The sequence below is a fragment of the Hyperolius riggenbachi genome, chromosome 2, assembly GCF_040937935.1.
Source record: "Hyperolius riggenbachi isolate aHypRig1 chromosome 2, aHypRig1.pri, whole genome shotgun sequence".
NCBI classification, from domain to species: Eukaryota; Metazoa; Chordata; class Amphibia; order Anura; family Hyperoliidae; genus Hyperolius; species Hyperolius riggenbachi.
In genome coordinates, this window is record NC_090647.1 from 15,117,755 (window position 1) to 15,189,843 (window position 72,089).

Below are 72,089 nucleotides of genomic sequence, written 5' to 3' on the forward strand. Positions count from 1 at the left end.
ACGTGGGGCTCCGCACCCTGACTATACCAGCCCGCATGGTCCATGGATTGGGGGGTCTCGGAAGGGGAGGGGCAGCCAAGCTTTCCCCTCCCCCTCCGAGCCCTTGTCCAATCCAAGGACAAGGGGCTCTTCTCCACCTCCGATGGGCAGTGGAGGTGGGGGCCGCGATTTCCTGGGGAGGGGTTCATGGTGGCATCTGGGAGTTCCCTTTAAAAAGGGGTCCCCCAGATGCCCACCCCCCTCCCAGGAGAAATGAGTATAGAGGTACTTGTAGTACCCCTTACCCATTTCCTTTAAGAGTTAAAAGTAAATAAACACACAAACACATAGAAAAAGTATTTTAATTGAACAAAAAACATAACCACGAAAAAAGTCCTTTAATATTCTTAATTAACCATTAATACTTACCTGTCCCTTTAAAAGCCAGTTCCCACGCAATATCCTCGGAAATATACTAATCAGTTACAATGTAACAAAGTTATTACAATGTAACAACTTTGTTACTTTGTAACACCACCGCACCCGACGTCACTCGCCGCTCACCCGCCGGCCGCCGCATACACGCTAGTCCCCGCCGGCTCCCGCCGTCCACTCCGCCCACACCTGTCACTCATATACATGCTGGCACCCATGGGGAGAGGCGGAGAGGGCAGCGGAGCCGGCGGGGACTTAGCGTCCCTTCACCCGACAGAGCTCTGAGCTATATTAGCTCAGAGCTCTCGAAAGCATCTTTGTATTTGGGCTCCAAGGAGCCCCATTGGTCCTTAGCAGACCAATGGGGTTCCTTCAAATCAGAAGGAACCCCATTGGTCTGCTAAGGACCAATGGGGCTCCTTGGAGCCCAAATACAAAGATGCTTAGAGAGCTCTGAGCTATAGCTCAGAGCTCTGTCGGGTCCTGCAGCACAGACGCGGCGGCGGCGGCGGCGGTGAGTGACGTCGGGTGCGGCGTAGTTACAATGTAACAAAGTTGTTACATTGTAATAACTTTGTTACATTGTAACAGATTAGTATATTTCCGAGGATATTGCGTGGGAACTGGCTTTTAAAGGGACAGGTAAGTATTAATGGTTAATTAAGAATATTAAAGGACTTTTTTCGTGGTTATGTTTTTTGTTCAATTAAAATACTTTTTCTATGTGTTTGTGTGTTTATTTACTTTTAACTCTTAAAGGAAATGGGTAAGGGGTACTACAAGTACCTCTATACTCATTTCTCCTGGGAGGGGGGTGGGCATCTGGGGGACCCCTTTTTAAAGGGGACTCCCAGATACCACCATGAACCCCTCCCCAGGAAATCGCGGCCTCCACCTCCACCGCCCATCGGAGGTGGAGAAGAGCCCCTTGTCCTTGGATTGGACAAGGGCTCGGAGGGGGAGGGGAAAGCTTGGCTGCCCCTCCCCTTCCGAGACCCCCCAATCCATGGACCATGCGGGCTGGTATAGTCAGGGTGCGGAGCCCCACGCGGCCGGTGCTCCGCATTCTGGCTATCCCAGTCTGCATGGGGGACAAGGGGTTAAAGAGGTCTGGGAGGGGGGACCCCACGTCGTTTTTTTTTATATTTCCCACACTCAGAGCGAAGTAAGTAAAACTCTTCCCACTTGGGGGAATCTATGAAAATAAAACACTATTGTTACTTGTGCAAAAAAAACTGACATTTTCCGCATTTAAAAGACATTTTCGCCCTTGAAACTTAAAAATCGATTTTCTCAAAAACTATAAGGTCTTTTTGAAAAAAAATTTTTTCCTCTTATTCCCACTGATCCCCTTAATATACCCTGTGAATTTGGTGTTCCTAAATTTTAAGCAGGCTTTGCTATTAACCGTTAAAGTCGGCGGGTTTTTAAATGTATATATTTTTCCTTTGAAACTTTAACATCGATTTTCTCAAAAACTATAAGGTCTTTTTGAAAAAAAAATTTTTCCTCTTATTCCTTCTGATCTCCTTAATATATTCTCCAAATTTGAGGCTCTTAGCACTTAAGGGGGCTTTGCTATTAACCCTTAAAGTCGGCGGCTTTTTTATATTATACGGGAGCGTAATATTACGCGATTACGGCAGACTGTGTAATTTCAATGGGAGTTTACTGTCTTACGCGTAATTTGTTACGCGTAAAACGTAACCCTACGGTCTACGCGTAATTAATTACGCGTAATACCGTAACCTTACACGTAACGCTTACGGTGCATTTGTAGTGAATTACGATGCGTAATTACGCTAATGCGTAATTTCGGCCCAGCACTGGGTTAGATAGGTAGGTGCCTCCAGTATAGGTTAGATAATAGGTAAGTGCCTCAAGTGTAGGTTAGATAGGTAGGTGCCTCCAGTATAGTTTAGATAGGTAGGTGCCCCAGTATACAGTGGTGGTGGAGAGCAGGCATATCTTAACAACTCACCTTCTGAGACGATCCCCTGCAGCCTCTATTTTCTTCCTGTTCCCATTGGTAAGAGCGCCCCCTGTGATGACATGCGGTCACGTCATCACAGGGGGCACTGTTACCAACGCGACTGATGTCTGGGACAGGAAGAAGATAGAAGCTGTGGGGGATCGTCACAGAAAGTGAGTTGTATCGCTATGCCCGCCCGCTCTCCCCCACCACTGCACCGCCCACCCCCACTCTGCTGCTTCGCTGTGCGCTCTGGGCGATTGCACTGTTTGCATGCCCATAACAACGGACCTGTATAAAACCTAAGACAACTTTTGTCTCAGGTGCACTTTAATCCCTCAATCATTTGGGGTTGCAGGAGGACATCTGAAACTGGCAGCTCATTGTAGCTGTGTTTAGAACTCCATTCATTTGACTGTTGGTTTTATGCAGTACAAAAAATATCTCAGAACTGGATCCAATTCTTTCACTATTTACCACCTTCTAGAGAAGCAGTATGTGGTCTAATCTTTGCTATACTGCCATGCACAATACTCAAACCTGTCTGTTGTCGAGTTTATATTAGCAGAAGTACCACAAACTTCAGTCTCATTTAGTTCTACAAAAATCTATTTTCAAACAAGCTTCACCAAAATGTCCCTGAGATTTACAAGTTCACCTTTTGGTGAGTGATATCCTTAGAAAGAGATCACCAGGTGACACTCTACAAATCAGAGCAAAGACCCGCTGTCGTATTTCTCTTGTTTTGATGCCGTAGATGATCGGGTTCATCATTGGTGGGACCAGAACATAGAGGTTGGCAAAGATAATGTGGAACTGCAGAGAAATGTGTTTGTGGCCAACCCTGTGAGCGATAAAGCTAAAGAATGCCGGAATGTAGAAAAGAACGATGACACAGATATGGGAGATGCAGGTGTTGAAGGCCTTGGAACGAGCCTCCGTGGATGAGAGCTTGAGCACAGCTAAGATAATAATCATGTAGGACACTATGATAAGGATCAGGTCTACACCAGATGAAGAAGCAGCTATAATGAGTCCATACACAATGTTGACCATTATGTCAGCCGTAGCCAGCGTCGCCACGGACATGTGTTCACAGTAAGTGTGCTCTATCACAGTGCTTTGTTGGAAAGGTAGCCTTTCAAGTAGAAACACAAATGGTGCTACCATAAATAGACTTCTTAAAAGGGCCACAATGGCAATCCTCAATATAAAAGAACCAGTGAGCTTTGTAGCATAGGTTAAGGGATGGCATATCGCATAGTAACGGTCATATGCCATGGAGAGCAAAATGGCCGATTCATTGACAAAGTGGAAGTGGATGAAGAAGACTTGAGTGAGGCATCCATAAAAAGAGATTTCATGAGAACCAAACCAGAATATACCAAGGGTTTTTGGTACGGTGGTGGAGCTCAAGAAGACGTCCGTGAGTGCCAACATCATGAGGAAGATGTACATGGGCTGGTGGAGACTCTCATTGGCTGTGATGACCAGGACCATGATGGAGTTCCCCAGGAGAGACAGAAAGTACATGATGGAGAATGGGATGGAGATCAGGAGATGTGAGCCCTCCAGGCCAGGAACCCCCACAAGGTGGAAATAGTCAGGGTGGAAAATGGTGGAATTTGACATTTTCAGGATAATTTGAATGCCTATATATGAAAGGAATGCAACAATAAACGTTATCTGTAATTGCTACAGTCAAATCTACATGAAAACAAATTTGTTTCGGTTGACCATTGTCGGTTAAACTCTCTCTGACTCTGGGCACAGTGTTTTTGGCTTGAGTTATTTCTACGGTTTGTGATGGTTTTGGTGGAAGTCTCTACTAGAGCCTGCTTCACAGGAACGCTTACAGCACAGGGATGATCGCAATCTGCTAATTATTTAAAATCATCTTTATTCTAAAACTATCAGGTATTTTTGAAAAAAAATAAATCCCGTTTCCTGGGTAAGCCAATTTCATGTCTGAGGGTTTTGCAATGAGCCGCAGAATTTGGCTCCATAGACGTCAATGCAAATTCGCAAAATGTTGCCTTTTCGCAAAAATAGGGAAAAAAAAATCAGACAAATGTTATTTTTGATCTGCCTTTTCTTCTTAAAGGATACCCGATGTGACATGTGGCATGATGAGATAGACATGTGTATGTACAGTGCCTAGCACACAAATAACTATGCTGTGTTCCTTTTTTCTTTCTTTGCCTGAAAAGTTAAAAATCAGCTATGCAAGTGACAGATTCTGTCCGGGTTGGAACCAGGTCAGACTGGGTTGGACTATAGCATACACTTCCCTGTCTGTAAATGGCTTCTGAGAGCAGGAAAGAGATATAAAGAGTCAACAGTTCATAGATTTTAGCTCTGGCAAACTTCAATGGTGTCAGAGAAGAGAAGGTGTCATTGAGCAAAGACTATGAAAAAGTAAAAACTTAAAAATTAGATTTTAAATATAAGATAGCGAAAAAGTCATTTTTAGGATAGATGCAATTGTTTATCTCATTGGTTTATTTTCACCTCGGATGTCCTGTAAACATGTTCTATGTACCTTATGTAAGTAGTGCGGGAAAGAGAGGTAAATATACCAGGAAATTGTCCTTACACTGTAAGCGTATCAGCGGTTATAGGTAACCCTCTGTTGTCTGTGTGGCCCGAGCTGTGGAAGACAGAATTACCAGCAGCAGAGAGAGGAGACGCTCAGGTGATGTGTGCTGACCGACGCCCTCTATATACAGGACAAGCCGGGCCTCCAGGTACGGGGGAATCCCCACAGGGCCAGGAGGACAGGAGGAGACAGAATCCCCGGGGGAAACACAAAGAAAGTAAATAACATTAACTGTTACGTAACTCACACAGCACACTGCATTATCTAGCTCTCGTATTCATTCTAAGATAGAACAGGTGGTTATAAAAATAAACGGACAAACTGCAAACAGTAGAACATTTGTTGTGAGTTCACTTAAACAGAAATCTGATGGTGAAACTCCAACCTAGAGGACTTAGTTTGATAAGAAAGAATGAACTAAATAAAAGGTCCTTAGAGCCCCTTCCAAGTTGCCAGAATGGTTCAGCCCCCAGTTCTCAGTGCCCATCCCCCGGTTACTCACTGACTGTAATAGGTGTCACGTGGTTGTGAGTATGCGTGGAGACACTAGGGTGTGTGCATGCGCATTGGCCAATCAGTGATTGGCTGTAAGGGGATGTGGGAGTTGCAGCCATCATTTGGGAGGCTTCCGCAGGGGATGCTGGGGAGCGTACTCACCCATTGTGTTTTGAGGAGGGGGTTATATAGGGAGATGGCTTGAACCCGAGCTGGGAGATGGGTGGAGGAAGCCACAGCCCAGGAGCTGCTTGTGGCAGTGATACGAGCAGGGCCGGGCCGAGGCATAGGCTGGAGAGGCTCCAGCCTCAGGGCGCAGTGTAGGAGGGGGCGCAGAATTCATTCAGCTGTCATTCCTAATTGTGTTTGAAGCAGACAGAAATAAGAAAAGGGGATACATGGCAGTGACTGCAAGCCAGATAACTAGATATTAAGGTGTTGGGGAGGTTGTGGGCCCTGTGGCGCCTCTTAGTCTAATAGCAATCAGTGTGTGACGGCTGGGATGGAAGGGATGGAGGGGCGCACTTTGGTGTCTCAGCCTTGGGTGCTGGAGGACCTTGTCCCGGCTCTGGATACGAGAGTTGTCCACTCCAGACGGACACCGGTGGCCACATAACCAGAGCCTTGCCAAGGTGGAAGGGGAGCTGTATGAGGTGGTATGGCTGCTCGGGGGAAGGTGAGGAACAGGTATCCTCAAAGAACTGCATGCATGGACACACCCGAGTATACAGACTTTGGTGGTGGCATTTGTATTGTGGTGTGCGTGTGCAGGCTCTGTTGTGCGCATGCCAGCTTTGGGCAGCGGTGGCATTCATATTGTAGGTGGCGGTTGTGGTGCATGTACATGCTTTCAGCAGTGGTAGCGCACATATTGTAGGTGGTGGTTATGGTGAGTACACAGGCTTTTTAATGAAGGTGGCATTTATGTTGTGGGCAGAGGTTGTGGTGTATGCTCGCGCATGTTTGCGGTGGCGGTAGCATTCACGTTATAGGCGGTGGTTGTGGTGTGTGTGGTGGTTACAGTAGTGGTGATGCGTGAGCGTACATGCTTTCAGCAGTGGTACCATAGGCGTTGTAAGTGGTAGTTATGGTGAATGTGAAGGGTCTTTGGCGGTGGTGGCATTCCCGTTGCAGGTACCGGTTGTAGTGCATGCACATATATGATTTTGGCAGTGGTAGCATACACATTGTAGGTGGTGTGTGCACAGGCATTTGGCAGTGGTGGCATTTATGTTGTGGGCAGTGGTTGTGGTGTGTGCATGCACAAGCTTTTAGCAGCAGTGTCGTATACGTTGTAGGCGGCAGTTATCAGGGCCCTGCAGAGGGTTCTTAAAAAGGAACTTCAGCCTAAACAAACATACTGTCATTAATGTAAGAGTGAACAGAGGCGCCAGCAGGATAAAAGGTTCTAAAAGGCTTAAAATCCCTCAGGAGGTGGTGGTGGACTCGCCTTCCCGAAGCAGACAAGATACCGTCAGTTTTATGACAACAGGTTTATTAATATACTCCAAAACAAACAGTGCAACGCGTTTCACGGGTATGTTCCCGCTTCCTCAGGCAATAAACAGATAGGAGTACACTGTAAAGACAGAGACAGACAGCGTGTCCTTAGACCGATGTATATGTGTGCTGATGATTTTTGGTGTATAGTTATGTTAACGTGAATATTGGGTAAACAATGCTGTGGTTAGAGGTATATTGGGAGAGGGGGTGAGGGGCTGTGCGAGGATTGTTATAAGAGTAAAAATCGTAGTGAAAAAAAAGGGGGGGGGAGAGAACAAAAAAAAAAAAAAAAAATCAGGGGGGGCTATAGGTGGGGGGAGGGTTAGGGAGAAAATAAGGGTGGCAAAACACAATGCAATCAGATGTGGTAAAATGCAGTAAAACAGACTCACCAGTATAGTCTCAAGGTCACGAATAGCGCCTCTGTACCAGTGAGACTGAAGATCAAGGTTTATATACCTAAGAGTATATGGGTGGACCAATTGCATGGTTCATAAGGGGTGGGTACCTGCCCATCACACAGCCCCCACCCCTTATGAACCATGCAATTGGTCCACCCATATACTCTTAGGTATATAAACCTTGATCTTCAGTCTCACTGGTACAGAGGCGCTATTCGTGACCTTGAGACTATACTGGTGAGCCTGTTTTACTGCATTTTACCACATCTGATAGCATTGTGTTTTGCCACCCTTATTTTCTCCCTAACCCTCCCCCCACCTATAGCCCCCCCCCTTTTTTTTTGTTCTCTCACCTCCCCCCCCCCCCTTTTTTCACTACGATTTTTACTCTTATAACAATCCTCGCACAGCCTTTCACCCCCTCTCCCAATATACTTCTAACCACAGCATTGTTTACCCAATATTCACGTTAACATAACTATACACCAAAAACCATCAGCACACATATACATCGGTCTAAGGACACGCTGTCTGTCTCTGTCTTTACAGTGTACTCCTATCTGTTTATTGCCTGAGGAATCGGGAACATACCCGTGAAACGCGTTGCACTGTTTGTTTTGGAGTATATTAATAAACCTGTTCAGTGCTGCTCGGATACCCCTTTTCAAAATCCGGATCCGATTCGGATCCGGATACCCTGCTATCCGATCCGGGTCGGATATCCGAATTCAAAATTTTCCGATCCGAATCCGATTCGGATATCCGACCCTAGTATCCGATCGGATTCGGATATCCGTGTTTAATCCCGGAAGTGGCCTTTACATTGCTTTAAAAAGGTTTTTCAGGGTATATGAGGCATGTAGCATCATAATTTTGAAAAGGGAAACACTGATGATGTGGGGAGTGGACTTAAAATCCCCCCCCCAAAAAAAAAAATGGCTGTCAATCAACATCAGAGTGGTATCAGGAAGCAGTCGTATTGACGCAGTTGGGGCCTCCCCACAACTCGGACAGCAGACACCTCCAAAAAAAATTACACAGCTATTGTGTTTAGATAGTTGACCATGGCACTGTTGTAGGTACCACGGCACAGTAAAAAATTAGGAGAGGTCCCAGGAAGCGGTCGTACTGACGCAGTTGGGGCCTCCCCACAACTCGCACAGCACAGACACCTCCAAAAAAATTACACAGCTATTGTGTTTACATAGTTGACCATGGCACTGTTGTAGGTACCACGGCACAGTAAAAAATTAGGAGAGGTTCCAGGAAGCGGTCGTACTGACGCAGTTGGGGCCTCCCCACAACTCGCACAGCACAGACACCTCCAAAAAAATTACACAGCTATTGTGTTTACATAGTTGACCATGGCACTGTTGTAGGTACCACGGCACAGTAAAAAATTAGGAGAGGTTCCAGGAAGCGGTTGTACTGACGCAGTTGGGGCCTCCCCACAACTCGCACAGCACAGACACCTCCGAAAAAATTACACAGCTATTGTGTTTACATAGTTGACCATGGCAGGTACCACGGCACAGTTCAAAAAATAAGAACCTGGCTTCATGAAGATGGAGTCTGGAGGTTGTGGTGGTAAAGGGTGGTTAAGCAGGCATAGTGATAACCACTCAGCCACTTCATTTCCCCCTCTTGCCAACAACAGGGGCCAGGAACTCACCAACTGCCCAAGCCTCGTTCATCTTTAAAAAAGTCAGTCTGTCCACAGACTGGCCTGACAGACAAGAGCGCTTCTCAGTGACCACGCCACCGGCCGCACTGAAGCACCTTTCCGACATAACGCTGGAAGGCGGGCAGGACAGCACTTCCAGGGCGTATTGCGCCAGCTCGCCCCAGATATCCAGGTGCTTCACCCAGTACTCCAAGGGGTCCACAGGGGTGTCGGTGTCAAGCCCGCTATAGGACCCCATATAGTCGGCCACCATCCGGGTCAAGTGCTGGTTCTGGCTTTGAGAGCCGGATGCTGCTGCAGGCACCTCCTCTGTAGGCAGCGGTACTGGTGTGGCATAGAGCGCCTTTGTCAGAGACAGCAGGTTTGTTGGGCGCCTGCTGATGCTGGATGCAGGCACCTGCTGCTGTGCTGGCTGGACTGAGACAGAAGGGGGGGTGGGAGTCCGGGGGAAGGCTTCCTCCAAGCGCTGAACCAGAATCCGCTGCAAGTCCCTGATTCGGCGCACAGGGTCTCCTCCTACAGGCAGGAACTGAGCCAGCTTCCCCTTCAGCCGTGGGTCCAGCATCAGGGTGATCCAGATGTCCTCCCGAGCACTCATCTCCTTCACCCTTGGGTCTTTGCGCAGGCACTGCAGCATGTGCACTGCCATGGGGAAGAGGGCTGCCATCTCTGCTGACCTATCATCTTCTGCACCGCTGACAGTGCTGTCGTCCTCCTCTGATTCCGGAGCCTCATCTTGCTCTCTCCACCCCCGCACTACTGCAGCTGCACTCCGCTGTGCCCCCTCCTCTTCAAGGTCAGGGACCTCCAACTCCTCCAAGTCCTCCTCCGAATCCTCCTCCTGCTGCACAGAGGTGGACTGTGAAGTGTGCTGCTGCTGCTCCTGCTGGATCAAGGCTTCCTCTCCCACTTCCAGCAGAGCATCGAGGGCCTTGTCCAGCATGCACACAATGGTCACCCACTCACACAGCGACGCATGGTCCCGGCTGACCATGTTGGTGGCCTCCAGAAAGGGTGCCAGCACAAAGCACACCAGCTGCATTTTTCCCCACTCAGCAGGGCGGATGATGTCTGGGAGGTGGGTGGTGCCGGTCCCCAACAAGTTGGCATCCATGGTGGCTCTGGCCAGGTACAGGTTGACAGCCCGCCTCTGTTCAACCAGACGTTCCAACATCGCCAGGGTGGAATTCCAGCGTGTTGGAACGTCTATAATGAGGCGGTGCTGTGGGAGGTTCAGCTCCAGCTGCACGGCTGTAAGGGTCGCTGTGGCACCACCCGAGCGGCGAAAATGACCCACCATTTTCCTTGCCGCTCCCAAAAGAGTGTCCATCCCCTGGTAGGTGTGCAGGAATTTCTGCACCACTAGGTTCAGGACGTGGGCCAGACAGGGGATGTGGGTGAGGTTTCCCCGCTGGATGGCGGCAACCAAGTTTGCCCCATTGTCGGCCACCACCTCTCCGACTCTGAGGCCTCTCGGGGTCAGCCAACTCCTCTCTTGCTCTCGGAGCTTGGCCAAGACGTGGTCTGCCGTCAGCTTGTTCTTGCCCACCGTGACCATCTGCAGCAGCGCTTGGCAGTGGTGGGCCTTCACGCTGCTGCTGAGGCGGGGTTGTTTGGCGGCGGATGGAACCGGATCAGAGCTGGAAGCTGCTGCACTTCCCCTGACCCTGCTGCGGGGTGGCACCACCCACCGGGGTGATGATGCTGCTGTCTCCTCTTCACCCCCTTCCACCAAACTGACCCAGTGCGCGGTAAAGGACAAATAGCGGCCTGTCCCGAACCGGCTTCTCCATGAGTCCATTGTCACATGGACGCGCGCACCAAGCGCATGATCCAGCCCACGCTCCACGTTGGCCTTTACAAAGCGGTGCAGTGCTGGGATGGCCTTGCGTGCGAAGTAGTGCCTGCTGGGGATTGGCCAATCCGGCGCTGCGCACTGCAGGAGCGCACGCATCCGGCTCCCCTCCTGCACAAACGAGTACGGGAGGAGCTGGGAGGACATGGCCTGTGTCAGCAAGCCGTTCAGCTGGCGTATGCGACGGCTGCCGGGAGGCTGAGCCCTGACCACAAAAGAGTCACTCAGCAGGGTCTGGTGGTGGGGGCGTTTTAGGCTTGCACGGGAAGCTGAGGAGGGAACAGAGGAGACCACTGAGGAGGACTGGCTGCCTGAACAGGCCTCAGTGTCAGCAGGAGTGGCAAAGCTGGTTATAGTGCTCTGACCTCTGCAAGGGCCAGCGCCAGCTTCCTTCAGCCTCTTGAATTCCTGATGCTCAGGTGTGTGCTTATTGCCCAGATGGTTGATGAAGCTGGAGGTGCCATAACTGGAGGGGTGAGACCCTCTGCTCAGCTTCACATGGCATAATTTGCACGTTACAAATTTGCTATCCAGTGAGGGCAGATGGAAAAACTGCCATATTGGGGATTGGAGTTTTCCCTTACGTGGCTCAGAACGGGATGCTGCTGTGGATTTTCTCCCGGTGGTGGTTGGGGCCTGGGGTTGAGTGGTGCAGCTGGTGGTAGTCGTGCCACTGACAGATGGAGCAGCAGCCTGCGGGTCACGTATTCCATGCCCACTGCTGCTCCTGCCAATCTCTGCAATGCTCAACCTGCGTGCCATACACACTGACTCCTCCTCCTCAGAGTCAGAGCTGACATGCCCCTCCGGTCGCTGGTAGTCCGGGTCCTTCACCTCATCATCAAACTCCCCTTCGTAAAACTGCTGGGATGATGAGCCCGCCTCAAGCTCCTCTTCTGCTGACACATCATGGACGGGCTCCCCCCCAACAATTACTGTCAGCATCTCAGACTCTTCTGTAAAGCCAATTTTGCTGAGAATATTTTCTCCAGGGCTAGGGCTGGTGGTGGTGGCCTCACTGTCACTGGCTTGCTCCTCGTCATGCGCCATCTGCTGCATCACAGACGCGGCGTCCTTCTCCTCCAATCTGCGCCGCTGACCCTGCTTGAAAATTGACGCAACACGCTGCTGCGTCTCTGCAGCGTGACTGCCAGTGGGTAGTGGCGGAATGCCTGATGCGGCAGAACTGCTGCCAGAGGCCGCAATGTTGCTCACTCTCCTTCTGGCCTTGCCCCTCCCCCGTCTCACACTGCCAGTGCCAGACATAGTACAAGACTCACTGTCACTGATGAGTCGACGTCACAGATGATGTGTGTGGGGTACTTGGTGCACTTTTATTATTGGCGGCGGGCTTGGAAATGATCAGCAGATTGACAGACAGGAGTACAACAACTAAACACACTGACACTGCTCACTCAGCAGCAGCACAGCAGCAATAATCTGTAGTACTAGCACTGTCTGCAACTACACAATATAAAACCACAGTAGCAATAGTAATAGCAGCCCAGCCAGCAGCAAGGAGCCTGGAGTGTGTGCACACAGACACAGCACACACAAAGACACAGGACCTAGTAGCAATAGTAATAGCAGCCCAGCCAGCAGCAAGGAGCCTGGAGTGTGTGCACACAGACACAGCACACACAAAGACACAGGACCTAGTAGCAGGCAGAGGCAGCTGCTGCAGCTGAAAGACTGACTGACAAGACTGACTGACACTAACAAATTACACAGACTAGCTAAGCTAACTACAACACAGTACAACAGAAGGTGTTTTAGTGTTAAAACGCTGGGTTATCACTGGGATAATGCACTTGCTTCAGCCAAACACACTGCACAAACTATCTCAGTGGCAGTCACAAAGCATGGACGAGATTCTTAACATGCCCCCCTCCTTATATACAGGAGGGACTGTCCAAGGTTCCCCTCTGTGATTGGGTGCTTGGGCTTAGGCTGGGAGTGCTCCGATTGGCTGAATGACGTCATGGACATCATGTCCATGGTTACAGTACCCGGATTCGGATATCCGACCGGTATCCGCGGGTATCCGGGTTATGCGACCAACTATCCGCATAGAGCTATCCGGATTTCCGTCCAGCTATCCGGAATCCGGATCCGATCGGATAGGCCTAAAAAGTTCGGATATCCGAGTCTATTCGGATATCCGGTATCCTGATGAGCAGCACTGTGTTGTCATAAAACTGACGGTATCTTGTCTGCTTCGGGAAGGCGAGTCCACCACCTCCTCCTGAGGGATTTTAAGCCTTTTAGAACCTTTTTATCCTGCTGGCGCCTCTGTTCACTCTTACATTATCAATATCCACCCCTGGTGGAGAGGTGTTGCCCCTTATTTCCTTATCTACAGAGAGCGATTTTTAATCCTGAGTGAGGACAGGTTTAATCTCCTCACCTGCCTATACAGTGGTTACCTAGGAGGTAACCCACGTTTGTGAGTATATACATTATATACTTTTCATTTCCAACCCTTTGTTTTGCATACTACACTATATTGGGCTCTCGGTATTTCTTTTGTCTTTATCGATACTGTCATTAAGTTACATTACTTATGTTAATTAAAATAGATAGGTAATATAATCTCTTCCCCACACTGTTTTAAAAGAACAGGCAAATGTTTGATTTCATGATGGCAGCCATCTTTTTGGTTGAAAGGAGGTGACAGGGAGCATGAGACACAGTTCCAACTGTCCTGTGTCCTGAGCACCTCTACCAGTTGCTAGGCAACGTGAACAACAACATAGGAAATCACATCATGCTCTGCACAGCATCAGGGGAAAAAAGCCCGGGCTTTTTTTCTTTGATGCAGCTAAAAATGATGCTTTGGTGAGAAAAACAAAGTTCTGATGCAAGAAACACCAAGCCTTTTCAGTTCTGCTGAGTAGATTTTTAGTCCGGAGGTTCACTTTAAGTGGAAGGTGCTCAAATTTAAAAGAAATGTGCAGTAGTACCTACGAGTGGGTGTGGACTTTCCCCCCAACCCCCTTGCCCTGCAGTGACATGTGACCTTCACCCACCTGCCCCCCAGCTCCCCAACTGTCCCAAACCCTCCCCCTGAGCCCCTCTGCTTGACGCATACATTCAGTCACAGAAGCGCTGGCTGCATTTAATGGTGTGGAGTCAGTCGGATCTGTCACCGGTGTCCGCACGTTCCCCTCTCCTCTTTTCTGGCTAGGGAGGTACTGGTTATCATGCGGGTGCTGAATGCAGATGCTGGGTGTCATGTGGGTGCTGAGTGCAGGTACTGGGTGTAACATGGGCTGCGAATACCTGGTGCCATGCCTGTACCGGGTGCTGGCTATGGGTGGGCATTGGGTGTCATGCGGGTGTTGATTGCAAGTACTTAGTGCCATGTGAGATCTGGCTGCATGTACTGGATATCATGTGGGTGCTGGGTGCAGGTACTGGGTGTGACATGGGTGCTATTACTTGCTGCCATGCCTGTACCGGGTGCTGGCTATGGGTGGGCATTGGGTGTCATACGGGTGTTGATTGCAGGTACTTAGTGCCATGTGAGATCTGGCAGCATGTACTGGATATCATGTGGGTGCTGGGTGCAGGTACTGGGTGTGACATGGGCTGCGAATACCTGGTGCCATGCCTGTACCGGGTGCTGGCTATGGGTGGGCATTGGGTGTCATACGGGTGTTGATTGCAGGTACTTAGTGCCTTGTGAGATCTGGCAGCATGTACTGGATGTCATATGGGTGCTGGGTACAGGTACTGGGTGTGACATGGGTGCGAATACTTGCTGCCATGCCTATACCGGGTGCTGGCTATGGGTGGACATTGGGTGTCATGTGGGCTTTAAGTGCTCACTATGGGTATGGGAGTAGCAGTGGTGTGAGCAGTTAGCATAAGGCAATCGCTGAGCGACAGTTACACACAGCAACTGCCACTTTGCGCGATTCAAAGTATATAGTGAGCGCTCACTACTAGTTTGTGGTTTAAAACATTTTGATCATGTTGACATATCCCTGCTAAGGCATTATTATAGATCCTTATTGTACGCACTTGGAGACCCGTGCAATTTTCTGTGGTTATTATGTCTGCAAAACTCAACCAGCCGCTGGCTTCATTCAAAGCAATAGCATTATAGTAGTAGGCATGCTTCAGTGTTATGGGGCACGTTCTCTTGCGCTCTCCAGTGCACACCAGTGAAGCAGACTTTCTTGACAACCCCAAAAAAAAAGGAGGAGGCGGAGCAAAAGCAATAATAATGTGATTTTTTTTTATTGGTAAGACATAATTTAAAAGGTAAACATTATGCCTATTTGTGTAAGAAATGTGTTGTGTTGTCATAACAAATTGCAGTATATACTCGCTGATTTGCTGATAAGCCCACCCCCTTACTACTGCCTTAAAAAACCTATCCAATGCAGTGATCTGCAGATAGCAGATCCCTCCATAGTTGTCAGTCTTTCCTTCCTTCTGCATACCCCTTGGCTGTCTCTCCCTCCTAGTGTCACTACCCACCATGTGGCTGTTATAAACATTATTTGGGTCCACCCATGATAAGTTATGGCCATGGCCATTTACATGCGAGCCCCTACATTTATCTTGCACAGGGGCCCACTGTTTCTTTGTCAGCCACTAATGCTCCCAACACACGCTCTGCATAGGAGGACTCCACGAATATTATATCACCCACAGATAGGACAACCCCCCCCCCCCCCCCCCCCACACACACACACACACACACACACACACACACACACACACACACACACACACACACACACACACACACACACACCTTTAGCCTAAAAACTTGTAATTAAAAAAGTCAGCTTATTTGCACTGCTATGTGGTATGTATCTGACTTCATATCCACTTTAAGCTCCATTTCTGTACATGCTGCTGCTTCTCATTGGAAATCACAAAGATAGCTTGGATTTCCATCCTGAGTAGAAGATAGCAAAAAAAAAATAAGTCATTGCAAGTTGAGAATAATTGAGGATTCCGTGGTTCCATTGGCTAGAACAGGGATTGCCAACCACCGGTCCGCGGCCCACTGCCAATCCGTGGGCCACTTTCTGCCGGTCCGCAGGTCTCCCCCCTCCCCCTGCGGCTGCCACTCGTTATACCTTAGCTGGCAGCTGCTTCCTCTTACATATTCCCTTGTCCACCCCTCTCCTCCATGCTCGTCCCCCGGCTGCTGTGAAGAGGCAGGGAGCAGGAGAGCGGCTTCCTGTAGCAGGGATGTATATCTTCGTTACCATGGGAACCACTGTCCTGCTTCCTGCATCTTCACAGCAGTCGCAGGACGGGCTGCTGTGAGAGAAGAAGACGAACATGGAGGAGAGAGGTGGACAGGGATCTAAACTTGCTATACTGGGGTAACTATACTACCAATACTGGGGCAACTATACTACCAATACTGGGGCAACTATACTACCAATACTGGGGCATCTATACTTCCTATACTGGTTCAACTATACTACCTATACTGGTTCAACTATACTACCTATACTGGGGCAACTATACTCCCTATACTGGGGTAACTATACTACCTATACTGGGCCAACTATACCTAGATACCCTGCCTACACCTGTACCTGGCAACCTACGCCGCACCCGCTCCCAACGCCCCCTCCCCACCAAAACCCACGACATCAAAGCCCGCAGGGAAAAATTTGGTCTGGATAGCCGGACCCAGGCCAAAAAAGGTTGGGGACCCTTGGGCTAGAGAATGAGCCAAACACAGCGCTCACTCTTCAATGTGTCCTCAGGTACCTTTATACATCCACTATACAACCATAAGACAGCATGGAGGGGCTCAGTGAAGGTGGCAGTGAATGTGTGGAGGTGTCTGATTGGGTCACACAGGACATAAAAAGAGATCTCCCCGGCCTCATAATCCAGAAATATCCTGATTCTGTCACTGGGGATCCCATCAGGTAACGGGATCACTTTCCTGTCATGTATCACTAAATACTGATTGCCCCTCCTGCACAAACCCCAGGACTTGTTATTATATCCAATCCCTGACTTATCTCCTCTCCTGGCTATACTGGGGTAACACATCCCAACTTCCCAGCTATCTGATCCCCCAACATCCACTTCCCAGTAATGTCGCCCTGAGGAGAAGCTCTGGCTGCTCAACACCTAATAAAAATTCTGAAATCTCTCTGGTGTTTCTTGGCGATCCTGCTTTCTCTCTGACCAGGATGCAGTTTTCTTGTCAGCTGATATTTGAAGATAATTATTAGCTGTATTTACATCCAGTAATATGTCTGCAGGTTGTATACAGATCCCCCCAGTTACCCCAGACAGGATATCAGCTAGTCCTGTGTGTAATGTGTGTGAGATGCCGGCCACATCCAGATCCCCTCCATCATGGAGCTGTTTATCATGTCTGTCCTCCGTGTCACACATGTCACCTGTGTCTGATTCCTGTAAGACAGTCAGTGGGTCAGTCATGTTACACAGCTCCTCAATATGACGCATCTTCCTGGACAGCTCCTCCTCCTTTATCTCCAGCTGTCTGATGACATCATCATAGGATTCTACCTGCATGGTGATGTCACTCAGGACTCTCTTCTCAAGGTCCTCCAGTCGTCTCCTGAGGTCTCTAAATAGGGCAGTGACTCTCTCTTTTTTACCATCTGCTTTTTCTTGTGCTTTTTTCCTGCGTTTCTCCAGACTCTGGACTCTTTTCTCAGCCTCCTCTGTCTCTGCCATCAGTTTCTGCAGATCATTCCTCAGCTTCTTCTTCTTTTCCTCTGAGGCCTCATCCAGTGACATCATCTTATGCCCCACATGTCCCCCGATCACGGAGCAGGACACACAGACACAGGCAGAATCCTCAGTACAGTAATACTTCAATATTTCTTTATGGACGGAGCATTTCCTGTTCTCCAGGGAAGTGTTGGGGTCACATAAGACGTGTTTTGGAGACTTGCTGTGGACTCTCAGGTGATTATCACACATAGAAGCATCACAGTGCAGACAGGACATAACAGCAGCTACAGGAGAATGGATACAGTAAGTACAGTGGACTCCGGCCTCCTCCTGATCTGGCTGAGTAGACAGGAAACTCTCTGCTATCTTCCTCAGGGCAATGTTCCTCTGCAGTGCCGGCCGCTCCATGTACTGCTCTCTACATTCAGGACAGGAATAGCCTCCAGACCCCTCCTGTGTATCCAGCACACGATGAATACAGACTCGGCAGTAGTTGTGGCCACATCTCAGGATTACAGGATCGGTATAAATGGTCAGACAGACGGGACACTCCAGCTCCTGGCTCAGATCAGCAGACGCCATCGCTGACAGCAGAATGAGAAAGTAAAAGTGAAAGAATCTGACTCTCAGAAACCAGTAGAACTGGTTGCATGATTAATGGCCTGGAGGAAGGGGGAAGCTAACCTTTTTTTCATTATTTTCCTCATTTAGAGTTAGACTACAGCAAACCTACAGCTTCTTGACAAATAAACAGGGCCGTTTCTAGATTTTTGCTGCCTGGGGAAAACTTGTAAAGGATGCACCCCCCCCCCCCTTAGGTAGGTAGGTAGCCAGGTATAGGTGTCCCATGTATAGGAGGGATCAGTGAATAATGGCGCACAGCGCCTATGCATAAAAATGGCGCCGCATGAAAAAGATACGCTTATCGCTATTTATCGTTAGTACTGCATAATAATGGCGCACAGGGAAAAAAGAAGAAAAACGGCACACACTAACGTTATTTATCAATAGTGGCACACACTAACATTATTTATCAATAGCGCCCTACATAAGCCAAACTGCAGACGTTATTTAACTGCAAAACGGTGAATGGATTTAATGTACCACTGTCAAGGTTAGGGATAGGTACAGGGAGGGTTCTGTGTGAGAGTAGGGTTAGGTATACAGTACAATATACACCACCAGGGGGTGGTTGGGGTTAGGCACCACCAGGGGGGTGGTTAGGGTTAGGCACCACCAGGGGGGGGGGGGGTTAGGGGTTAGGGAAAGGTACAGAGAGGGTTCTGTGTGTTAACGCTAAATAACGATAAGGCTTTAACGCTAAATAACGATAAGGCTTTAACACTAAATAATGATAAGGCTTTAACGCTAAATAACGATAAGGCTTTAATGCTAAATAACAATAAGGCTTTAACGCTAAATAACAATAAGGCTTTAACGTTAAATAGCGATAAGCGGCAAACGGATTAGCGGCAACACCGTGCTCCATTATTCGCAGGCGCCATTTTCAGATGGAAGCGTATAGGAAGTCAGGTATAAGTGCCCCCAGTATAGCTATCCAGGTATAGGTGACCCCAGTATAGGGAGTCAGTTATGGGTACCCTTAGTATAGATAGCCTGGTATAGGTGCCTCCAGTATAGGTTAGCCAGGCATAGGTGCCCCTGTATAGGTAGCCAGGTATAGATGCCCCCAGTATAGGTAGCCGGGTATAGGTGCCCCCAGTATAGGTAGCCAGGTATAGGTGTCCTCAGTATAGGTAGCCAGGTATAGATGCCCCCAGTATAGGTTAGCCAGGTATAGATGCCCCCAGTATAGGTAGCCAGGGATAGATGCCCCCAGTATAGGTAGCCAGGGATAGATGCCCCCAGTATAGTTAGCAGATATAGGTGTCCTCAGTATAGGTAGCCAGGTATAGATGCCCCCAGTATAGTTAGCCAGGTATAGGTGCCCCCAGTATAGGTAGCCAGGTATAGGTGCCCTCAGTATAGGAAGCCAGGTATGTGCCCCTAGTATTGTTAGTAGATATAGGTGCCCCCAGAATAGGTGGCAGGGATAGATGCCCCCAGTATAGGTAGCCAGGGATAGATGCCCCCAGTATAGGTTAGCCAGGTATAGATGCCCCCAGTATAGGTAGCCAGGGATAGATGCCCCCAGTATAGGTAGCCAGGGATAGATGCTCCCAGTATAGTTAGCAGATATAGGTGTCCTCAGTATAGGTAGCCAGGTATAGATGCCCCCAGTATAGTTAGCCAGGTATAGGTGCCCCCAGTATAGGTAGCCAGGTATAGGTGCCCTCAGTATAGGTAGCCAGGTATGTGCCCCTAGTATTGTTAGTAGATATAGGTGCCCCCAGAATAGGTAGCAGGTAATAGTGCCCTCAGTATAGCTATCCAGGTATAGGTGACCCCAGTATAGGGAGTCAGTTATGGGTACCCTCAGTATAGATAGCCTGGTATAGGTGCCTCCAGTATAGGTTAGCCAGGCATAGGTGCCCCTGTATAGGTAGCCAGGTATAGATGCCCCCAGTATAGGTAGCCGGGTATAGGTGCCCCCAGTATAGGTAGCCAGGTATAGGTGTCCTCAGTATAGGTAGCCAGGTATAGATGCCCCCAGTATAGGTTAGCCAGGTATAGATGCCCCCAGTATAGGTAGCCAGGGATAGATGCCCCCAGTATAGGTAGCCAGGGATAGATGCCCCCAGTATAGTTAGCAGATATAGGTGTCCTCCGTATAGGTAGCCAGGTATAGATGCCCCCAGTATAGTTAGCCAGGTATAGGTGCCCCCAGTATAGGTAGCCAGGTATAGGTGCCCTCAGTATAGGTAGCCAGGTATGTGCCCCTAGTATTGTTAGTAGATATAGGTGCCCCCAGAATAGGTAGCAGGGATAGATGCCCCCAGTATAGGTAGCCAGGGATAGATGCCCCCAGTATAGGTTAGCCAGGTATAGATGCCCCCAGTATAGGTAGCCAGGGATAGATGCCCCCAGTATAGGTAGCCAGGGATAGATGCCCCCAGTATAGTTAGCAGATATAGGTGTCCTCAGTATAGGTAGCCAGGTATAGATGCCCCCAGTATAGTTAGCCAGGTATAGGTGCCCCCAGTATAGGTAGCCAGGTATAGGTGCCCTCAGTATAGGTAGCCAGGTATGTGCCCCTAGTATTGTTAGTAGATATAGGTGCCCCCAGAATAGGTAGCAGGTATAGGTGCCCCCAGTATAGGTAGCAGGTGAAGGTGTCCCAGTATAGTTAGCAGGTATAGGTGCCCCAGTATAGGTAGCAGGTATAGCTGTCCCCAGTATAGTTAGCAGGTACAGGTGCCCCCAGTATAGGTAGCAGATGAAGGTGTCCCAGTATAGGTAGCAGATGAAGGTGTCCCAGTATAGGTAGCATGTATAGATGCCCCAGTTTAGGTACCAAGTATAGGTGCAGGCAGTATAGGTAGCAGGTATAGGTGCCCCACTATAGGTAGCAGGTATAGGTGCCCCCAGTATAGGTAGTCAGGTATGGGTGCCCCCAGTATAGGTAGCCAGGTATAGGTGCCCCCAGTGTAAGTAGCCAGGCATAGGTGTCCCCAGTATAGGTAGCCAGGTATAGGTGCCCCCAGTATAGGTAGCAGGTGAAGGTGTCCCAGTATAGTTAGCAGGTATAGGTGCCCCCAGTATAGGTAGCAGGTGAAGGTGTCCCAGTATAGGTAGCAGGTATAGCTGTCCCCAGTATAGGTAGCATGTATTGATGCCCCAGTTTAGGTACCAGGTATAGGTGCAGCCAGTATAGGTAGCAGGTATAGGTGCCCCACTATAGGTAGCAGATGAAGGTGTCCCAGTATAGGTAGCAGGTATAGATGCCCCAGTTTATGTACCAGGTATAGGTGCCCCCAGTATAGGTAGCAGGTGAAGGTGTCCCAATATAGGTAGCAGGTATAGCTGTCCCCAATATAGGTAGCATGTATAGATGCCCCAGTTTAGGTACCAGGTATAGGTGCAGCCAGTATAGGTAGCAGGTATAGGTGCCCCACTATAGGTAGCAGGTATAGGTGCCCCCAGTATAGGTAGCAGGTATATGTGCCCCCAGTATAGGTAGCAGGTATAGGTGCTACTGCAGGGAGGGGGCTGACATCATTCCTCCCTCCCACTCCATGGGCCCCCCTCCTGTCCCCCCTGCAGAGCTGGGGCAGTGGTGTAGTGTGTAACTCACCTGCTCACTCGCTCCATGCTATGTGTCCCCGCTGGCAGCCGTCTCATGCGTCATTCTGGCAGCCGTAATCACGCGTCATGCAGGGAAACAGGAAGTAAAAAAAGAGAAGGCTACCAGTTCAGATAAACATTTTCACTGTAAGTGGATGCTCGCTCTCCTTTTTATATTTGCTCATTTCTTCCCTGGGTTTCCACTTACTCAGCTTTTTTTCTCTTTACCCATGAGTGGGTCAGAGAGCAAGTTTTTCACACCTTCAGAACCTGCAGATCTGGTGCAGCGGTGCAGTGTGTTATTAACTCTCCCACCCACTCGCTCCATGCGATGTGTCTCCGCTGGCAGCCATGAACCTTCACCAGAATTGAGGCCCAAAGGTGGCCTCACACCATACAATTTTTGTTATTTTGATTCTATTCGAGCATTCCTATCCAATTTTCCGATTGATCGGAAGTTTCTATCAGAATTTTCGAGGTAGCACACGTGTTTTCGAGATTGCTGCAATTTTGGTATAAAAGATCCTAAACTCCCCAAAAAATTGGTTGATTAGAAAAATCGAGAGAAAAATGTACAGAATGGTTACATGGATTTTTTTCTGGTTGAATACAATTTCACAATCCATCACACATGACACATCATACAATTCTTGATATAATTGGTCTGAATACCAATACAGGGTTGAGTAGAGACAGCAGACTGTTTGACAGCATTAAAATGATCGATTCCACCTCAGCTACGCGGACCCACCAACTAAGTTCTTCTGCATATTTTTTGTGTCTCCACCAACTGTCTAGCTTCATTTCCCATTTGAAAAAACAATCTGGTAGAATCAGGCAAAGTCTTACTGATTTGGAACAGCTGTTTTTAAACAAAGAAAGTCCTTCAAAGGCCTTGTCTAAACTTCACAAACTACAGTTGGCCAAAGAGTCTATTACAACTTGCAGAACCAAATTAAGTGGAAAATGGAATTAGACATTAACCACTTGAGGACTACAGTGGAAAACCCCCCTAAAGACCACAGCAATTTTAACTAAATGGGCCACTGCAGCTTTAAGACATAGCTGTAGGCCCGTACAACTCAGCACACAAGTGATTCCCCCTTCCTTTTCTCCCCACCAACAGAGCTTCCTGTTGGTGGGGTCTGATCGCCCCCCTTGTGTTTATTTATGTTTTAATAAATGTTTATGTTACATTTTTTTATGTTTTTTTTTACTAATTCTTCTTCTTTTTTTTCTAAGAAATCCCCTCCCTCCCCGCGGCCAGCCAATCACGCGATCGGCTGTCATAGGCTTCTGCCTATGAGAGCCGATTGCTCTCTTGTCCCCCAGGGGGACAGCCGTGTCACATAGCTGTCCCCAGTACAGCGCTGCTGCAGATCGCAGCGATGTACAAGTAAATAGATGGCGATCACGCCGTCTAACAGTCTCCCGAGCGGCAATAGCCGCTCGGAGACTGTAGAGGGGGCGGAGCTCTGCCCTCCTAGCATGAGATGCGATCTCATGCAAATTAGAGCCCCAGGACTTGACGCCAATTGGCATTAGGTGGTCCTGGGGCTGCCGCCGCGACCACGCCCATTGGCGTGGGGCGGTCGTCAAGTAGTTAATATGAGTGACATGACCTGGCATAAAGCTGTTAGATATATCTGGTGTGCGCAGAGTGCCACATGCCAGTTGCTCCAGTACAAGTGCCTAATGAGGTGGTATTCGGCCCCCATAGAAACATCAATTCTTGGTACCCATTGTCACCTGTTTGCTGGCGTTGTGCGCACGTGGCTGATGAATATGGTCGTATTTGGTGGTCTTGCCAGTCTATACAGGGTTTTTGGAAGTATGTCGAGATGGTATTGAACCGGGCTGCCTGTGAGGGCTTTGCCTTAAAGAATGATATGGTCCTTCTAGGTGTTGAGATTAGCGAACATCTTACCATAGATCAGGATCTCCTCTATATCTGCAGCCTGGCAGCTAAGAAAGTAATTCATGAGAAATGGGGAACTAAAATGGTGCCAGATGTTAAGGTATGGCAGAACGAATTCTACAAACTTTTAAAAATAGAAACTAACTATACTGGTCCTGCTAGTGCCAGGTGGGAAAACACCCAAAATATCTGGGATACAATAAGTAACTGAAACAAAAATTATTCACAGCTCACTCAGCTCTCTCTCTTCTTGTTCCTCTCTCCTTGAGGGGGGGGGGGGGGGGGGGGAGGGGGGCAGGGGGTTGTAAGCATGCTATTCCTCTTCACTGTTTTCTTTTCTTCCTAACTCTTTCCCGTCTTCACCTTTTCTCACTTCTTTTCTTCTCTTTCTACTCACTCTTTTCGCTGGCTACGGATCTTTTTTTCTGTCTTACGCTTTCCCTTTTATTCTAATTCCATTCTCCTTTTCAAGCAAACCATGATGTGAATTCAAGGCCCAGCTCTAAGAGCTATCTGATGAAGCCTATTACCCTTGCTGGGCCGATATACAGGTCCTTCTAAAAAAAATTAGCATATTGTGATAAAGTTCATTATTTTCTGTAAAGTATTGATAAACATTAGACTTTCATATATTTTAGTTTCATTACACACAACTGAAGTAGTTCAAGCCTTTTATTGTTTTAATATTGATGATTTTGGCATACAGCTCATGAAAACCCACATTTCCTATCTCAAAAAATTAGCATATTTCATCCGACCAAGTCAACCTTCAAATAATTATGTTCAGTTATGCACTCAATACTTGGTTGGGAATCCTTTTGCAGAAATGACTGCTTCAATGTGGCGTGGCATGGAGGCAATCAGCCTGTGGCACTGCTCAGGTGTTATGGAGGCCCAGTATGCTTCGATAGCGGCCTTAAGCTCATCCAGAGTGTTGGGTCTTGCGTCTCTCAACTTTCTCTTCACAATATCGCACAGATTCTCTATGGGGTTCAGGTCAGGAGAGCTGGCAGGCCAATTGAGCACAGTAATACCATGGTCAGTAAACCATTTACCAGTGGTTTTGGCACTGTGAGCAGGTGCCAGGTCGTGCTGAAAAATGAAATCTTCATCTCCATAAAGCTTTTCAGCAGATGGAAGCATAAAGTGCTCCAAAATCTCCTGATAGCTAGCTGCATTGACCCTGCCCTTGATAAAACACAGTGGACCAACACCAGCAGCTGACATGGCACCCAGACCATCACTGACTGTGGGTACTTGACACTGGACTTCAGGCATTTTGGCATTTCCCTCTCCCCAGTCTTCCTCCAGACTCTGGCACCTTAATTTCCGAATGACGTGCAAAAGTTGCTTTCATCTGAAAAAAGTACTTTAGACCACTGAGCAACTGTCCAGTGCTGCTTCTCTGTAGCCCAGGTCAGGCGCTTCTGCCACTGTTTCTGGTTCAAAAGTGGCTTGACCTGGGGAATGCGGCACGTGTAGCCCATTTCCTGCACACGCCTGTACATGGTGGTTCTGGATGTTTCTTCTCCAGACTCAGTCCCATGCTTCCGCAGGTCCCCCAAGGTCTGGAATCGGTCCTTCTCCACAATCTTCCTCAGGGTCCGGTCACCTCTTCCAGTTGTGCAGCGTTTTCTGCCACACTTTTTCCTTCCCACAGACTTCCCACTGAGGTGCCTTGATACAGCACTCTGGGAACAGCCTTTCCATTCAGAAATTTCTTTCTGTGTCTTACCCTCTTGCTTGAGGGTGTCAATGATGACCTTCTGGACAGCAGTCAAGTCGGCAGTCTTACCCATGATTGCGGTTTTGAGTAATGAACCAGGCTGGGAGTTTTTAAAAGCCTCAGGAATCTTTTGCAGGTGTTTAGAGTTAATTAGTTGATTCAGATGATTAGGTTAATAGCTCGTTTAGAGAACCTTTTCATGATATGCTAATTTTCTGAGATAGGAATTTTGGGTTTTCATGAGCTGTATGCCAAAACCATCAATATTAAAACAATAAAAGGCTTGAACTACTTCAGTTGTGTGTAATGAATCTAAAATATATGAAAGTCTAATGTCTATCAGTACATTACAGAAAATAATGAACTTCATCACAATATGCTAATTTTTTGAGAAGGACCTGTAAGTCTCCAATTCTACTGAGAGTTTGTGACCAAAAAAAAAAAATTGGTCTGAATTTTCCAACATGTGCAATCTAATCTTTTTTTTCGGTACAACTGATCTAATTTATCGAATTGGTGTAAAATTGGATCTTTTCATTTTTATGGTGTGTGGCCACCTTAAAGCCTGGGACACACATCCAATTTAGATTGGCAAATGATTGGCCAAATTTACCATTTCCATTCAGTATTTTTTTTTTTACTTTTAATGCAAACAAACAACAAACAATGAACACTTATATCGCGCTTTTCTCCTGGCGGACTCAAAGCGCCAGAGCTGCAGCCACTAGAGCGCTCTCTATAGGCAGTAGCAGTGTTAGGGAGACTTGCCCAAGGTCTCCTACTGAATAGGTGCTGGCTTACTGAACAGGCAGAGCCGAGATTTGAATGCAGCTCTCCTGTGCCGAAGGCAGAGCCCTTAACCATTACACCATCCAAACGCTCATAGCATTAGGCTTGATGGCACATCAAAGTTTGCAAAATAAGTATTCCGTATTTTTTGGACTATAGGACGCTCTGGACTATAAGATGCACCTAGCTTTAGAGGACAAAAACCAGGGGGAAAAAATAATCTCAACCTGGTGTGTCTATCATGGTGCCGGGGCGTCTTATGGACCTTTTCACCTAATTATTATGTTGTACCTCTCGTGTCCCCCTGTATTTTCCTCTGTCCCTCCAATGTCCCCGTGCCCCCTTCCTATGTCCCCTGATGCACATATTTACATAGCAGTCATGCCGCTCCACTGCACCGATCTAAGGAAGTAGTCTTTGGGGAGCCAACTACCAATCACAACCACTCACTGCTCCCTGCTCACTTCTCTTAATAGGAATTGATGGTCTCGACGGTGGGAACACAGCTCCCTGCACTCCCTCCCGCTGGGAGTGTAGTGATTTGCCCCAATGATAGAGCTGTGGTCCTGCCCTCGAGACCATCGGCTCCTATTAAGAATCTAGCAGGAAGCAGTGAGTGGTTGTGATTGACAGTCTGGGGCAGTCTGATCCTTAGAGAGGACTGGCGTGGTTTCGATGTATAGATGTACATCGGGGAACAGAAAAGACGTGACATATGAAGGGGGACACCAGACACTGTAGGACACAGGGACAGAGAACACATGGGGACAGACACAGGGGGCTGGAGGACACAAGGAAAGAGACACAGTGGGACCAAGGACACAGGGGTACAGACACAGGGGGATGAAGGACACAGGGGGGCAGACAAAGAGGGAACGAGGACACAGAGAGACAGACACAGGGGGACAGAGGACACAGGGGGATGGAGGAAACCGGGACAGACACAGGGGGCTAACAACTTGGCACGGGTCCAAATATGTATTATTCTGACTATAAGACACACTGAGAAAAAGGGCATCCTATAGTCAGAAAAATATGGTACGGTATATACTCGAGTATAAGCCGACCAGAGTATAAGCCGACCCCCCAAACTTTTACCTAAAAAAACTGGGAAAAATAACAGACCCGTGTATAGGCCGAGGGTAGTAAGTGAAGCACCTACTGTATGGCAATATATATTGATGAGATGAGATGGACAGAGGAGGCAAAAATGAATCCTGGAGTGAGGACTCTGCAAATTGTAATATAATTTCACACCGCTGCAGCTTAGGGGTACATGCTTGCAGCAGCGCACAGATGAATACAGCGCTCTGGCGGGGGACAGCCGAACACATGACTGGGGCAGAGAAATAAATGCTGGCGCAAACAGCTTTCCACACCGCACACAGGTCCGGCGGGTGACATCGGATCACGTAGCTTCAGCAAAGAAGGAGGATATTAAATGCCGGCACAGACAGCACAGCACACAGCTCCAGCGGGGCGGCACACACTACACGCAGCTCGGGGGGGGGGGGGGAGACAGCACAGCCTAAGACAGCACAGTTCCAGCGGGCGGGGAGAGCCTGCACTAATCGAGTTAGCGACTCGAGTATAAGCCGAGACCCCCACTTTTGGGACACTTTTTTGGTCCCAAAAACTTGGCTTATACTCGAGTATATACGGTATATAAAGTAGAGCAAGAAATAGAAATAGTAAAGAATGGGAAGGAAGAAAAGAAAAATAGGGAGAAAATCCAAATAAAAAAAAAACATAACATATGAGCACCAGAGCAAGAGATATAGATAGATATAAAGAAGCCCCTTGAAAGGTGAGAAAGAAAGAGAAATAAAAGAGAAGATCAGTAGCTTTCCGAATAGCTTGTCGACCGATGTGAAGAAGATCTGATTTAGGTTGAGTTTTGTTGATTTCGGTTTCTCCTCAGAAACATCTGGCCAGGTTAATCCATCTTCTAATCTATCAGGTACCTATCACACTGGGATGTTTTCATTGTGTAGTGTTTTTTTACCGTAGGGTAACACTAAAGCAATGAAAGTCTATGGGGCGTTTCATATCTGATGCGATGAAGTATAGCATCTGACGCAAAAAGCATCAGCAGGTTATAGATCGACGTCCGCTGTTATGTGCGTTGACCGGAAGCCATGCAAGTTAATTGCGCCGGAGATATTTTAAACTGTTTTGTGTCGCAGTCAGTGCGCTTACGCAAAAGCGTATTTTTTTCTCAATACACTTACTTGAAATTGGTATTTCCGACACAGGAAGTGAGCGCTAGAGAGTCTCACTTATAGTTTGGCGTGTAAGTTACATCACCGCGCATTAGAACCGGTAACTCCAAAGCCTGTTTTTAGCATTGTGGTGCAATCATGCGATCATTCGATCGATCATTCGATCGCACCGCAACTTAAACGCAGGCTGCCAATGTGAAGCGGGCCTCAGAGTGTAAAATTCAGGAGGGAAGTAAGACAGAGGGGATGTCAAGTTCTAGAAGTTCAGGGAACCTTTGTTGCCAGATGGATGGGTACCATCTGTGAGCCCCTGTTTTGGGTGATTAGGTTCTTAACCACACTGCAAGCAAAGTATGTTAGGAGAAAGTGCAGATCAGAAATAGTAAAAAAAAGGGAGTCAGCCTTAGATTTTATCAACTGTATCTGCAAGCTAAAGCACCAAACATAAGCATAGCAGTCATCTGGTTGGGCGCATCGCCAACAAGAAGAAAGAGTCTAACTTTATAGTTAAAGCACATCTGAACTGAGAGGGATATAGGAGCTGACATATTTATTTCCTTTTAAACAATGCACATTGCCTGGCTGTCCTGCTGTTCCTCTGCCTCCAATACTTTTAGCCATAGACCCCGAACAAGTATGAAGGTCAAGTACTCTGAAGTCTGACTGGATTAGCTGAATGCTTGTTTCTGGTGGGAGATTCAGACAAGACAGGCGCCATTCTGAAAATAAACACATGCTTAGCTGAGCTTCAGGAGTGGATGGATGAAAACTGGCTTAAAGGGGTTATCAGCGAAAAATTAACCAAATAAGAGCTACTTACCCTGGGCTTCCTCCAGCCCCAAGCTCCCAGCATGTCCCTCGCCGCAGCTCTGCATGCAGCCGTTCGCCGCAGCTCCCGCCGGGTCCCCGGCGATGACGTCAGGGCGACCTCCAGGTCGGCTTGTACTGCGCCTGCGTGAGCTGCGCTGTCAATTACCGCCACGTGGATTGGAGCGGACTGCGCAGGTGGTAGTAGTTCTGGCTTGGGGCTGGAGGAAGCCCCAGGTAAGTAGCGCTTATTTGGTTAATTTTTGGCTGATAACTCCTTTAAGCTAAATGCTGACATAAACTGAGGTTCTTGTCATCGGAGGCCAGCGCCTAACAGCAAAGCAGTTCCAGACACAGACAACACCACTGAGGGTAGGGAATACTGTGCAATGTTTGGGTTTATTGATTGATGGGGAATCAAATCTCAGCTGTGGAGAAACATTCCTTTTTTCACCTAAGGAACATTGCAAAAATGAAGCAACTCATTCCTTCAGAGGATCTTCCAACCCTAGTCAAGCCTTCATCACATCACAGTTGGACTACTGCAATGTGCTCTATTCAGGCTTTCCAAATAAAGACCTACACCACCCGCAGCTAGTACAGAACGCTGCCGCAAGACCGTAAACAAGCCGACCCCGGCATTGCCACATAACACCAATCCATCGCTCACAACACTGGCTACCCATAAAATGGAGAATCCTTTTTAAAAATTGTCATGCTAACATTCAAATCCCTACACGACCTAGGCCCCGGATACCTGATGGATTTGTTGCAACTTTCCACAACCGCAGATCAACAGGATCTAATAACTTGACCATCCCCAGAGTCTAACTAAAAACCTTTGGAGCCAGATCTTTCTGTCATGCTGCCCTTACCCTGTGGAATGCCTTGCCAAACTTAACCAAGGCAACTCCAACCCTGGATAAGTTCAAATAAAAACTGAAAAGCCACCTGTTTAGTCTGGTATTTATGATCTCATAATTGTTTCCCCGTACACATCACTGTACTGACCTGAGACAAGCTTATGTGCCTTGGGTCCCATGGGAGAAAAACGCTTTACAAATGTTTTGTTGTTGTTGTTTATAACTCTGGACTGAAAGGCTCCTGGGTGTCTATTATCTATTTTTGGCCTAGAGGTCTTTTGTCCACCTGCTTTACAACTTAAAATAATGAGTGCAGAGTTCATCTTCTGCACCTCAGGTGAATTCCCTCTATCAGGAGACTTGGGTCCTCCAGTAGATAAGGACTGACTCTGCTGTGTGTCCTCCAGATGGTCCTCTGCCTCGCCTGAGATGATTTCTATACCAGGCAGGAAGAAGGACACACTACTGGTCATGGAAGAGTAATCTGAAGGAATCTGAACATGTCATCAGCACCAGAAGAGAGAAACCATCAGACTGATTCCCTCTCGAGCCCATCCACCCTCACTGTGACATATAGAGGGGAGTAGCTGCTGTACGTATTATTATCTTATATATTTATAGCATGCACACCGCTTTCAGTTTTGAGCTTGAATATTTGCTAAAGTTTTATTTGATTTTGTTTCTTTTGATTTTGAAAATATACGTACAATGTATTTCCTGAATTACGAGTATTTTTCGGGAGGAGTTTTCATGTACCACGAAATTATGAACTTGTTTTTCCCACAATTTCATAATTTCGTGCAATTTTATTGTTTTACAAGAAATTAAAAAATTATGGGCAACACGAAATTAAACATGAAATTATGAATTAATGCAAAATTATGACACAAAATAAAAAAAAAAAATGAAATTATGAATAACACATTTTCTGATAATTATTTCTTGTAATTGCAAATTTTGTGTTGTAATTCTCGAAAATGTGAAATTTCAGCTCATTACTACCTCCTAGTAGAGTTGGGCGAACAGTTCGGCTGTGTTAGCCGAACTGCAGCCGAACTGTTCGGCTGCCCAACCTGTCATGTGGCTGTGGCTTTTACTACTCCGGGTCGCAATGACCCGGAGTAGTACGTCTGCGCTGGCCCGGCGGATCGCGTCCTAGATCACGCTCCCGTTGCCGAGCACTCTCTGCGCGATCTAGGACACGCTCCGCCGGGCCAGCGCAGACGTACTACTCCGGGTCATTGCGACCCGGAAGTAGTAAGAGCCACAGCCAAATGACAGGTTGGGCAGCCGAACAGTTCGGCTGCAGTTCGGCTAACACACCCGAACTGTTCGCCCAACTCTACCTCCTAGTAATGTTTCTTATCTACACAATGCTTCTGTCAGAAGAGTTTTACAAGTCCTCCCAGTCAGTTGCATGCCTAAGGCCTGGTGCATTAGGCCTGGTTGCATGAGTCATGTTTTATATACAACACTTAGTTTATATATTTAACTATCATGCCTGCCTGTGTCCAATGAATAACAGGAAAGTTACAACTTAAAGTGCTTAACTAGTGCATATGTTACGGCCAGAACCCGAAGTTTGGCCAGAACTAGAAGTGGCCGGCCACTTCGGGTTCTGGCCGGCCAATGTGCGAACTGGCCGCTGCGCTGCGGCCAATGTGAGAAATGCAACAATTCCTGTAAGGTTAATGTTATGTTGTGGCCGCAGCGCAGCGGGCAAATGTATCACACATCTTACTTTATTCAATGAAATTAAGCCGCCCGCTTTTTCTCTGCCTCTCTCCTCCCCCCCCGCCTCTCTCTCCTCCCCCCCGCCTCTCTCTCCTCCCCCCCGCCTCTCTCTCCTCCCCCCCCCCCCCGCCTCTCTCGCTCTCCTATGGGCAGAGTCGTTCGTCGCGGCAGGGGAATCCTGCCGTTCTTGCAGAGCGGGTGCTGGCAGAAGCAATGTCTGCAGCCTCTCCCTGCTCTGCTCTCCTGCCGCGACGAACGACTCCCGGGGACACGCGTGTCCCCTCCGGCTGGCCATAAGAGAAGGGGAGAGAGAGGCGGGGGGAGGAGAGAGGCAGAAAAAAAGCCGGGTGGCTTAATTTCATTGAATAAAGTAAGATGTGATACATTTGCCCGCTGCGCTGCGGCCACAACATACCATTAACCTTACAGGAATTGTTGCATTTCTCACATTGGCCGCAGCGCAGCGGCCAGTTCGCACATTGGCCGGCCAGAACCCGAAGTGGCCGGCCACTTCTAGTTCTGGCCAAACTTCGGGTTCTGGCCGTAACACATACATGCCTTTCTGTATGTATAGACTTATCTTCCAAAGTCTGCACATATATACGTATAAGTTGCAATTATAATCTTTCCTTAGACATCGTGCAAACTGGTGCAGCGCCTCTGTGCCGAGCGGAAGCTGCATGTGCTCCTCATATACTGAAAACCTCTACCGAAGACTGTGGGGTGGGAGGGAGCGTCTCTAAGGGGCGTGGTCAGAGCGGAGCGTCCTGCCCCATAAAATGCCTTGGCGTGCATGAAAAAAGGGTGCCATGAAAAAGGGCCCGGCTGGAGAACAAAATGGCGCCGGTGGATAACGAAATCTGGTAACGTTAAACATTGTTGTCAGACTTGGTTAACGATAAATACAGTTGTAAAAACAGACGGGAAATAATAACAAAAAGATATTAACGTTAAAAATCATTACGTAATTCAACAATACGGCTTAACCCAACCCTACCCTCGCACAGAACCCTCCCCTGGTGGCGCCTACATCTAACCACGCCCCTGGTGGCGCATAACCCTAACCACCCCCACAGTGGTGCCTAACCCTAACCACCCCCCTGGTAGTGCCTAACCCTAACCACCCCCGCAGTGGTGCCTAACCCTAACCACCCCCCTGGTAGTGCCTAACCCTAACCACCCCCTGGGTGGTGCCTAACCCTAACCACTCCCTCTGCAGAAACACCCTTTTACACATAGAAACAATAATATCTTTGATAACGTAAAATCTGTACATAAAAATGAAATAATATGACAAAAACTGTAATGCTGCAAGCTTCTAAAACGATAACATACTTCAAAAACTGTGATGTTCTAATGTTGTTAAATATATTTATCGTGGTGCCCTTTTTTCTGCTTTTTTCGGCAATGTTACCGATAATTGCATTAGAGTCTTTGGCGGCGCCCTTTTCGGCCACCCTCATCCGGCGCCCTTTTTTCCTGCTACCCTTTTAAGTCACCAGCAAGCAGTTAGAAAATACTCAGTATAATTTTGATAGTACTTTTTTACCTCCTTTTTAGTACTTTTTCCATTGCAGAGTGCTAAAGAGTTATTTTAAACAGAAGATAAAAATGTATCTCCCAGGAGAAAACTTAGGAGAAAAAGCTAATTGCATATGGCCAATAAATATGTATTAAGATAAGTATGAGCCAAAAACAGAGGCCTGTATGCAATTAATTTTTTCTCCTGAGTTTTCTCTCAGTAGATAATTTTTCATCTTCCATTTAGAACAACTCGTCAGCACTTTGCAATTGAAAATGTACCAAAAAGTAGGTGGTCAGGTACTATCAAAATAATTTTGAGCATTGTCTTGCTTGCTGGATGGTGGAGTTTGAAAATATCACTTAGAAGAAAGCTTACCATATATACTCGAATACAAGTCGACCTCGTATATAAGTCGACCCCAATATTTGACCCTCTTAATCTGGTATTTTTTAAAGAGAACCCGAGGTGTGTTTAAGAATGTTATCTGCATACAGAGGCTGGATCTGCCTATACAGCCCAGCCTCTGTTGCTATCCCAAACCCCACTAAGGTCCCCCTGCACTCTGCAATCCCTCATAAATCACAGCCGTGCTGTGAGGCTGTGTTTACATCTGTAGTGTCAGTCTCAGCTGCTCCCCCGCCTCCTGCATAGCTCCGGTCCTTGCCCCCATCCCTTCCCTCCAATCAGCAGGGAGGGAAGGGATGCAGGCGGGGACTGGAGTTCTGCAGGAGGCGGGGAGAGCAGCAGACTGACACTATAGAGATAAACACAGCCAGCTCTGACAAGCAGTTTGTCAGCAGCGTGGCTGTGATTTATGAGGGATTGCAGAGTGCAGGGGGACCTTAGTGGGGTTTGGGATAGCAACAGAGGCTGGGCTGTATAGGCAGATCCAGCCTCTGTATGCAGATAATATTCTTCAAACCCACCTCGGGTTCTCTTTAATATCTCAAATAAAAGTCTACCCAGCAAAGTTGTGGTCAAGTCCAAACCTTCTGTCAGTATAGTAAGTGATAAATAAGGTTAACAATGGGCATTTATAAGGCAAGATACATGGAGCAACTCTGCATGATCTCAATGCATGTTCCCCACACTGTGTTGCTGTTAATGTGTTAATACATAACATTAACAGCAGCAGTAGTGTTGGAAACATGCTTGCAGATCATAAGGAGTTAATTGCTTCAAACAATCACCAGCACACTGTACAGGAGCTGACAGGGAAGATAAGGCCAGTCCTGCACTTCAAAGCAACAACAAAACAAAAAAAAAAAAACAGTTTCCAGCCTGAGTGCTCAGGGCTGTGTAAACAGCTCTGTCAACTTTACCATTCAGATGCAGGGTGGGCCAGTGTCAGCTGTTAGGCCTCGTTCACATCAGGGCCGTTTCTGTGCGCTTTTTACAGCGCACTGCCCTGTGCGATCAGCAAGGTATTTATTTTCCCATGTAGCTAAATGTAGCTGGTTCACATCTATGCGCTGTGCTGAGCAGCGTTAGGCCTCGTTCACATCTGCTGCGCTGAAAAACGTGTGAAAGCGCGTTGTAAAAAACGCATGCGCTTGTGCGCGATTTATTGCGTGTTTCTGTGCGTTGCGCTGCGCTTCTTTAAAGCACGTTTTGCTTATTGTAGCAGTAGCAGTTGTCAATAAAACTTTGTTTTTCTATGTAAATGTATTTTTTTCTCCACTTAGGGGTAAAAAACACATGCGCTTCTATGCGCTTGTAAGCGCTTCTATGCGCTAAAAAAGCGCACCCATTCACTTGCATTGATGTGCGCTTTCCAGCTCAACGCACAGAAATGCATAGACAACTGCTACTGCTACAATAAGCAAAACGTGCTTTAAAGAAGCGCAGCGCAACGCACAGAAACACGCACTAAAGCGCGCACAAGCGCATGCGTTTTTTACCACGCGCTTTCACACGTTTTTCAGCGCAGCAGATGTGAACAAGGCCTTAGTGAATTCCCCAGTGTGGATGCAGCTAAAACTCCCAGGCACCCTGGAACACGCTGGCTTCAGCTCCCATCCAGCGTGTCCCATCGCTCTGATCCCCTCCTTCACTTCCTCATTCGTCACTACGCAGGGCAGCCCAGCCTGTGTGTAGTGAAGGGGAGCTGCAGGCACCAGGGAGGACAGTGATCTGTGGCCAGAACAGAGGAGGATTTACGAGCAGCCAGCGGGGGTTAGAGCAGTAAGGAGGCACACATTATAACAGGACTTTGAGCAGCTCCTACCCCAGCCGGCTGTTTAGCACCACGTGCTGTCAGAGCGGGGGTTAGTCCATTTTACAGCTTGCAGGGGGGAGCTGCATTATAGTGACCCAGGCATCTGAGTAAAACAGGGACACACAATCTGGCTGGATGGCAGCACTAGGGTGGCAGAATGGAGCAAATGCAGAGTAGAGGGGGCACTTGATACTCAGCTACAAGTCAGAAATTTAGGTATGATGCGAGTATAAGTCGACCCCCCTACTTCACAAAAGTAGATCAGACCTAAATTTCTCGACTTATAGTCGAGTATATACGGTAATTGCATTCGGGCCAGAGCATCTTAATTGAAAAAAAAAAAAATACTGTATAATTTTTTTTTTCTGCAGCGAAATGTATTTTAAAAATGTCGTGTTCTTCATACTTCAGGATGCAAAATGTGAGATGTTTTGTGGTAAATATTCGCTGAGCTTTTTTGCAGGACATTCCTTTGGTTTGGACATTAGGGCCCATATGCAATTAACTTTTTTCCTGAGTTTTCTCCTAGGAGATATTTTTCATGTAGTGTTTAAAATAATTTTTAAGCACTCTGCAGTTGAAAGAGTACCAAAAGTAGGTGAAAAAGTACTGTCAAAATTATTTTGAATATTTTCTTACTTATTGGTGATTTAAAGGGACTCTGAGCTCTGAATATGAACGAAATTGGTATTCACCTGGGGCTTTTTGAAGCCCACCGTAGGTCGGGAGGTCCCACGGCATCCATCTGGCTCTTAACCCTGGGCCTGTCCAGAAATGGCTGCCCGGTGGCACACGGCGACACTGGGTCTGAGTGTCGGGCTCCTCTTCCTTAAATGTCACGGCTGTCATCACCACGCCGTCTGCGGCCGGCGTGACACTACTACGCATGCATGATTAAACCGCGCATGCGCAGTACTATCAAACGGCTGCCGTGATGACGTGAGGCGGCCAGCGTGGTGACGACAGCCGTGACGTTTAAGGAAGAGCAGCCCAACACTCAGGCCTAGTGTCGCTGGGAGCCGCAGGGCAGCCATTTCTGGCCTGGCCAGGTCCTGGGAGAAGAGCCAGATGGACGCCGTGGGACCTCCCGACCTATGGTGGGCTGCAGAAAGCCCCAGGTGAATACCAATTTTGTTTTTATTCAGAGCTCTGAGTCCCTTTAAAGGGCATTTTATTTACAAGTTGAGAAAATATCACCTGGGAGAAATCTCAGCTGAAAAAGTGAATTGCACGTGGGCCTATGAAACAGGAAAGTATGGTTTGCATTTTATTAGGGGACTGACAGTTATTTTTTTTCTGACACAGATACCCAAGTTGTCCAAATGATGACAAATTCTACATGTTTCCACCCTGACTATTTCCTTCTGATGGGAATTCCTGGTCTGGAGGACTCTTATCTCCTGCTCTCCATCCTGTTCTCCATCATGTATGTCCTGTCTCTTCTGGGGAACTCCATCATGGTCCTGGTCATCTCCACCAATGAGAGTCTCCACCAGCCCATGTACATCTTCCTCATGATGTTGTCCATTTCTGATGTCTTCTTGAGCTCAACCGCCATCCCAAAAACCCTCAGCATATTCCTGGTCAGTTCTTATGAGATTTCTTTCTATGGATGCCTCACTCAGGTTTTCTTCATTCATTTTCTTTTTGGGGCGGAATCAGCCATCTTGCTCTCCATGGCGTACGACCGCTACTGCGCAATATGTCACCCATTAAACTACACATTGACCGTCACTGGTTCTTTTATTAGAAAGACAGCCATGTTTACTCTGTTTAGAAATATTTTATTTGTATTACCATTTACTTTTCTTCTTGACAGACTGTCGTTCCAACAAAGCAATGTGATAGGCCACACCTACTGCGAGCACATGTCTGTGGCCACATTAGCGTCTGTGAGCATCACGGTCAATGTGGTGTACGGTTTGGTGATAGCTGCCATTGCCTCTGGTCTTGACCTCACCCTTATTTTTGTGTCCTATGTTGCTATTATCACAGCTGTTCTGAGGCTTCGGACCTCAAAAGCCCGTTTCAAAGCCTTCAACACTTGTGTGTCCCACATCTGTGTCATTATCCTCTTCTACACGCCTGCCTTCTTCTCTTTCATCGCTCACAGAGTTGGACATAAATATGTGTCTCTTCAGTTCCACATTAGAGTTGGGCCGAACGGTTCGCCTGCGAACGGTTCCATGCGAACTTCAGTGGTTCGCGTTCGCGTCCCGCAGGCGAACCTTTGCGGAAGTTCGGTTCGCCCCATAATGCACATGGAGGGTCAACTTTGACCCTCTACATCACAGTCAGCAGGCCCAGTGTAGCCAATTAGGCTACACTAGCCCCTGGAGCCCCACCCCCCCTTATATAAGGCAGGCAGCGGCGGCCATTACGGCCACTCGTGTGCCTGCATTAGTCAGAGTAGGGCGAGCTGCTGCAGACTGTCTCTCAGGGAAAGATTAGTTAGGCTTAGCTTGTTCCTGTCTGGCTGCATACCTGTTCTGTGAACCCACCACTGCATACCTGTGCTGTGAACCCACCACTGCATACCTGTGCTGTGAACCCACCACTGCATACCTGTTCTGTTCAGTGGACCCGCCACTGCATACTTGTTCTGTTTAGTGAACCGCCACTGTATACCTGTTCTGTTTAGTGAACCCGCCACTGCATACCTGTTCTGTTCAGTGGACCCGCCACTGCATACCTGTTCTGTTTAGTGAACCGCCACTGTATACCTGTTCTGTTTAGTGAACCCGCCACTGCATACCTGTTCTGTTCAGTGGACCCGCCACTGCATACCTGTTCTGTGAACCCACCACTGTATACCTGTTCTGTTCAGTGAACCCACCGCATCAGTGCGCATACCTGTGCAGTTAAGTGAACCCGCCACTGCATACCTGTTCTGTTCAGTGGACCCGCCACTGCATACCTGTTCTGTTTAGTGAACCGCCACTGTATACCTGTTCTGTTCAGTGAACCCACCGCATCAGTGCGCATACCTGTGCAGTTAAGTGAACCCGCCACTGCATACCTGTTCTGTTCAGTGGACCCGCCACTGCATACCTGTTCTGTTTAGTGAACCGCCACTGTATACCTGTTCTGTTCAGTGGACCCGCCACTGCATACCTATTCTGTTTAGTGAACCGCCACTGTATACCTGTTCTGTTTAGTGAACCCGCCACTGCATACCTGTTCTGTTCAGTGGACCCGCCACTGCATACCTGTTCTGTGAACCCGCCACTGTATACCTGTTCTGTTCAGTGAACCCACCGCATCAGTGCGCATACCTGTGCAGTTAAGTGAACCCGCCACTGCATACCTGTTCTGCGTCAAATCCAGATTTTTCCCGGGGACTTTTGGCATGTATCCCACTCCGCCATCCCCCCCTCCAGGTGTTAGACCCCTTGAAACATCTTTTCCATCACTTTTGTGGCCAGCATAATTATTTTTTTTTTTCAAAGTTCGCATCCCCATTGAAGTCTATTGCGGTTCGCGAACTTTAACGCGAACCGAACCTTTCGCGAAAGTTCGCGAACCCGGTTCGCGAACCGAAAATCGGAGGTTCGGCCCAACTCTATTCCACATCCTACTGGCCAACCTGTACGTTATTGTGCCTCCTATGATGAACCCGATCATCTACGGCATCAAGACCAGAGGAATTGAGCAGAAGCTGATAGCCATGCTTAGGAGACCCATCAACTTTATCATTATCACGTAAGGAGGTATATTCACTAAACTGCAGTAATCAGATTAATATGGGTAAAGTCTTACTGCACGATGAGTAGAGTGTCACGTGGTACGTTACCTGCAATGCTTTCTACTTCTACTCATTGTGCTCTACGCTTGTACTCAAGTTATTCTGCTTACGGCAATTTAATGAATCGCCCCCAATTGCATCTTTCAACAAATAATAAAATATCTCCTGGAAAGGTCCACCTTGTTTCACGAAAGACATTTTCCTTAACTAACGTAGCTTTCTTGGAGGAAAGGTGGTAAGGAAGCCTGTATGGTCTCCAAACATTTATTGCCTGCCTGGATCTCCAGTGACCAGATCCCGACCACTGAATGAAGGCATCAGTCTGCAATTTATGGGCTGATGTGAGGTTTGTAGATGTTATTTGTGGTCAAAACCGGATAAAAGGAAAGATAATATAAGCAGCTGCATTATAAAACCCAAAGTTCTTTTATATTACAAAGTTAGAAACCAACTGATGATGAAGACTAAGATGATGATTAACCATTTAAGCATTAAGCAGCTACGTCCAGGAGGCCATGGCCAATCGCGCACGTGCAATTGTGCTCCCGGCCGTGGATTGTTAGCCCAGGAATCAATCAATTGGGCCATGGTGCCCAATGGTTGATTCCTCTCCCCCGCAGAAAAAGCGACCGCTTCTCTCGGAAGCCTTGCTTTTTTTGAATCTTGTGTCCCCCTACGTCCCTCTAAGCGTACATGTTACGCTTAGAGTGACGTCATGTAAACAAACTCATGGCTGCCATCTTGTGGCCAAAAAGTAAAAATACATCTAAATGTAAAAAAAAATTAAAATCAACACATATTTACATAAAAAAATTAATATATACATCCCACCATCCCAAAAAATACCCAAATAAAATGTTTAATAATAAAAAAAAAAAACATTACAATTAAAAAAAACGTAAATATTTACCTAAGGGTCTAAACTTTTTAAATATCAATTTAAAGATGAAATATTTCTTTTTTTTTTAATTATAAGCTTGTAAATAGAGATGGATGCAAAATGGATAAAATGCACCTTAATTTCCAAATAAAATATTGTCGCTATACATTGTGATAGGGACATCATTTAAACGGTGTAATAACCAGGACAATTGTGCAAATACAATAGCCATGTATTATTTTAATACTATAATGGCTGAAAACTGAGAAATAATATTTTTTTTTCAGTTTTTTTCTTATTCTGTTAAAATGCATTTACAGTAAAGTGGCTCTTAGCAAAATGTACCACCCAAAGAAAGCCTAATTGGTGGCGGAAAAAACAAGATATAGATCAGTTTATTGTGATAAGTAGTGATAAAGTTATAGGCTAATGAATGGGAGGTGAACATTGCTCGGATGCATAAAGTGAAAACGACTGAAGGCTGAAGTGGTTAATGTGGAGCTCCAGGTAATATGGGCATATCCATGGAGCTCTATACTGCAGTATAGAGAGCCTTGCTCACAAGAGCTCACAATCTATTTAAAGAGAATCTGTAAAAAAAAAATCCCTCTGGGGGGTACTTACCTCGAGAGGGGGGGGGAAGCCTCAGGGTCCCAATGAGGCTTTCCCCTCCCCTGTAGCTTCGGGGAATTCAGCGCTGGCTCCCCCGAATCCTCCCTGACAAGCTTGTCAACGATTGATGTATTTAACTCTCCGGGATCAAGCGCAGGTGCAGTAGCAGCTCTTCGTTCGGACTAGACAGAAATAGCTGAACCAGATCGTATCCACTCTATTGCGCAGGCGCAAAAGGACTCACACCTGCGCAACAGAGCGGATCGATCGGGTTTGGCTATTTCCGCCTTAACCCGAATGCAGAGCTGCTACTGCTCCTGTGCCTTGATCGAGGGACAGTGGAGGACAACGGAAGACTTGTTAGGATCCAGAGGCTTCCCCTTCCTTAGGTAAGTATGCCCAGAGGTTTTATTTTTTAATTACAGGTTCTCTTTAATAAATTGAATATTGACTATCGTGACATTATGTATTGAACTCGTATCAAATTTATTCATTAAAATTTGATTTCATTCAGAAGAAAGTTTGCAATATTGTAGATTATTTACTAACTGATTGTGTTACATGACGCTCTGCTACTTCCTGTCTTCCTAGAAAATTGCCCCTGTCTGGTAACTAAAACTGAGGTCTCTCTCTGTTCTTCTTGCTTTCTGGACCCACTTATCAGAAACAGAATCAGAATTATTTAAATCGGCAAGCATGACTGGGTCGTGCCCTGAATTGGGTTTGGCCCATACAATTGCTAAGAGAAGGAATAAGAAATATAGATAATACGAAAGGCATGAACAGAAGTGACAACAGCAGTGACAGCAGGATGCAAGTATGAACACAGTGTTATGCTAGAAAGTCTATTAATTCAACAGCTGCAGCCAAGGGGGAGGGGAAATGATGGGGGTGGGTGCCAGAGGTGGGAGGGCCTGAAGAGAGTTCAAGAGGTTGACAGCAGAGGGGAAAAAGGAGTTCCTATGCCTCAAATTTCTGTGGAGATGCCCCGAAACCTGCAGCCTGATGGGTGTTATTGCACCATGCCAACCGCCTGTGTCCACAAATAATTCCAGGTGTGGCGCCTGTCGCACTTGGAGAATAAAGAATTCGGATTCGGATTCTGAGCTGACTGCACTCTGGAGCGCAGTCTGGAGTTGTGGAGGAGGCCGAGTGACGGGAGGGGTCTTCCAATGATCCTCTCCGCCAATCTGAGGACCCTCTAAAGTTTATATCTCCAAAACATTCACATCACAGCCTGGAAACTAGGGAACTTCCCCATCCCACAGTGTTCTGGACTGCAATGTGTGTCATTAACATCCGTGGGGACATTCTTACATGCCATTTCCACACATTTGTCAACCTCGGCATCTGATAGAGAAAATGAGATTGCTGCAATCGTATCTATTTGCTAGGACATGTCTACTAGCACATACAGCACTATAGAAGGAAGGGTGACATGACCTCAAATTACTGCCATAAAGTGTATTTTAATATATTTAAACATATATTTTGTGTCATTCAATGAAGACCAAAGGTAGCCACACACCATACAATGGGTATCATTCATAAAGAGGCTGTCGGTAGTGCGGGAAAACACCGTTCTTCTCCGCAACCGGTAATTAAGACTTCTGGGTGGTCATTCATAAAGAAGTTGCCTGTTGCGGTAGAAGTGCGGAGGTTTTCTGGAGGAAGCTGGCGGTAGCGTGACGGAAGACATGCGGAAACATAAAAGCTGCCCGATTCCCTCCGTGCGCTCCTCTGCCTGATGCTGCTTGGGAGTAGTGTTGGGCGAACAGTGTTCGCCACTGTTCGGGTTCTGCAGAACATCACCCTGTTCGGGTGATGTTCGAGTTCGGCCGAACACCTGACGGTGCTCGGCCAAACCGTTCGGCCATATGGCCGAACTAAGAGCGCATGGCCGAACGTTCCCCGAACGTTCGGCTAGCGCTGTGATTGGCCGAACGGGTCACGTGGTTCGGACCCGAACGCGCTCTGATTGGCCGAACGGTCACGTGGTTCGGGTAAATAAATACCCGAACCACGTCATATCTCCGCCATTTGTCTGTGGGTTTAGCTTTGGGTAGGCAGGCAGGGTAGTTCGCGCTCCAGCCACGCTAGCCAGGGTCCCCCCTGTCATTGTGTCACTGCTGGGAACAGTAGTACACCGCTTGCTCAGCCACACTATATAGCATTCTGTTTACTGCCACTCTGTGTACCTCGCTCAGCCACACTATATAGCATTCTGTTTACTGCCACTCTGTGTCTGCTGGGAATAGTAGTACACCGCTTGCTCAGCCACACTATATAGCATTCTGTTTACTGCCACTCTGTGTACCTCGCTCAGCCACACTATATAGCATTCTGTTTACTGCCACTCTGTGTCTGCTGGGAATAGTGGTACACCGCTCGCTCAGCCACACTATATAGCATTCTGTTCACTGTTCTGTGTCTGCTTGGAATAGTGGTACACCGCTCGCTCAGCCACACTATATAGCATTCTGTTTACTGTTCTGTGTCTGCTGGGAATAGTGGTACACCGCTCGCTCAGCCACACTATATAGCATTCTGTTCACTGTTCTGTGTCTGCTTGGAATAGTGGTACACCGCTCGCTCAGCCACACTATATAGCATTCTGTTTACTGTTCTGTGTCTGCTGGGAATAGTGGTACACCGCTCGCTCAGCCACACTATATAGCATTCTGTTTACTGTTCTGTGTCTGCTGGGAATAGTGGTACACCGCTCGCTCAGCCACACTATATAGCATTCTGTTTACTGTTCTGTGTCTGCTGGGAATAGTGGTACACCGCTCGCTCATCCACACTATATAGCATTCTGTTCACTGTTCTGTGTCTGCTGGGAATAGTGGTACACCGCTCGCTCAGCCACACTATATAGCATTCTGTTTACTGTTCTGTGTCTGCTGGGAATAGTGGTACACCGCTCGCTCAGCCACACTATATAGCATTCTGTTTACTGTTCTGTGTCTGCTGGGAATAGTGGTACACCGCTCGCTCATCCACACTATATAGCATTCTGTTTACTGTTCTGTGTCTGCTGGGAACAGTAGTACACCGCTCGCTCAGCCAGAGTATATAGCATTGTGTTTACTGCCACTCTGTGTACACCGCTCAGCCAGACTATATAGCATTGTGTTTACTGCCACTCTGTGTACACCGCTCAGCCAGACTATATACCATTGTTTACTGACACTCTGTGTACACCGCTCAGCCAGACTATATACCATTGTTTACTGAAACTCTGTGTACACCGCTCAGCCAGACTATATACCATTGTTTACTGCCACTCTGATTCTGCTGGGAACAGTAGTACACCGCTCGCTCAGCCAGACTATATACCATTGTTTACTGACACTATATAGCAGACTATATAGCATTGTGTGTACACCGCTCAGCCAGACTATATACCATTGTTTACTGACACTCTGTGTACACCGCTCAGCCAGACTATATACCATTGTTTACTGCCACTCTGATTCTGCTGGGAACAGTAGTACACCGCTCGCTCAGCCAGACTATATACCATTGTTTACTGACACTCTGTGTACACCGCTCAGCCAGACTATATACCATTGTTTACTGCCACTCTGATTCTGCTGGGAACAGTAGTACACCGCTCGCTCAGCCAGACTATATACCATTGTTTACTGACACTATATAGCAGACTATATAGCATTGTGTGTACACCGCTCAGCCAGACTATATACCATTGTTTACTGACACTCTGTGTACACCGCTCAGCCAGACTATATACCATTGTTTACTGCCACTCTGATTCTGCTGGGAACAGTAGTACACCGCTCGCTCAGCCAGACTATATAGCATTGTGTTTACTGCCACTCTGTGTACACCGCTCAGCCACACTATATAGCATTGCGTACTCTGCCAGTCAGTGTGTATATTGCTGGGATCAGTAATACTCCACTCACCGTCAACCACTATATGAGCTCAACATGAGTTCCCCAGAGACCTCCGCTGTGAGCAGCACTCCCAACAACAGCAACAGCCAACGCCCCACGCAAGCTATAACATCCACCCCAGCAGCCAGTGGTCAGCAGCAGCCCTCCCCGGAGGAGAACGTTGTGTCCATCAGTCCGTCGCCAGAGCGATTAATGAGGGCTGCCATTGAGGAGATGATGGGGCCTGATGTGGAGGAGGAGGTCTGGCTCAGGCCAGCATCCCAAGTTAATATTGAGGACGATGAGGGGTCTGTGTCTGGGGATGTTGGGGTGGCAGAGGTGGTGGGTGGGTCAGACTCAGGAGAAGAGTTGTATGATGAGGATGATGATCGGGACCATCTGTATGTGCCTCAGAGTCCGACCCCGGAAAACATGTTGTATCGTGTGTTTAGGTACTAAAATCTGCGTTCCCTCCCAGTAGTGTTGGGCGAACAGTGTTTGCCACTGTTCGGGTTCTGCAGAACATCACCCTGTTCGGGGTGACTATATAGCAGACTATATAGCATTGTGTTTAATGCCACTCTGTGTACACGGCTCAGCCACACTATATAGCATTGTGTTTACTTCCACTCTGTGTCTGCTGGGAACAGTAGTACACCGCTCACCCGCCACTGTATAGCATTGTGCTCTGTGTCACTGCTGACAATAGTGGTACACCGCTCACCCACCACTGTATAGCATTTCTGTACTGCCACTGTACTGCTGCCAGTCAGCGTGTACTTTAAGGATAAGTGAAATGAGGAAGAAATCCGGTGAAAGAGGGAGGGGCAAGGGAAGAGGTGTTTCCCCTGACGGTTCACGTACAGGCCACAGGGGAGCACCCAAGAAAACCCACTCAATACTGCCCATGTTGTCCAGGACAACAACCCTCACAGATCCAAAAGAACAGGACCAGATAATTACTTGGACGACCTCTCAAGCGTCCAGCAGTGGGTTAAGCAGCACCAGCACATCACGCACGAGGTCCGAGTCCTCAGCCAGTTAAAGTCTGGGCTTTCTTTGAAGACTGCACTGAGGATGTTACCATGGCGATTTGCAAGGTGTGCAAGACCCGCCTGAGCAGGGGGAAAAGTATTAACAACCTCTCCACCACCAGCATGAGCCGCCACATTCTATCCAAACATCCCACTCTGTGGGCAAACGCGGCAGGACAGGGTACCACCAGCAACACTGCCTCCCTTGGGTTCACCAGACTCACCACCAGACCCGCCTCAGCAGCAGCAGTAGCCCAGCCATTGCGTGGTTCACAACATTCACAAACATCAGACGATGCTGACACTGTCACTTTCCGGACTAGTGCTCTTGAGGTCTCCCAGTGTTCATCAAACACAACAACCAACAGCCCTTCGGTGTGCAGCGCTACGGTTGAGTTGTCTGTCTCTGAGATGTTTGAGCACAAGAGGAAATTGCCAGCAAATGACCCCCGGGCCGTGGCAGTAACAGCCAGCCAGCATAGCCAAGCTTCTGGCCTGCGAAATGCTGCCATATCGAGTGGTGGAGACAAACAGCTTCAAGGGCATGATGTCAGTGGCCATCCCACGTTACGTGGTTCCCAGCCGCTACCACTTTGCGCGCTCTGCAGTGCCTGAGTTGCATGAGCACGTGGTCAGCTAAATAACCCGAAGCTTGAAGAATGCCGTTGCCTGCAAGGTTCACCTCACCACTGACACCTGGACGAGTGCGTTCGGCCAGGGTCGATACATCTCCCTTACCGCGCACTGGGTGAACCTTGTGGAGCCTGGCAGCGATTCCTCACCTGCTACGGCGCGGGTGTTGCCCACGCCGCAAACAGCTGGATAACAACAGCAGCACCTACCTCTCTGACTCCTTCTCCTCCAACGCATCTCAAAGCTGTACCTCATCCGGAAATGCTAACCCAGCACCAGCAGCAGTAGGATCGTGGAAGCAGTGCAGCACAGCTGTTGGCATGCGTCAGCAAGCGTTGCTGAAGCTGATCTGCCTTGGGGATAAGCAGCACACAGGGGAGGAAATTTGGAGGGGAATAAAGGAACAGACGGATTTGTGGCTGGCACCGCTGGACCTGAAACCGGGCATGAAGCTATACACCTGGCACGAACTGGCAATGTACGCAATAGAGGTGCTGGCTTGCCCGGCAGCCAGCGTTATGTCGGAACGCTGTTTCAGTGCTGCCGGAGGCATCATCACAGATCGGCGTATCCGCCTCTCCACAGAAAATGCAGACCGTCTGACTCAAATTAAAATGAATCAATCCTGGATTGGAAACGACTACGCAACACTCCTAGACCCCAACCAAGTAACATGACCGATGAACATCTGGGATGGTTTAGCGTTTCCGGTCCCTGTTTATTGAACCTCTCATCTGTATTACATTTATGACTGCATGGCGGCAAAAAGCATTGCTGCTATATCCGCACGCTTTTTGTCCCCATGCAAGGCCTGGGTTGTTGTGTCTCACAAAGCGTGGCCTTCTCCTCCTGCGCCTCCTCCTGTTCCATCACGTGTGCTGCTGCTGCTGCTGCTGGGTTACCGTTGCCGGTCCCTGTTTATGGAACCTCTTATCTTTATTACATTTATGACTACATGGCGGTACAAAGCATGCTATCCGCACGCTTTTTGTCCTCATGCAAGGCCTGGGTTGTTGTGTCTCACAAAGCGTGGCCTTCTCCTCCTGCGCCTCCTCCTGTTCCATCACGTGTGCTGCTGCTGCTGCTGCTGGGTTACCGTTGCCGGTCCCTGTTTATGGAACCTCTTATCTTTATTACATTTATGACTACATGGCGGTACAAAGCATGCTATCCGCACGCTTTTTGTCCTCATGCAAGGCCTGGGTTGTTGTGTCTCACAAAGCATGGCCTTCTCCTCCTGCGCCTCCTCCTGTTCCATCACGTGTGCTGCTGCTGCTGCTGCTGCTGGGTTAGCGTTGCCGCGTGGTCCCTGTTTATTGAACCTCTTATCTTTATTACATTTATGACTACATGGCGGTACAAAGCATGCTATCCGCACGCTTTTTGTCCTCATGCAAGGCCTGGGTTGTTGTGTCTCACAAAGCGTGGCCTTCTCCTCCTGCGCCTCCTCCTGTTCCATCACGTGTGCTGCTGCTGGGTTAGCGTTGCCGCGTGGTCCCTGTTTATTGAACCACTTATCTTTATTACATTTATGACTGCATGGTGGTACAAAGCATGCTATCCGCACGCTTCTTGTCCTCATGCAAGGCCTGGGTTGTTGTGTCTCAAAGCGTGGCCTTCTCCTCCTGCGCCACCCTCCTCCTGTTCCATCACGTGTGCTGCTGCTGGGTTAGCATTACCGGTCCCTTTTCCTGGAACCTCTTATATGTATTACATTTATGACTGCATGCCGACAAAAAGCATGTTACCTGTGCAAAGAAAACAGACATTTCCCGCATTTAAAAGACAGTTTTCCCTTTGAAACTTTAAAATCGATTTTCTCAAAAACTATAAGCTCTTTTTGCTAAATTTTTTTTTCCTCTTGTACCCACTCCCAAGGTGCACATACCCTGTAAATTTGGGGTATGTAGCATGTAAGGAGGCTTTACAAACCACAAAAGTTCGGGTCCCCATTGACTTCCATTATGTTCGGAGTTCGGGTCGAACACCCGAACATCGCGGCCATGTTCGGCCTGTTCGGCCCGAACCCGAACATCTAGATGTTCGCCCAACACTACTTGGGAGGTCCGTCCCATTCATTTATATGTAATCCGCCCGCCTATCGCTACTGTCGAGCAAGCGGTATTTTCCTTCCGGATACCGCTTACTCTAATTTTTATGAATGGACGTGTTTGTAACTTTTTCTAGATAAATCTAGAAAAACTCCGCACAAGGCGGAAATGTATCGCTCTGTCAGCTTTTCATGCGGAAAGAGCCTTTATGAATGGGGATTATGCTGAGTGGTCGGTAAAGTCACCGGTATTAAGCATTTCCGCATGCAGAAATGCTTTATGAATGATAGCCAATAAAAAGATTAAATTTTACACCAATTCAATAAAAACGATTGGTTACATAGTTACATAGTTATTTGGGTTGAAAAAAGACATACGTACATCTAGTTCAACCAGAAAATAAAGTACAATACCAGCCTGCTCCCTCACATATCCCTGTTGATACTCTAATTGATTGAATTTTTTTTCTATTCATGTCAGAAATCTGATTGTTGTTTTTTTTAATATACTGTATATACTGTATGTATGTCAATCAGGAGTAGTGAATTTTTCTGATCAGTTTTTCAGAAGATAAAAATTGAAGGTAGGAGGAAAAAAGGGCGCCGGCTGAGGGTGCACAAAAAAGGGTGCCGCCATAGACTCTAATGCAATTATCGTTAATACGGCGAAAAAAGGGTGCCGCGATAAATATCGTTAACAACATTAGAACATTAAAATTTTTGAGGTATATTATCGTTTTAGAAGCTTGCAACGTTACAGTTTTTGTCATATTATTTTGATTGTATGTACAGATTTTAGATTATCAAAGATATTATCGTTTCTATGTGTAAAAGGATGTTTCTGCAGAGGGAGTGGTTAGGGTTAGGCACCACAAGGGGGATTGGTTATGGTTAGGCACCACTCGGGAAGCGGTTAGATTTAGGCAACACCAGGAGGGGTGGTTAGGGTTAGGCACCACCAGGGGGGTGGTTAGGGTTAGGCACCACCAGGGGGGTGGTTAGGGTTAGGCAACACCAGGAGGGGTGGTTAGGGTTAGGCACCACCAGGGGGGTGGTTAGGGTTAGGCACCACCCGGGCAGCGGTTAGTTTTAGGCAACACCAGGAGGGGTGGTTAGGGTTAGGCACCACCAGGGGGGTGGTTAGGGTTAGGTACCACCGGGGGGTGGTTAGGGTTAGGCACCACCAGGGGGGTTAGGGTTAGGCACCACCAGGGGGGTTAGGGTTAGGCACCACCAGGGGGGTGGTTAGGGTTAGGCACCACCAAGGGAGGGTTCTGTGTGAGAGTAGGGTTGGGTTAAGCTGTATTGTTGAATTACGTAATGATTTTTAACATTAATATCTTAGTTATTATCTCCTGTCTGTTTTTAAAACTGTATTTATTGTTAACCAAGTTTGACAACAATGTTTATCGTTATTAAAATTTCGTTTTCCACCTGCGCCATTTAGTGTTGGGCGAACAGTGTTCGCCACTGTTCGGGTTCTGCAGAACATCACCCTGTTCGGGTGATGTTCGAGTTCGGCCGAACACCTGACGGTGCTCGGCCAAACCGTTCGCCATATGGCCGAACTAAGAGCGCATGGCCGAACGTTCCACGAACGTTCGGCTAGCGCTGTGATTGGCCGAACGGGTCACGTGGTTCGGACCCGAACGCGCTCTGATTGGCCGAACGGTCACGTGGTTCGGGTAAATAAATACCCGAACCACGTCATATCTCCGCCATTTGTCTGTGGGTTTAGCTTTGGGTAGGCAGGCAGGGTAGTTCGCGCTCCAGCCACGCTAGCCAGGGTCCCCCCCAGTCATTGTGTGTCACTGCTGGGAACAGTAGTACACCGCTCGTTCAGCCACACTATATAGCATTCTGTTTACTGCCACTCTGTGTACCTCGCTCAGCCACACTATATAGCATTCTGTGTACTGTTCTGTGTCTGCTGGGAACAGTAGTACACCGCTCGTTCAGCCACACTATATAGCATTCTGTGTACTGTTCTGTGTCTGCTGGGAACAGTAGTACACCGCTCGTTCAGCCACACTATATAGCATTCTGTGTACTGTTCTGTGTCTGCTGGGAACAGTGGTACACCGCTCGTTCAGCCACACTATATAGCATTCTGTGTACTGTTCTGTGTCTGCTGGGAACAGTGGTACACCGCTCGTTCAGCCACACTATATAGCATTCTGTGTACTGTTCTGTGTCTGCTGGGAACAGTAGTACACCGCTCGTTCAGCCACACTATATAGCATTCTGTGTACTGTTCTGTGTCTGCTGGGAACAGTAGTACACCGCTCGTTCAGCCACACTATATAGCATTCTGTGTACTGTTCTGTGTCTGCTGGGAACAGTAGTACACCGCTCGTTCAGCCACACTATATAGCATTCTGTGTACTGTTCTGTGTCTGCTGGGAACAGTAGTACACCGCTCGTTCAGCCACACTATATAGCATTCTGTGTACTGTTCTGTGTCTGCTGGGAACAGTGGTACACCGCTCGTTCAGCCACACTATATAGCATTCTGTGTACTGTTCTGTGTCTGCTGGGAACAGTGGTACACCGCTCGTTCAGCCACACTATATAGCATTCTGTGTACTGTTCTGTGTCTGCTGGGAACAGTAGTACACCGCTCGTTCAGCCACACTATATAGCATTCTGTGTACTGTTCTGTGTCTGCTGGGAACAGTAGTACACCGCTCGTTCAGCCACACTATATAGCATTCTGTGTACTGTTCTGTGTCTGCTGGGAACAGTAGTACACCGCTCGTTCAGCCGCACTATATAGCATTCTGTGTACTGTTCTGTGTCTGCTGGGAACAGTAGTACACCGCTCGTTCAGCCACACTATATAGCATTCTGTGTACTGTTCTGTGTCTGCTGGGAACAGTAGTACACCGCTCGTTCAGCCACACTATATAGCATTCTGTGTACTGTTCTGTGTCTGCTGGGAACAGTAGTACACCGCTCGTTCAGCCACACTATATAGCATTCTGTGTACTGTTCTGTGTCTGCTGGGAACAGTAGTACACCGCTCGTTCAGCCACACTATATAGCATTCTGTGTACTGTTCTGTGTCTGCTGGGAACAGTAGTACACCGCTCGTTCAGCCACACTATATAGCATTCTGTGTACTGTTCTGTGTCTGCTGGGAACAGTAGTACACCGCTCGTTCAGCCACACTATATAGCATTCTGTGTACTGTTCTGTGTCTGCTGGGAACAGTGGTACACCGCTCGTTCAGCCACACTATATAGCATTCTGTGTACTGTTCTGTGTCTGCTGGGAACAGTGGTACACCGCTCGTTCAGCCACACTATATAGCATTCTGTGTACTGTTCTGTGTCTGCTGGGAACAGTGGTACACCGCTCGTTCAGCCACACTATATAGCATTCTGTGTACTGTTCTGTGTCTGCTGGGAACAGTAGTACACCGCTCGTTCAGCCACACTATATAGCATTCTGTGTACTGTTCTGTGTCTGCTGGGAACAGTAGTACACCGCTCGTTCAGCCACACTATATAGCATTCTGTGTACTGTTCTGTGTCTGCTGGGAACAGTGGTACACCGCTCGTTCAGCCACACTATATAGCATTCTGTGTACTGTTCTGTGTCTGCTGGGAACAGTGGTACACCGCTCGTTCAGCCACACTATATAGCATTCTGTGTACTGTTCTGTGTCTGCTGGGAACAGTGGTACACCGCTCGTTCAGCCACACTATATAGCATTCTGTGTACTGTTCTGTGTCTGCTGGGAACAGTAGTACACCGCTCGTTCAGCCACACTATATAGCATTCTGTGTACTGTTCTGTGTCTGCTGGGAACAGTAGTACACCGCTCGTTCAGCCACACTATATAGCATTCTGTGTACTGTTCTGTGTCTGCTGGGAACAGTGGTACACCGCTCGTTCAGCCACACTATATAGCATTCTGTGTACTGTTCTGTGTCTGCTGGGAACAGTGGTACACCGCTCGTTCAGCCACACTATATAGCATTCTGTGTACTGTTCTGTGTCTGCTGGGAACAGTAGTACACCGCTCGTTCAGCCACACTATATAGCATTCTGTGTACTGTTCTGTGTCTGCTGGGAACAGTAGTACACCGCTCGTTCAGCCACACTATATAGCATTCTGTGTACTGTTCTGTGTCTGCTGGGAACAGTAGTACACCGCTCGTTCAGCCGCACTATATAGCATTCTGTGTACTGTTCTGTGTCTGCTGGGAACAGTAGTACACCGCTCGTTCAGCCACACTATATAGCATTCTGTGTACTGTTCTGTGTCTGCTGGGAACAGTAGTACACCGCTCGTTCAGCCACACTATATAGCATTCTGTGTACTGTTCTGTGTCTGCTGGGAACAGTAGTACACCGCTCGTTCAGCCACACTATATAGCATTCTGTGTACTGTTCTGTGTCTGCTGGGAACAGTAGTACACCGCTCGTTCAGCCACACTATATAGCATTCTGTGTACTGTTCTGTGTCTGCTGGGAACAGTAGTACACCGCTCGTTCAGCCACACTATATAGCATTCTGTGTACTGTTCTGTGTCTGCTGGGAACAGTAGTACACCGCTCGTTCAGCCACACTATATAGCATTCTGTGTACTGTTCTGTGTCTGCTGGGAACAGTAGTACACCGCTCGTTCAGCCACACTATATAGCATTCTGTGTACTGTTCTGTGTCTGCTGGGAACAGTGGTACACCGCTCGTTCAGCCACACTATATAGCATTCTGTGTACTGTTCTGTGTCTGCTGGGAACAGTGGTACACCGCTCGTTCAGCCACACTATATAGCATTCTGTGTACTGTTCTGTGTCTGCTGGGAACAGTAGTACACCGCTCGTTCAGCCACACTATATAGCATTCTGTGTACTGTTCTGTGTCTGCTGGGAACAGTAGTACACCGCTCGTTCAGCCACACTATATAGCATTCTGTGTACTGTTCTGTGTCTGCTGGGAACAGTGGTACACCGCTCGTTCAGCCACACTATATAGCATTCTGTGTACTGTTCTGTGTCTGCTGGGAACAGTGGTACACCGCTCGTTCAGCCACACTATATAGCATTCTGTGTACTGTTCTGTGTCTGCTGGGAACAGTGGTACACCGCTCGTTCAGCCACACTATATAGCATTCTGTGTACTGTTCTGTGTCTGCTGGGAACAGTAGTACACCGCTCGTTCAGCCACACTATATAGCATTCTGTGTACTGTTCTGTGTCTGCTGGGAACAGTAGTACACCGCTCGTTCAGCCACACTATATAGCATTCTGTGTACTGTTCTGTGTCTGCTGGGAACAGTAGTACACCGCTCGTTCAGCCACACTATATAGCATTCTGTGTACTGTTCTGTGTCTGCTGGGAACAGTAGTACACCGCTCGTTCAGCCACACTATATAGCATTCTGTGTACTGTTCTGTGTCTGCTGGGAACAGTGGTACACCGCTCGTTCAGCCACACTATATAGCATTCTGTGTACTGTTCTATGTCTGCTGGGAACAGTAGTACACCGCTCGTTCAGCCACACTATATAGCATTCTGTGTACTGTTCTGTGTCTGCTGGGAACAGTAGTACACCGCTCGTTCAGCCACACTATATAGCATTCTGTGTACTGTTCTGTGTCTGCTGGGAACAGTGGTACACCGCTCGTTCAGCCACACTATATAGCATTCTGTGTACTGTTCTGTGTCTGCTGGGAACAGTGGTACACCGCTCGTTCAGCCACACTATATAGCATTCTGTGTACTGTTCTGTGTCTGCTGGGAACAGTAGTACACCGCTCGTTCAGCCACACTATATAGCATTCTGTGTACTGTTCTGTGTCTGCTGGGAACAGTAGTACACCGCTCGTTCAGCCACACTATATAGCATTCTGTGTACTGTTCTGTGTCTGCTGGGAACAGTAGTACACCGCTCGTTCAGCCACACTATATAGCATTCTGTGTACTGTTCTGTGTCTGCTGGGAACAGTAGTACACCGCTCGTTCAGCCACACTATATAGCATTCTGTGTACTGTTCTGTGTCTGCTGGGAACAGTAGTACACCGCTCGTTCAGCCACACTATATAGCATTCTGTGTACTGTTCTGTGTCTGCTGGGAACAGTAGTACACCGCTCACCCGCCACTGTATAGCATTGTGCTCTGTGTCGCTGCTGGGAATAGTGGTACACCGCTCACCCGTCACTGTATAGCATTGTGCTCTGTGTCGCTGCTGGGAATAGTGGTACACCGCTCACCCGCCACTGTATAGCATTGTGCTCTGTGTCGCTGCTGGGAATAGTGGTACTGTATAGCATTTCTGTACTGCCACTGTACTGCTGCCAGTCAGCGTGTACTGTAAGGATAAGTGAAATGAGGAAGAAATCCGGTGAAAGAGGGAGGGGCAAGGGAAGAGGTGTTTCCCCTGACGGTTCACGTACAGGCCACAGGGGAGCACCCAAGAAAACCCACTCAATACCGCCCATGTTGTCCAGGACAACAACCCTCACAAATCCAAAAGAACAGGACCAGATAATTACTTGGATGACCTCTCAAGCGTCCAGCAGTGGGTTAAGCAGCACCAGCACATCACGCACGAGGTCCGAGTCCTCAGCCAGTTACAAGGAGCCAGTGGGCACAAAGCTGACACAACCGGCAGCGACACCACGCACACAACTGCCAGATAACCAGTCCGATGAATTACCTCAGGACACAATGGGGTATTCGCAGGAGCTATTCCCAGCCCAACAAACTTCCACCTTTCAAAGGTCAATGGAGGAACAGCCAGAAATGTTGTGCCTGGATTCACAACCGTTAACTGTGGGAAATGCACCGCGCACTGAAATACAAGGCGAGTCCGAAGAGGACTCGGAAACCCAAATCCCAGAGCAATTTGGGCAGGAGGGGTTGCAATTGCAGGAGGTCGGCCGACAAGATCTGGAAGACGACGTTGGAGTGTGCTGCGCAGAGGTTGTTGTGGGGAGCTCTACTCCACGGCGGTGGCCCACAATGACATATGACGAGTTTGAGGAGATGGAAGAGGAGGGTATGGACAATGTGGACAGAGACCCAGATTTTGTTTGTGAACGAGAACATCGCCGTCGTAGCAGCAGCACAGATGAGTCTGTTGAAGAACACACTGCTGCACGAGTTCGCCTTGTGCCACAAGGTAGGCGGCGCGCAATTTCAGGCACCACAAGCGTGGAAGTTCAAGTGAGAGGCAAAAGAGGAGCAAACAGAAATCGCCAGCAAGGAGGCAGGTGCTCCAAAGTCTGGGCTTTCTTTGAAGACTGCACTGAGGATGTTACCATGGCGATTTGCAAGGTGTGCAAGACCCGCCTGAGCAGGGGGGAAAATATTAACAACCTCTCCACCACCAGCATGAGCCGTCACATGCTATCCAAACATCCCACTCTTTGGGCAAACGCGTCAGGACAGGGTACCAGAAACAACACTGCCTCCCTTGGGTTCACCAGACCCGCCTCAGCAGCAGCAGTAGCCCAGCCATTGCGTGGTTCACAACATTCACAAACATCAGACGACGCTGACACTGTCACTTTCCGGAGTAGTGCTCTTGAGGTCTCCCAGTGTTCATCAAACACAACAACCAACAGCCCTTCCGTGTGCAGCGCTACGGTTCAGTTGTCTGTGTCGGAGATGTTTGAGCGCAAGAGGAAATTGCCAGCAAATGACCCCCGGGCCGTGGCAGTAACAGCCAGCATAGCCAAGCTTCTGGCCTGCGAAATGCTGCCATATCGATTGGTGGAGACAAACAGCTTCAAGGGCATGATGTCAGTGGCCATCCCACGTTACGTGGTTCCCAGCCGCTAGCACTTTGCACGCTCTGCAGTGCCTGAGTTGCATGAGCACGTGGTCAGCAAAATAACCCGAAGCTTGAAGAATGCCGTTGCCTGCAAGGTTCACCTCACCACTGACACCTGGACGAGTGCGTTCGGCCAGGGTCGATACATCTCCCTTACCGCGCACTGGGTGAACCTTGTGGAGCCTGGCAGCGATTCCTCACCTGCTACGGCACGGGTGTTGCCCACGCCACAAACAGCTGCACCGCCGTCCCTCCCACTGGATAACAGCAGCACCTACCTCTCTGACTCCTTCTCCTCCAACGCATCTCAAAGCTGTACCTCATCCGGAAACGCTAACCCAGCAGCAGTAGGATCGTGGAAGCAGTGCAGCACAGCTGTTGGCATGCGTCAGCAAGCGTTGCTGAAGCTAATCTGCCTTGGGGATAAGCAGCACACAGGGGAGGAAATTTGGAGGGGAATAAAGGAACAGACGGATTTGTGGCTGGCACCGCTGGACCTGAAACCGGGCATGGTTGTGTGTGATAATGGGAGTAATCTCATTCGCGCTTTAAGGTTGGCTAAGCTGACACACATCCCTTGCCTGGCGCACGTGATGAACCTAGTAGTTCAGCGGTTCCTGAGGACATACCCAGGCGTGCCCGATCTGCTGTTGAAGGTGCGTCGAGTGTCCAAACATTGTAGAAATTCCAGTACTGCTTCGGGGGCACTCGCCAAGATGCAGGAGCGCTTCAATCTCCCCCACCATCGCTTGCTGTGTGATGTCCCTACGCGCTGGAATTCTACGCTGCACATGCTAGCCCGCTTTTGCGAGCAGAAGAGTGCAGTGGTCCAGTACATGACGGCGCAGTACCGAGGCGCATCCGGCCAGCTGCCAAGCTTCTGTGGATCCGATTGGGCCAACATGTTGGACCTCTGCCAAGTCCTCCAAAATTTTGAGCAATCCACGTTGCTTGTGAGCAGTGACAACTCTTCAGTCAGCATTACCATACCACTGCTGTGTTTACTGAAGAGGTCGATGTTAAAAATCAAGGAAACAGCTGTCATGATGCAACTGGGGGAATCTGAAGGAGAAAACGATCAGCGTGATGGTACCAACATCAGGCCATCCGCCTCAGGAAACGCTGGCCCCAGCAGCTATGACGAAGAAGAGGAGGAGGAACAGCTGGAGTTGGAGCAGGAATTTCATGCCACCACTGACGAGGGCCAGAGCGGTGCACGTTGGACTTCCACAATTCAACGCGAATGGTCAGCAGAAGCAGACCAGGAGGAAGGTGACGACTATGATGCATCACAACAACTATCACAACGCTCACAAGAGGATGATGAGGATTCTGGTAGGACTCTGGCACACATGGCTCAATTCATGCTAGACTGCATTGAACGTGACCCACGCATTGTGCGCATTCTGGACAACACCAATTACTGGGTTTATACCCTTCTGGATCCACGGTACAAACACAATGTTCCAAAACTGCTTGAAGAAAGAGTCAGACAGGTCAAAATGGAAGAATACCAGCAGGCCCTTGTGGAGACTTTAGAGAGGAGATTGACATCCTCCCCCTCCTCTAGCCAGTTGTACGCAGACAGACTGACTTCCGCAAACCCAGGACGACCAGGAGGGCAGCAAACAACGCAAGCCGCAGCTAGTACCCAAAAGGGAATGGTATCGGCAGTGTCCTTGGAGTGGGAAAATTTTCTGACACCCATGCAGCCGCAGCCCACTGAACAGCAAGCGTGCAGATCCACCTCCAACACCGATCGCCTGGAGAAGATGGTCAAGGACTACATGTCAGATGGCGTAGCTGTGTCGAACCATCCATCTGCACCCTTCAACTATTGGGTATCGAAGCTAGACACCTGGCACGAACTGGCAATGTACGCAATAGAGGTGCTGGCTTGCCCGGCAGCCAGCGTTATGTCGGAACGCTGTTTCAGTGCTGCCGGAGGCATCGTCACAGATCGGCGTATCCGCCTCTCTACAGAAAATGCAGACCGTCTGACTCAAATTAAAATGAATCAATCCTGGATTGGAAATGACTACGCAACACTCCAGGACCCCAACCAAGTAACATGACCAATGAACATCTGGGATGGTGTTGCGTTTCCGGGCCCTGTTTATTGAACCTCTCATCTGTATTACATTTATGACTGCATGGCGGCAAAAAGCATTGCTGCTATATACGCACGCTTTTTGTCCACATGCAAGGCCTGGGTTGTTGTGTCTCAAAAACCGTGGCCTTCTCCTCCTGCGCCTGCTCCTGTTCCATCACGTCTGCTGCTGTTGGGTTAGCGTTGCCGCGTGGTCCCTGTTTATTGAACCACTTATCTTTATTACATTTATGACTGCATGGCGGTACAAAGCATGCTATCCGCACGCTTCTTGCCCTCATGCAAGGCCTGGGTTGTTGTGTCTCACAAAGCGTGGCCTTCTCCTCCTGCGCCTGCTCCTGTTCCATCACGTCTGCTGCTGCTGGGTTAGCGTTGCCGCGTGGTCCCTGTTTATTGAACCACTTATCTTTATTACATTTATGACTGCATGGTGGTACAAAGCATGCTATCCGCATGCTTCTTGTCCTCATGCAAGGCCTGGGTTGTTGTGTCTCAAAGCGTGGCCTTCTCCTCCTGCGCCACCCTCCTCCTGTTCCATCACGTGTGCTGCTGCTGGGTTAGCGTTACCGGTCCCTTTTCCTGGAACCTCTTATATGTATTACATTTATGACTGCATGCCGACAAAAAGCATGTTACCTGTGCAAAGAAAACAGACATTTCCCGCATTTAAAAGACAGTTTTCCCTTTGAAACTTTAAAATCGATTTTCTCAAAAACTATAACCTCTTTTTGCTAAATTTTTTTTTCCTCTTGTACCCACTCCCAAGGTGCACATACCCTGTAAATTTGGGGTATGTAGCATGTAAGGAGGCTTTACAAACCACAAAAGTTCGGGTCCCCATTGACTTCCATTATGTTCGGAGTTCGGGTCGAACACCCGAACATCGCGGCCATGTTCGGCCTGTTCGGCCCGAACCCGAACATCTAGATGTTCGCCCAACACTAGCGCCATTTAGTTATCCAGCCGAGCCCTTTTTGCCTGGTGCCCTTTTTTCATGCATGCAATTTGAATGGTGTAGGGTAGATTGCAAATTTATTAATGCATAGACCCAAACAATTTTTCAGAGGTTTCAATCTTTATTTTTCATAATTGGGACAAAAATTGAACACACGTGTGTGATACACAGATCTGATCTTTCAAATGTTACAATCAATCAGAAAAATTGATTGGAATTATCAGATTGAAAAGAAATATAAAAAAAAATGTATGGTGCTTGGGCCACTAAAAAAAAAAATATAACAATTTTTAAAATTTCTTTTCAATTCAAGAATTACAACAAATTTTTCTGATTGATTGAAACATTTAAAAAATCTGACCAATTTAACACACACATGTATTCAATGTTTACCCAATTATGAAAAAAAAAAAGATTAAAAAAAAAAGATTGAAAAGACTTGAAAAATTGTTTGGGTCTATACATTAAGAAATTGACAATCTACCCTACACCATTCAATTTTTATAAAAATTGACCAGAAAAAAAATCGTGAAAGGCAAATGGATTTCTTGCTCGAAAAACAAAAGCTTTAGGCTAGGTACACACATAACAGAAATGGTAGCGTTGTCGAAAACGCTGCGTTTTTGCCATTAATGGAAGTCAATGGGCTGCAGAAAAAAACACATATAAAAAATGTATATGCATTTTATATGCGTGCGTTTTCAAAAACACTGGTTTTGTGGCATAATATATAAAAATGCATAAAAACCGCACTTAATGAAAGTCAATGGGAACGCAATGGTAAGTGTTTTCCATGCGTTTTCCATGCGTTTTTTTCCCCAAAAAACTTTTATGTGGTGTATTTCCGCTTCCTGTTGTCTTCCTAGTGATTTGCATAAATGGAAATATAAAAACGCATGGAAAATGCATACAAAACGCATATGCGTTTTGTATATTCGAACTGCAAACGCATTAAGGGCTCTTTCACAGTGCGACGTTAAAGTCGCACATTACAACAACATGTAACGCACAGTAACTTACAGCAATGAAAAATCAATGCCCCATTCACAGTGCAGACGTTGCGTTGGTGTCTAACGCTGCACGTTAAATGAAAGTGCTGCATACAGTGTGTTATACACGTTTTTAGCTGCGTTAGACTGTTTGCACATGCTCAGTAATGTTTTCGTTTTTTTACGCATGCGCCGTTTTCGTTCTATCACTGCGCGACAAAAACGGCACACCAAACGCAGGGCTAAATAACGTCAAAGTTATAGTCTTTCAATGTGTTGCATTGGGGGCACGTTATGCGACCTTAACGTCGCATCAAACGCAACGTCTTACTGTGTAAGAGGCCTAAAACACATGCAAAACGCTTGAAAAATGCATCTGCTGTAAAAAATGCTCTACTCTGTTTTATCGTTTAAAATACAGACTATGGTTTCTAATCTGCAAATGTGACAGAGTGATGCAATGCTATAAAAAACGATATAACTGAAAATAAAAAAAAAATTACTTTTCTCTTTTTTTTCTACTAATTTTCTATCCATTATCCGTAAGTCTGGTTCTTTTTCTCTAACTAATCAGTTTGGATGCTTCAATTCATGAATGTTTGTACGCCTGGTTAAAAAGGCAAAAGGCTAAAAAGGTTAGATGTAGGTGGTATATAATCAATATGCTTTATATAAATCTCTCTGAGCTTGCCACATCTTGCCACTGGGATTTTTTACCCATTTGTCAAGGCAAAATTGCTCCAAATCTTTTATTTTTTATGGTTTTCACTTGTGACCAGCAAACTTGAGGTCTGAACTTTGACTAGGCCATTTCAACACATTAGAATATTTCCCCTTAAACCACCGGAGTGTTACTTTAGCCGTATGCTTTGGGTTATTATCTACTGCTGGAAGGAAAACCTCTGTCCCAGCTCCAAATCACTGGCAGACTGACACAGGTTTCCTCACGAATATATCCCTGTATTTAAAGGCTCATACACACATCAGACCATAGTCTTTGGAAAATGAAAGATCACAGACCAATCTTACCACCCTTCATGTAGTATGAGAGCCATACTCTACACAGTCTTTTCTATGGAGCTGAACTCCTCATCAGAAAAAAATCTTTGCAAGATGCTGCACACACAGATGCTGTACAGACACAAAAGATCAGTATCTGCAAAAGATCTGTTCCTGCCAAAGATCCATTCCTGCAAATTGCAATGATAGTCTATGAGATCTGCAGATCATCATACACACATGATTTAACTGACATTCATCTGCAGATCAGATCCACCAGGATGGATTTTCAGATCTGCAGATGATTGTCTGATCTGCAGATGAATGTCAGTTAAATCATGTGTGTATGATGATCTGCAGATCTCATAGACTATCATTGCAATTTGCAGGAACGGATCTTTGGCAGGAACAGATCTTTTGCAGATACTGATCTTTTGTGTCTGTACAGCATCTGTGTGTGCAGCATCTTGCAAAGATTTTTTTCTGATGTGGAGTTCAGCTCCATAGAAAAGACTGTGTAGAGTATGGCTCTCATACTACATGAAGGGTGGTAAGATTGGTCTGTGATCTTTCATTTTCAAAAGACTATGGTCTGATGTGTGTATGGGGCCTAACACCATCCATCTTTCTCTTGACTCTGACGAGTTTCCCAGTCCCTGCTGCTGAAGGGCTTCCCCACATGCTGCCACCACCATGTTTCACTGCAGTGACGGGGTTCTTGGGGGGATGGGATGAGTTGGGGTTCTGCCAGATATATTTTATTCTCATCTGACCAGAGCAACTTCCTCCATACATTCAGGAAGTCGCCCACTGATGTAGAGGCAGTTACTTCCTCCAGCCGCCGCCATAGGTCCATCCCCTCCAAAACTACCAGGCGTAGTAACACCTTCTCCACTCAAGCTCTCACCCCCAGGATATCCCCGGGTCTCCTCCAGCTCCTCTGGCGACCCAACGTATGAACGCTTGTGCAGACCGGCAAGTAGAAGAAGGGGGGCGCAGGTAGAAGGACATAACTGCTAGGGAGCTGGTGCAGCCAAATGGAAGGAGAAAGAAGATTACCAGCGCAATCACCTTCCTTGACTCCTCCCAGGCTGTCTGCGTCCGACGTCACGTCATCATCACGTCACCACCGCGCAGTGATGGTCGTAATCAGCAAAATTATGATTTTACTAAATTTTGTATAAATGTTGTGTAATTACGATTTGCAAACTAAATTGATTTCATAGTCATTCGTAATTTCACATACAAATTTGCATAATTTTTGCGAAATTTCGCGTGATTTTGTGCCGACTTTGGAGGCTAATAGCAAAGCTCCCATACATGCTATTAACACAGCAATTGCTACCTATGTTAAAGAAAATAGTGGGTACAAGGAAAAAAAGAATTTAAACTTGGAAAAATGACAGTTTAAAAAACATTTTTCTTTGCATTTTTAAAATCGATTTTCTCAAAAATTACGTCTTTTTGAAAAATTTGATCACAAGTCTTTTTTTGACTTGTTCCCACCATTCTCCTTAACCACTTGCCCACCGCGCACTCATAACGCGCGTCGGCAAAGTGGTAGCTGCAGGACCAGCGACGCAGTACTGCGTCGCCAGCTGCAGGCTAATTAATCAGGAAGCAGCCGCTCGCGCGAGCGACTGCTTCCTGTCAATTCACGGCGGGGGGCTCCGTGAATAGCCTGCGGGCCGCCGATGGCGGCTCGCAGGCTAAATGTAAACACAAGCGGAAATAATCCGCTTTGTTTACATTGTACGGCGCTGCTGCGCAGCAGCGCCGTAAGGCAGATTGGCGATCCCCGGCCAATCAGCGGCCGGGGATCGCCGCCATGTGACAGAGGACGTCCTGTCACTGGCTGCACAGGACGGATAGCGTCCTGTGCAGCCCCGATCACCGGGGAGACAGGTAGGAGAGGGAGGGGGAGGGAATTTCGCCGCCGAGGGGGGCTTTGAGGTGCCCCCCCCGCAACATGCCAGCCAAGAGGAGCGATCAGACCCCCCCAGCACATCATCCCCATAGGGGGGGAAAAAGGGCGGCGATCTGATCGCTCTGCGTGCCCTCTGATCTGTGCTGGGGGCTGCAGAGCCCACCCAGCACAGATCACAGAATACTGCGCTGGTCCTTAAGGGGGGGTAAAGGGTGGGTCCTCAAGTGGTTAACCTATGTACCAATTTTGGTAGCAATAGCATGTATGGGGTCTTTGCTAGTAACTGCCCAAGTCGGCACAAAATTTCACGAAATTGTGCGAAAATTATGCGAAAAATTACGCAAAATTATGAAATACTACTATTACATACGAAATCAATTGCTATTCTCCCTGAAATTTCACATAACAATTACAATGCGAAATTTCGCATCGTAATTTCGGCCCATCACTGCCGACACCTGATGTCCTGTGGCGGTCCGGCAGGCTGTCAGTGCACGGTGCCGGCCGATGGAGGAGTCGGCTTTCCGGGCTCTCTTCGCCTGTATATTTTCCGGGTCCCTGCTTCCTCCTGGATGAGCGGCTGGTCACTAATACGGTAAGTAGGCAGATCTACTTGTGATCTGTGGCTAAGTGACTGTCCCTAAAGAGTAATGATTTACCAATCCACGGGGGTGAGGGGGAAGGGGCACAATTTTTACACCCTTGCCCTGGGTGCAATTTAGCCTAGAAACTGCCCTGTGCTTGCCCATAGGCAGACTCCCACCGGTCGCACTGCACCATATGTTATTATTTCATGCATGTTCTGCACAGGGGGGTTGGGACCTGCAATATGTATTGTTGCTGTCACATTGTTGTTATTGTTGCTATGCACTATTTAGTTATAATTATGCTTATGTTGTTGTTATTTGCACCATGCCAACGGCCATGTATCCACAAATAATTCCTGGGGTGGAGACTGTCAAACATGGTGAATAAATGATTCTAATTCTCCCTGGCGGTATGATTACTTCCAGGTTTTAAGGTCTAAAAAAGGTGAAATTTTTTCATAAACTTTTAGACCCTAAAAGCAGGAAAAAATCATGCTGCTAGATAAATCTGCAGCACCCCTGCACATTACTCACCTCCCCAGGATCCAGCGCTGCAATTCTCCCTCCGTCCACCGGTGGTGCTGTAACCCTAAAGTGAGATCACCATCTGTCGTCATAATGACAGCAATCTCACCAGAGGGATCGAGAGTCTCCGAGAACCGGAAGAAGAATGGCTGCCAGCGTCTGGGTCCCAGTGGAGGTGAGTTACAAATGCCGCTACGCTGCACTGTATATCCATACATCAGCTCAGTTGAATATCTCTTCAGGATTCCTTGTGCAGGCTTCGGAAGAACTCACCTCGTACCCCGAGTATTTCTGGTCACTCTGTAGTCACTTCCTGTCTGAGTCAGGACTCAGTCGGCCACTTACATACCTGATATTTAACTCTTTCATGCAGAGAAAGAAAAAAAGGAACACAGCCTAGTTATTTGTGTGCTAGGCCCTGTACATACACATGTCTATCTCATCATGTCACATGTCACTTCGTGTATACTTTAAATAAAAAGATTTATACATACCTGGGGCTTTCTCCAGCCCCATCCGCTCCGATCACTCCCACACCGCCATCCTCCACTGCCTACAGCTTTGGTACCGGGTCCTGTCACTTCCGTCAGTTGGAGCCAGTCTACGCAGGAGAAGTGCGCTCTTTGCGTATCTCAGTCTCCAGCAGCCGCCCGCAGTTTGCGTATCTCTCCAGCAGCGTATCGTCTCCTGAATCCTGTTAACCCCAATCCGACTTATCCTAATTCAAATTCTTATCCTAATCAAAATTACAAATTTAATTCTGCAACACTGTCACTCTCTAGAGAGGCATTTCATTCCTTTCAGAGGTTAGGGCTTTAGTGCATAATTGTAGCATCTGTTTGGAATGCAAGGTGTATATGTTGCCTCTAGGGGGCTCTGCACACCTCTGTTGGTAGTCATTCAGATGCGGCCTGGTCATAAGGTAGCCATACACTGGTCGATTTGCCATCAGATCGACCAACAGATAGATCCTTCTCTGATCGAATCTGATCAGAGAGGGATCGTATGGCTGCCTTTACTGCAAAACAGATTGTGAATCGATTTCAGCATGAAAATCAATTCACCATCTGCGAAGCTGCCGCTGCCTCCCCCCCTCCCGCCAGCTATACATTACCTGCTCCGCCGGCGCGACTCCCCCGGTCTCCGCTGTCTTCTTCTCCACGCTGGGCTCCGAGTCCGGCTGGCTTCACTGAACTTCCTGTCCGGGGAACAGTAGAGAGCACTCTACTGTTTAAACTTCCTGCCAGGACAGGAAGTTCAGTGAAGCCAGCCGGACATAGAGCCCAGCGCGGAGAAGAAGACAGCGGAGAGAGCGGGGACACTCGCCGGCGGAACAAGTAATGTATTGCAGCTAGCGTCGGTCATCGGGCATTCGAACGCACTTTCGACCCGCCGGCGATCGAGCAAAATCTTTCGCACGGACGGATTGACGGGAATCGTACAGAAATTGATCGTTCTGTCAGCGTTTGTGCAACGATTTCACATCTGCTGTATATTGGCAGGAAAATCGTTAGGTGTATGGGCCCCTTTAGGATCTGCTGCCATTTCTCCACTGTTGTGTATAAAGAATGTGTAAGCTGCTCCCAAGTTATACATATTTTGTTTGTTAATTCGTTTGAGGCTAGGGTCCCTTCCAAATGGATGGAGTCATTCCGGTAGAAAGGTCCCGTACGGAATTCTTTGCATGCAAACTGTTTTGAAAGCTAACATCTTCCACTAATGTTAATTTGGTGCATCTGTTTTGAATGCAAGATATATTCCCTGCCTATAATTACACACCTATGCTGCACACCTATGCTGGTAGTCATTCAGATGCAGCCTGTCTTGGGAAATGAAGTGTCAGCCATTGCTGCACTGGATAAAAAAAGAGGGATAACACTCATAGGGCTTGATTCACAAAGCGGTGCTAACTGTTAGCACGCCTGTGAAAACCCCCTTAGCACGTCTAAACAAGCTTTTCGCGCATAAAACTTTACGCGTGCACGGCACAGAGCGTTCCACGCGAAGTGCCCATTAAAGCCTATGGGACTTAGCGCGCGTAAAACTTTGCGCGCGCAAAGTTAGCGCGCGATCTGATTGAGAAATCCGGTGCTAACCTACTTAGCACTCTGGTTAGCACGTCTAAAGACTTTAGACGTGCTAAGTAGGTTAGCACTGCTTTGTGAATCAAGCCCATAGTGTCATTCTGGCTTTTTTTTTTCACCTTGGAACATACAGCGGAGTTCTGTTTTAAGCAGTAATGGGGCTGTTTTCTGTTGGACGCAGGACTACACTTCCCATCATTCCTAGCAGTGGCATTTTGCTGCTATTGCTCTGCTGCACTACAGAAGTTGTAACTTTACAAATGAATGAGCACAACATGTCCAGTTTGTGTTTTGCCTGGAGTGACTCTTTAGCTTCTCTGGGGTAGTAGGAGAGGCAGGAGAATTCTGTATGTCCTCAGAGATTTTACACTAATTATCTCTAACAGCCGTGTAGAGAAATTCCCTCCCGGCTGCAGCACAGAGGTCCCTGAAGAGGCCAGAGCAGCACTATAATTACAGGAAGGCTTGCGGAATGCAGGAGACCCGGCCGGAGATGTGACGTCCTCCCACCACAGGTCCAGCCAGGTGAGTTCTGGTCTCCTGGTGTAACAGACAGTAAGAGCTGAGCTTGGTCTCCCGGTGTAACAGACAGTAAGGCCTGGTGCACACCAAAAACCGCTAGCAGATCCGCAAGATGCTAGCAGATTTTGAAACGCTTTTTCTTCTTTTTCTGTAGCGTTTCAGCTAGCGTTTTGCGGTTTTGTGTAGCGGTTTTGGTGTAGTAGATTTCCTGTATTGTTACAGTAAAGCTGTTACTGAACAGCTACTGTAACAAAAAACGCCTGGCAAACCGCTCTGAAGTGCCGTTTTTCAGAGCGGTTTGCGTTTTTCCTATACTTAACATTGAGGCAGAAACGCATCCGCAATCCAAAATCTGCTGCAGCCCGGGAGTATGTGTTTCTGCAAAACGCCTCCCGCTCTGGTGTGCACCAGCCCATTGAAATACATTACCCTAGCGGATCCGCACCCGCAGGAGGATCGCAAACCGCAGCGGAAACGCTCTGGTGTGCACTAGGCCTAAGAGATATGTTATCCTCGTCTACTGGGAAACATACTTGATTGCAAGGGTCAGGTTACTTAACACTATTGTTTTTATTTTCAGACTTTGTAGGTAATTAAAGTTTCTCACAGACATGAGAATATGACCTGAGAGTAGCAGTACAGACTGGAAGCAGTGTCCGACCAACAGCAATGGAATACTTGAAGTGACAGAATGAGATAAAGAGGAACTGTAGCAAAAATCTTAAAATGTAAAACACATACAAATAAGAAGTACATTTCTTCCAGAGTAAAATGAGCCATAAATTACTTTTCTCCTATGGCTTCAATTCACTAAGCAGTTTAGACTAGTCTACATATAGTTTTTAGTCTACTGATCGTTTGGTGTAATGCTTTAGACCTGTTTTTAGACCAGGTCTAACATTCAGTAATTACACAATTCACAAAGGCAAACAAGGAGTAACCACGCCCACTTTCTCTGACAGAGATTAGACCAGCTGATTTATGTAGGTAAAGTAATTCTGGGAGGTATTTTGGATGTGAGGATGGAACCTTTTGAATTAATTATGCAGGAGTTTAATTATATGCAGATGAGAGCTCATCAGAGGAGAAGGATGTCAGTCATAGCTACTTATTTGTGAATTGCATCTTTTGACCATTTCACCTGCTTTACCCACCTAATTACCAAATGGTTTAGACCAGGTCTAAAAACAGGTCTAGAACATTTGGTAATAGTGAATTCCGCTTTGATGCAACTGACCAAACCATCAGTAGACTAAAAACCATCAGTAGACTAGTCTAAACTGCTTAGTGAATTGAGGCCATATGTTGCTGTCACTTACACTAGGTAGTAGAAATCTGACATTACCGACAGATTTTGGGCTAGTTCATCTCTTCATGGGGGATTCTCAGCATGGTCTTTATTCTTTATAAAAGATTTATACAAAGATGCTGATCAGCCTCCCTGCTGACCGTACACCTTTTTGGCTGTTGGACGGAGCAACTGCCATTCACTAAGTGCTTTTAAAAATAAAGAAAACCCTGAAAACTCCCTCCCCCTTGAGAAGATGGGCTAGTCCAAAATCTGTCGGTAATGTCAGATTTCTACTACTTACTGGAAGTGACAGCAACATAAGAGGAAAGTAATTCCTGGCTCATTTTACTCTGGAAGAAACATACTTCTTATTTGTATATGTTTAAATGTATTTAACATTTTATGATTTGCGCGACAGAGGTCCGTTAAAGTGGATAAAAGCATTCCTTAAAGGATACCCCAACTGAAATGTGACATAATGAGATAGACATGGGTATGTACAGTGCCTAGCACACAGATAACTATGCTGTGTTCCTTTTTTTCTTTCTCTGCCTGAAAGAGTTAAATATAAGGTATGCAAGTGGCTGACTCAGTCCTGACTCAGACAGGAAGTGACTACAGTGTGACCCTCACTGATAAGAAATTCCCCTTTTTTATCTCTTTCTTGCTCTCAGAAGCCATTTTCTGCTAGGAAAGTGTTTTATAGTTGGAATTTCTTATGAGTGAGGGTCACACTGTAGTCACTTCCTGACTGAGTCAGCCACTTGCATACCTTCTATTTAACTCTTTCAGGCAGAGAAAGAAAAAAAGGAACACAGCATAGTTATCTGTGTGCTAGGCACTGTACATACACATGTCTATCTCATTATGTCACATTTCAGTTGCGATATCCTTTAACCTCCCTGGCGTTCTATTAAAATCGCCAGGGAGGCTGCCGGAGGGTTTTTTTTAAATTAAAAAAAAACTATTTCATGCAGCCAACTGAAAGTTGGCTGCATGAAAGCCCACTAGAGGGCGCTCCGGATCCGCACTTTCGATCGCCTCCGGCAATCGAAAGTAACAAGATAGGCCGCAACGAGCGGCCTATCTTGTTTTGCTTTCCTCGTCGCCATGGCGACGAGCGGAGTGACGTCATGGACGTCAGTCGACGTCCTGACGTCAGAGCCGCCCGATCCAGCCCCTAGCGCCGGCCGGAACTGTTTGTTCCGGCTGCACTGGGCTCGGGCGGCTGGGGGGACCCTCTTTCGCCGCTGCACGCGGCGGATCGCCGCGGAGCGGCGGCGATCGGGCAGCACACGCGGCTGGCAAAGTGCCGGCTGCGTGTGCTGCTCTTTACAGAATGAAAATCGGCCCAGCAGGGCCTGAGCGGCGACCTCCGGCGGCATACCCCGAGCTCAGCTCGGGATTACCGCCAAGGGGGTTAAAGGACCCACAAGACGAAAGATCTAATCTATTTTTTACTCACCTGGGGCTTCTTCCAGCCCCTAACAGCCGTTTCGGTCCCTCACCAACGCCACAGCCCCGGTCCTCCTCGCTGTCCCCGCTGGCCGCCTGTAATGATCACAACACGCCGGCAGGGTCAACTCTTCTGCATCTGCCACTGCGTCCACGTCATCTGGTGCGCCAGATGATGTGGACATGCAAGCACAGAATAGATGACCCTGCCGGCGGGTGCCGCTCTTTACGGGTGGCCAGTGGGGACAGCGTGGAGGACCCGAACTGCGGCGAGGAACTGAAATGACTGCGAGGGGCTTGAAGAAGCCCCAGGTAAAAAAATATTTCACTTCATTCTTCACTTCATTTCACTTCACCAGCTTAAAGGACAATTGAAGTGAGAGGGATATGGAGGCTGCCATATTTATTTCCTTTTAAACAATACTAGTTGCCTGGCAGCCCTGCTGGTCTATTTGGCTGCAGCAATGTCTGAATCACACCAGAAACAAGCATGCAGCTAATCTTGTCAGATATGACCATAATGTCAGAAACACCTGATCTGCTGCATGCTTGTTCAGGGGCTATGGCTGAAAGTATTAGAGGCAGAGGATCAGTAGGGTAGCCAGGCAACTGGTATTGCTCAATATGGCAGCCTCCATATATCTCTCCCTTCAGTTGTCCTTTAATGTTATGTTATGTGATGGATCTGTACAAAATAGTCTAGAAACAAAATTACAGGTTGGAACGTAACAAAACAGGTACAAAGCCAAGGGGGTAATGGGCGGAGTTGGGAATACTTGTGCAAGGCACTGTCTGTGGGGCGTGGCCACCTGGGGGCAGGGAACACACTCAGGCCCAGTGCACATCAAGCGTTTTTGGTAGCGTTTTCAAAAACGCTGCCGCTTGTGAAAACGCTTGGCTAATGTATCTCAATGGGATGGTGCACACCAGCGGTTTGAGGTTTTTAGCAAACCGCAAACGTGGCTCCTGCTGCACTTTTGCGGTTTGCAGAAGCGTTTCTGCCTCAATGTAAAGTATAGGAAAAGTTCAAACCGCTCTGAAAAACGCCAGATCAGAGCGGTTTTCCAGGCGTTTTTGTTACAGAAGCTGTTCAGTAACAGCTTTACTGCAACAATATATGAAATCTGCTACACAAAAACGCTCCAAAAAACGCTAGGCATGTGTAGAAAACCTCTCTAATCATGCCTAGAATCGCTCTGAAAATCTGCTTCAAAAACCTCTAGCGTTTTGTGGATCTGCTAGAGGATTTTGGTGAGCACTGCAGCACTGGCCGTTATACTCAGGAGCCCACTTGGGAATCCCACGAAATTCATATTTTTACCTGCGATTTAAAATCAGACATCTTTTTCCCACACAATGTGCCTGAGGCTCTAGGAAGTACAACTGGGGTGGTGATTTGTAAAATGCATAGCCACCTGTGTTGCAGACCACGGCAACCATACACTTATTATTGTGTAAAAAATGTATAAATAGTGTGTGTGTTGTGTGAAATATTTAGCCACGTTCACAGTGCAGAAAGTACGCGTTAACAGTGACAGTGAAGCATACTATCATTGACTGTATGCTTCACTGTACCCGAAGCAACCCAGGGATAATGTGCAGTGCCACCAGTGGCGGACATACGGCCGTGCAGGCCGTGCCGCCGCACGAGGGCCCCTGAAGTTCCGTTTTCTTCAGGGGCCCATTAAGTATTTTTTTTTTTTTTAATTTTTTTTTAATTATTTTATTCCCCGGGGGGCCCCCCGATTCCTATCCTCCCTCCCTCACCTCGGGGGGCCCCCCTCCCGATATGCGCGGCGGGAGAGCGAGCGGCAAATGCAGGAAGTCTTCAGGGCTCTCCAGGCATCCGCTAGAGGCCCAGCCGCTTAGTCTCCAATATGTCTCCAGTTGGAGACATATTGGAGACTCAGCGGCTGGGCCTCTAGCGGATGCCTGGAGAGCCCTGAAGACTTCCTGCATTTGCCGCTCGCTCTCCCGCCGCGCATATTGGAAGGGGGCCCCCCGAGGTGAGGAAGGAAGGGAGGGAGGATAGGAGTCGGGCCCCCCACCCGGATAGCTACCCACCCGGCTACCTAACCACCTACCCACCCGGCTACCTACCTACCCACCCACCAGGCTTCCTACCTACCCACCCGACTACCTAACCACCCACCAGGCTTCCTACCTACCTACCCACCCGGCTACCTACCCACCCACCAGGCTTCCTACCTAACCACCCACCCAACTACCTAACCACCCACCCGGCTACCTACCCACCCGGCTACCTACCCACCCACCAGGCTTCCTACCTAACCACCCACCCAACTACCTAACCACCCACCCGGCTACCTACCCACCCGGCTACCTACCCACCCGGCTACCTACCTACCTACCCACCCGGCTACCTACCTACCT

The 72,089-nt window shown here is 47.8% G+C and overlaps 3 protein-coding genes across 3 annotated transcripts; 1 reads left to right on the top strand and 2 right to left on the bottom strand.

Moving 5' to 3' along the window:
* Positions 1–3,040: 3,040 nt before the first annotated feature.
* LOC137544622 (olfactory receptor 52Z1P-like) lies at positions 3,041–4,018 on the bottom strand. The gene has a single exon (XM_068265717.1). It carries the CDS (start codon positions 4,016–4,018, stop codon positions 3,041–3,043), a length of 978 nt encoding a protein of 325 aa, XP_068121818.1.
* Positions 4,019–17,043: 13,025 nt separating this feature from the next.
* LOC137544623 (E3 ubiquitin-protein ligase TRIM8-like) lies at positions 17,044–18,201 on the bottom strand. The gene has a single exon (XM_068265718.1). The coding sequence runs from the start codon at positions 18,199–18,201 to the stop codon at positions 17,044–17,046; it is 1,158 nt and encodes a 385-aa protein (XP_068121819.1).
* Positions 18,202–30,558: 12,357 nt separating this feature from the next.
* LOC137544624 (olfactory receptor 52Z1P-like) lies at positions 30,559–39,312 on the top strand. Its single transcript, XM_068265719.1, has 3 exons — positions 30,559–30,721; positions 36,912–37,753; positions 39,178–39,312. The coding sequence occupies exons 2-3, from the start codon at positions 36,929–36,931 to the stop codon at positions 39,310–39,312; spliced, it is 960 nt and encodes a 319-aa protein (XP_068121820.1). The 5' UTR covers positions 30,559–30,721; positions 36,912–36,928.
* Positions 39,313–72,089: the final 32,777 nt, after the last annotated feature.

Bases quoted from the DNA above. Each gene is read 5' to 3' on its own strand.
- LOC137544622 (XM_068265717.1), bottom strand. From the start codon at position 4,018: ATGTCAAATTCCACCATTTTCCACCCTGACTATTTCCACCTTGTGGGG.
- LOC137544623 (XM_068265718.1), bottom strand. From the start codon at position 18,201: ATGGCGTCTGCTGATCTGAGCCAGGAGCTGGAGTGTCCCGTCTGTCTG.
- LOC137544624 (XM_068265719.1), top strand. From the start codon at position 36,929: ATGATGACAAATTCTACATGTTTCCACCCTGACTATTTCCTTCTGATG. The intron at 37,754-39,177 runs ATTAGAGTTGGG...ACTCTATTCCAC, and splicing joins ATGTGTCTCTTCAGTTCCAC to ATCCTACTGGCCAACCTGTA.